Below are 70,302 nucleotides of genomic sequence, written 5' to 3' on the forward strand. Positions count from 1 at the left end.
GTCATAATCATAATCGTGATCCCTCTGTGGGATCTCATCAATGCCCCAGCGGGCGATACAACATGAGATGAGTTGGCTTTCATGAACATTATAAAACATTTTTTATCATGTAATAAAAGGGATACCTCATACACAATGTCAAGCACAATATCTAATCCTCAACATCATTACATGACTGAAACTGTACTTTTACATAACATTAATACATTTATCATGTCCACACTATCTATTACATAAATCAGACTTCATTACTCTCGTAAACCTCCTGGTCTACCCTGTACCTGCAATCCTGGGGAAATGGGAGAGGGGTGAGCTACTGTTAGTGTATATGCCCTAGGCCATTATCTTGGACCTTTTTGTATGTCATTTTGGTTATTAATAAAAGAGGTTTTTATCATTATTATTTGTTTGCATGTTACATAATAATGATTATCATCCCTGGTTACTTATTATTATGTTGATAATAATAAAATATAACTAGTATGATTATTGATTGATAATCATGAGATGATTATGTATATGTTGATATAAATCAATAATCATAAATACTTGTTAGAGAACAAAGTATTGGATGGACCCGCATTGAGATCACTACATGGGTCATTGTCATAAGTGAATCTCAAAGTAGTTATGTCTTAATCCTTTGACTTGAGATTGTCATAGTTTCCAACATAAGGACTGTTATGTTTTGACATAATCAAACGTTGTCTTTAATCGGACAATCATAAAGGTTATGATTGAGCATAATAGAAATTATGTAGAGGAAAATGAACAATCAAGATAGGATTTGTCCCTCTCTATGAGAGAGATATCTTCTGGGCCCCTCGATAAGTGAGACTGAGAAATGCATGGCCGTGCTCAAATGAATTGATAGTGTGATCAATATCATTTGAATTTATCAGTCTACTTAGAGATCGAGAAATCATAAGTTTGAACATTATAAGTTTGACATTGACCATGACTTATGTTCAAACTAGATATCGTGAGACAAAGGGATTAATACATGTTCTATTTAATAGGCTTTATCGGACTATTGATCCTCATATTAGTTGGGTAGTCATAATGTCTTGCTAGAGGCCACTTATGATTTATAGGCCTTGTTGGACTGGGCCTATTGCCAATTAATATGAGCCTATTGGGTCACACACAAGAACGTTGTTGATGTGCTATATTAATGGGCTAAAAGCCCATTAGTATAATTAATAATAATAATATGTTATTATTATTAATAATAATAATTTATTATTATGAGATAATAATATTTAAAAGATCTGCAGTCTATCTGTAAGTGTTACAGATAAAGGACTCTATCACATAAAGATATTTGAGTATCTGTGAGATTGTGATAGTGGGTTCTAAACACAACTCTTTTAGGAAAAGAGTTGTGGGAAAATAAAAAGACTGAGGCCTATAAATACTCCTTCTACAGATTGAGTAGGTTGGTTGAAAAAGTTTTGAGAAAACTCAGTCTAAAAGATTGTAGAACATAGAGCACATAATCTATCCATTTTGAAAGAGCTAGCACTCTAGAAGGATAGAAGACGTTCGTGTGGATACCATAGAGGGTGTTCGTTTGAAAAGGCAGCACCATCAGTCCGCCAGTGTATCTTTCTTACGAGATTAACAGGTTAGTCTCACATCTTTCTTATTAATTAAACGAAGCACTCGGATTCTGGAAAAGGAAATCCAAAATTTTATTTTTCCGCTGCGCAACTGGATTGCAATTAATCTCGGGATTTCCCAACAGTGGTATCAGAGCCTACCTGTGCTTTTCGTTTAAATTAACTATGCCATGATTGATATTATATATGTGATATATGTTTATTAGAATGGCATGATAATTATAGATAAATGATTAGATCATTTAAATAATTTTAATTTTGTTAGAAAATTAAATTAATTAAATAAAAATATTTGCAACTGGATTCACGATGAACAGTCATCGTGAACCCAGAAATTGGCGAGGCTGATGGGCGGACGTGGAGGGCGTGTGACGCTCGCGACCACCTGCAGAGAGTGTCTTTGCCGCCGCCGGCGAGGAACGACTGATTCTTCGGCCGTCAATAGCCTGGCCGGCGTCACTGCCTGGAACGCAGTGACTGAGAAGGCCGGCCCCGGAGGATCGCGCGCCCTGGAAGGGCCGCGCGACCGGAGGGTCGCGCCTCCCCGTAGGTCGCGCGACCGGTGGGTCGCGCAACCCGAGGGGTAGCACGACCGGAGGGTCGCTCCTCCCGGTGGGTCGCGCGACCGGTGGGTCACGCCTCCCAGTGGGTCGCGCCTTCCCGTGGGTCGCGCGACCCAAGGGGTAGCGCGCCCGGGGATCGCTCGACCAGTGCCTCGTGCGCCGGTGGGTCATGCATCGGTGGTTCGCCCGCCGGTGAGTCGCGCGACGATGAGGGCAACGACCGGAGAGTCCGGCGGGCTTCTGGACCTTCGGGCAGAAGCTGGGGGAAGAAGATGATGCCCCAAAATTACGATTTTGCCCCTGAAAATAATTAATAAAAAATAATAATAATAATAATAAGAAAATAATATTTTAAAATTATTTTCTTTTAGTCTTTAAATTAGATTTAAATGACTATATTTATTATTATTATTAGTCTTTAAATTAGATTTAAATGACTATATTTTATTATTATTATTAGTCTTTAAATCAGATTTAAATGACTATATTTTATTAGTATGAGATACTATGCATCATTGTCTATATATATATATGTATGCATATTGGATGCTATGATATATATGCAAGACAAAATAATTAAAATTAAAATTGAACCCTCATTCTAAAATTTTAAGTTTTAATGCCACCCATATATTAAAAACCTATCAAGACTAAGATCACCAAAATGCAGGTTTTGCCAAAGCAAAGTGCATTAGGATTATCCTAGTAAGGTAGGATGAGTAATGGTTACTCATTTATTTAATTTTGGTTGAGCTTAATTAGGCTATCAAAACGGTTTTGGGCCTAAGGCATTAGATGGGGTATAACATGCATTTGACATATGATGTCAATACCTCATAATTTAAGAGTTACATTAGATGTAATTGGTAAGGGGTTACCTACCTAAATAACTTAATTCTAAGCGTCATGCCAAAGCTGACTTAGAATTAGGTGAAATATGGATCTTAGCCCACTAAAATATTATTATTATTTTGAGGGTTATATTTTAGTGGGAGATTATTATCACTTCAATATTAATTTACTAAATTGATTATATTTGCATATTTTTGTAGATTATTATGGCTGCTAATAACAATTCCACCTTATCACTGCGATCCATCCTTGAGAAGGATAAACTGAAAGAAAATGGGACTAATTTTATTGACTGGTTTAGAAACTTGAGAATTGTTCTCAAGCAAGAGAAAAAGTCCTATGTGCTTGATGAAGCTGTCCCTGAACCACCTCCTGCTGATGCAACTAATGCTGTTAAGAACAAGCATAAGAAGCATATGGATGATTCTAATGACATTGGATGTCTTATGTTGGCAACTATGTGCCCAGAACTTCAGAAGGATCTGGAGCACCTTGAGGCCTATGAGATGAGTGTCCATCTCAAACAGGCTTTCCAACAACAAGCTAGGCAGGACAGGTATGAAACCACAATCGCATTGCATGATTGCAAAATGGCTGAAGGTGATTCAGTTAGTGCTCATGTTTTAAAGATGAAAGGCTACATTGATCACCTTGCTAGGCTTGGCTATCCTTTGAGTTTAGAACTTTCTACGGATCTGATCCTACATTCTTTACCTAGCAGTTTTTCTCAATTTGTCATGAACTATAACATGAACAATATGGAGAAATCCATTCCTGAGTTGCATGGGATGCTAAAGACAGCTGAGGTAAATATTAAGAAAAGGCCTACCCAAATTTTGAATGTCAATAAGGGTAAGCCCCATGAAAATTAAGGGGAAGCCCAAGTCTAAAGGTGGTAATGGGCCTAAGGGACGAGGCAAGCCTAAATGGCAATCCAAGGCAAAAGTTCCTAAGCAAATAGTTCCTAAGGAAGGAATCTGCTTCCATTGCAAGGAACCAGGGCATTGGAAGAGAAATTGCAAACTTTATTTGGATGAGTGTAAGAAGAAGAAGAGTAGTGAGACTACGACTTCAGGTATTTATGTTATAGATATTAATTTATCTATTTCTACTTCATGGGTATTAGATACCGGTTGTGGCTCTCACATTTGTACAAATGTGAAGGGTCTTAAAAGGAGTAGAAAACTGAAAAAGGGCGATGTGGACCTACGTGTAGGCAATGGAGCAAGAGTTGCTGCCATAGCTGTAGGGACATATGAACTTGTGTTGCCCAATGGGCTTTTGCTAGTTCTGAACAATTGCTTTTATGTTCCTACTTTGAGTAGAAATATTTTTCCAGTTTCTGTTTTGGACGATGAAGGTTTTTCATTTCTTGTTAAGAATAAGAAATGCTCCATTAATAAAGATGATTTGCTTTATTGTATTGCAAATTCATATGATGGCCTTTATGTCCTTAATCTAGATGATTCTAGAGACAACAATATCTATAACATAACTTCTAAGAAAACTAAGCCAAATGAGTTAAACCCAATATATTTATGGCACTATCATCTTAGTCATATAAATGAGAATCGCATATCTAAGCTCCATAAGGATGGTTTATTAGATTCATTTGATTTAGAATCATTTGAAATTTGTGAATCTTGTTTGCTTGGATGACAAAGGACCCTTTTACTGGACAAGGTCAAAGGGCTTCAGACTTATTGGGCTTAATACATACAGATGTTTGTGGCCCAATAAGCATTAGTGCTAGGGGAGGTTATCAGTACTTCATTACATTCACTGATGATTTCAGTAGGTATGGCTATGTCTACCTAATGAAACATAAGCATGAATCTTTTGAAATGTTTAGAACTTTTCAAAATGAAGTAAAAAATCAACTTGGTAGAACTATTAAGATGCTTCGATCTGATCGAGGTGGTGAATATTTGAGCCAAGAGTTTGACGAATATCTTAGAAACTGTGGAATTGTTTCACAATTAACTCCTCCAAGAACTCCACAATGGATTGGTGTTTCTAAAAGGAAAATTCGAACTTTATTAGATATGGTTCAATCTATGATGAGTCAAACAGATCTCCCTTTATAGTTTTGGGGTTACGCCTTGGAAACAGCTGTATTCATTCTGAACCGAGTACCATGAAAGCGGTTGAAAAGACACCATATGAGTTATGGACTGGGAAAGTGCCCAGTTTGTCTTTCCTTAAAGATTTGGGGTTGTGAGGCTTATGTGAAACGCCCAGTTTCAGATAAGTTAGCTCCAAAAATTTATCAAGTGCAATTTTGTGGGGTATCCTAATGAAGCCAAAGGATACTACTTCTATACTCCCTCAGAGAACAAAGTGTTTGTTGCTCGAAATGGTACCTTTTTGGAAAAGGAATTTATCTCTCAGAGATTCAGTGGGAGTACAGTGCGACTTGAGGAAACTCAAGCACCACAAAAGAGCATTGAACCGCCGATAGAACCACTTTCAGAACCACAAACAGTTGTGGAAACTGAAAGGGTGACACAAGTCCCACGCAGATCTGATAGGACACGTCATCAGCCTGAGAGATATGGATTTCTCATGACTGATAATCGTGAACCTTTGCTCATTGATGAAGATGAACCTTGTGTTTACAAGATGGTTAGTGGGAGTGCAGTTGTGTTTCTAGTCCTATATGTGGATGACATATTAATCATTGGAAATGATATCCCTACCTTGCAAAAGGTTAAGACTTGGTTTGGGAATTCTTTTTCAATGAAGGACTTAGGTGAGGCCGCATATATCCTTGGTATTAAGATCTATAGGGATAGATCCAAGAGGATAATAGGTCTGAGTCAAAGTACTTATATTGACAAGGTGCTGAAAAGGTTCAGCATGCAAGATTCCAAAAGAGGATTCTTGCCCATGTCTCATGGTATTCATCTCAGCAAGAATCAATGTCCTATGACATCTGATGAGCGAGAACGGATGAATAAGATCCCTTATGCTTCTGCTATTGGATCTATCATGTATGCCATGTTATGTACTAGACTAGACATCTCATATACCTTGAGCACAACAAGCAGATATCAGACAGATCCCGGTAAAAGTCACTGGACAGCTGTTAAGAATATCCTAAAGTACCTTAGAAGGACTAAGGATGCATTCCTAGTTTATGGAGGTTTGGAAGACGAGCTAGTTGTAAATGGTTACACAGATGCTAGTTTCCAAACCGACATAGATGAGTTAAGATCGCAGTCAGGATTCATATTCATTTTTAAATGGTGGAATTGTTAGTTGGAAGAGTTCCAAGCATAGCACTATAGCAGATTCTACAATAGAAGCTGAGTATATAGCAGCATCAGATGCAGCTAAAAAGGGCAGTCTGGTTGAAGGAATTCATCTCAGAGTTGGGAATGGTTCCCAGCATTGCAAAACCTATGGACCTTTATTATGGTAATAACGGTGCCATAGCATAGGCAAAGGAGCCCAGATCTCACCAGAGATCTAAACATATACTCAGACGATATCACCTTATTCGAGAGATCATTGATAGAGGAGATATCAAAATATGCAAAGTAGACACAAATGACAACATTGCAAATCCACTGACCAAGCCTCTTTCACAGATCAAGCATGATCAGCACGCTAGGTCTATGGGTATTAGATACTTATATGATTAGGCCTAGTGCAAGTGGGAGATTGTTAGTGTATATGCCCTAGGCCATTATCTTGGACCTTTTTGTATGTCATTTTGGTTATTAATAAAAGAGGTTTTTATCATTATTATTTGTTTGCATGTTACATAATAATGATTATCATCCCTGGTTACTTATTATTATGTTGATAATAATAAAATATAACTAGTATGATTATTGATTGATAATCATGAGATGATTATGTATATGTTGATATAAATCAATAATCATAAATACTTGTTAGAGAACAAAGTATTGGATGGACCCGCATTGAGATCACTACATGGGTCATTGTCATAAGTGAATCTCAAAGTAGTTATGTCTTAATCCTTTGACTTGAGATTGTCATAGTTTCCAACATAAGGACTGTTATGTTTTGACATAATCAAACGTTGTCTTTAATCGGACAATCATAAAGGTTATGATTGAGCATAATAGAAATTATGTAGAGGAAAATGAACAATCAAGATAGGATTTGTCCCTCTCTATGAGAGAGATATCTTCTGGGCCCCTCGATAAGTGAGACTGAGAAATGCATGGCCGTGCTCAAATGAATTGATAGTGTGATCAATATCATTTGAATTTATCAGTCTACTTAGAGATCGAGAAATCATAAGTTTGAACATTATAAGTTTGACATTGACCATGACTTATGTTCAAACTAGATATCGTGAGACAAAGGGATTAATACATGTTCTATTTAATAGGCTTTATCGGACTATTGATCCTCATATTAGTTGGGTAGTCATAATGTCTTGCTAGAGGCCACTTATGATTTATAGGCCTTGTTGGACTGGGCCTATTGCCAATTAATATGAGCCTATTGGGTCACACACAAGAACGTTGTTGATGTGCTATATTAATGGGCTAAAAGCCTATTAGTATAATTAATAATAATAATATGTTATTATTATTAATAATAATAATTTATTATTATGAGATAATAATATTTAAAAGATCTGCAGTCTATCTGTAAGTGTTACAGATAAAGGACTCTATCACATAAAGATATTTGAGTATCTGTGAGATTGTGATAGTGGGTTCTAAGCACAACTCTTTTAGGAAAAGAGTTGTGGGAAAATAAAAAGACTGAGGCCTATAAATACTCCTTCTACAGATTGAGTAGGTTGGTTGAAAAAGTTTTGAGAAAACTCAGTCTAAAAGATTGTAGAACATAGAGCACATAATCTATCCATTTTGAAAGAGCTAGCACTCTAGAAGGATAGAAGACGTTCGTGTGGATACCATAGAGGGTGTTCGTTTGAAAAGGCAGCACCATCAGTCCGCCAGTGTATCTTTCTTACGAGATTAACAGGTTAGTCTCACATCTTTCTTATTAATTAAACGAAGCACTCGGATTCTGGAAAAGGAAATCCAAAATTTTATTTTTCCGCTGCGCAACTGGATTGCAATTAATCTCGGGATTTCCCAACAGCTACTAGAGCCCAGTGAGCAGAATAATAAAAACATTTAAATCATATGGATCATGGAATGCATCACATCACAGCTAATCACATCAAGGATGAATTTGTCACCAATAGCCCTCTACATGGTCCAACTGTGCCAGAACGTAGAATGGGTCCTGGTCTTTCCCTTACATAACATATCATAACATAACAGTGTCCAACTGTGCCAGAACGTAGAATGGGTCCTGGTCTTTCCCTTACATAATATATCATAACATAACAGTGTCCAGCGAACTCATTCGCAAATTCCTCTCATGTCATGCCGTCTAGTCTTGGGTCCACATAACACTTGAACCATTCCCGTGCCTTCTTGCACTTTAAGGTGAACCCTGCCATCTGAATGGCCCTGCTATCATCCGCCCCTAGCTCATCAGTTATTGTCTTCACTACTCTCAGATACTCAAAGGGGTCATCCCCTGACTTGTATTTGGGAGCATCCAGCTTAAGGTAATCTGTCATCTTTACCTTGCTCCCACCAGCTGAGCTAGGTCTAGGAGGTTGAGTAACTGGGGCTGCTGGTTCTGTAGGTGGTGGAGGTGCAGCATTCCCCGAGGTGGGGTTCGCCGGGTTAGGATAGAAGGGTGAGGGTGGATAAGCTGGGTACTGTGTGTAAGGTGGATAAGGCATGTAGGTAGGGTAGGGGTTAAAGCTGGAGTAATCTGATGTACCTCCCATCGGATACCCTGAACCCTGTGGGAAGGGTGGATAATGGGGTGGAAAACCATACCCCGAGGCCTGAACGCCTCCCTGTGACTCCCCTGTCCCTTCTTCCTCCATGCTCACATCCAGGTTCCCATCCCTCCTCTGCTCCTCTTCCATAACCTCCCTCACATCTGCCGAACTTCCTCCTCTATCAGTCCCCCTTCTACTAGCATCAAAAGACCTTCTAGGGTCCCTTGACACTCTTTCTCTGTTTGCTCTACATGACATTGCCCTAGGCAATGTAGGAGGACGGGCGCTCGTGCCCTCATCCTCAGGTGGCACTCCAGTCAATCGTGCAGATCGACGAGTTCCTCTCATCCTGTTTTCTGAAAAACAGTACACATCATACAAACATTAGCATCATATGGTTCATGTGGGCACACATGAACCCTCATCACATATACATCATTCATATCATAGCATCAATGCACATGTATATAATCATGGCATTACTCATCATCATACAAGACAGGACTCAACATCCTATCCTAGTGGACATGATCTTTCCTATTGTGCTTGACCTTCTAGAACATCTATGAGCCCGACACTCTAGGTCCGATCCTATGAACCTAGGGCTCTGATACCATTCTGTAACGATCCGAAAATCGGACCGCTACCGGCGTTAGGATCCAGATCGGCTTAAGGCCGCCGGGACCCGTAGCAAGCCTGACATATAACCTGTAAACCTGTATAATCCCATACATGATCAACAACATGCATAAAAATTTAAAACTTTTCCTTCAAACATCCAACTCAACCTGAACATACATGTACATAGTCATAATCATAATCGTGATCCCTCTGTGGGATCTCATCAATGCCCCAGCGGGCGATACAACATGAGATGAGTTGGCTTTCATGAACATTATAAAACATTTTTGATCATGTAATAAAAGGGATACCTCATACACAATGTCAAGCACAATATCTAATCCTCAATATCATTACATGACTGAAACTGTACTTTTACATAACATTAATACATTTATCATGTCCACACTATCTATTACATAAATCAGACTTCATTACTCTCGTAAACCTCCTGGTCTACCCTGTACCTGCAATCCTGGGGAAATGGGAGAGGGGTGAGCTACTAGAGCCCAGTGAGCAGAATAATAAAAACATTTAAATCATATAGATCATGGAATGCATCACATCACAGCTAATCACATCAGGGATGAATTTGTCACCAATAGCCCTCTACATGGTCCAACTGTGCCAGAACGTAGAATGTGTCCTGGTCTTTCCCTTACATAACATATCATAACATAACAGTGTCCAACTGTGCCAGAACGTAGAATGGGTCCTGGTCTTTCCCTTACATAACATATCATAACATAACAGTGTCCAACTGTGCCAGAACGTAGAATGGGTCCCACTGGTCTTACTTTCCGTACCGTACATATCACATCGTCATATCATAGATCGAGGGCTATGGATCATCCAACATTCATCCACATCAACATGAAAATATGCAATGCAACATATTCGTGAATTCTAATGCAAGCAACCTAATTCATCACATGGCATTCATGATGCGTGAAACATGCTGAAAAGTTCATTCTTTGCTTTAAAACATAATAGGTTATTCCACTCACCTCTGGATAGCTCTGACCAGACACTGGGGCAACAGACTCACAGCTGGGGTCCTCGGTTCCTCGGGTCCGAACCTACACAGGTGGACTCAAATGAGGGACCAAACAAACATGAACATAACTCTAAACTATTCCCCAAAAACCCCCTAAAACATCATGGAATAATCATAGAAAAACATGCAAGAAAGGGCTGGACAGGGCACTTTCGGCGGCAAGTTCGGCGGCTGAAAGTCCCTCCAGAGCCGAAAGTCAGGCAGGTTCGGCGGCACCTTCGGCGGCCGAAACTCCCAGACAGAGGCGAAACTCATGCATGTTCGGCGGCACCTTCGGCGGCCGAAAGTCCTAGACAGAGACGAAAGTCTCCTTTCGGGGGCAACTTCGGCAGCCGAAAGGCCTGCCTCCCCAGCCATGTTCGGCGGCCGAAAGTTCCTTCGGCTGCCGAACCTGGTTTCTGCCAAAGGGCAGAAACTTGGCTCCTTGAAGCACATTTGCCTCCAAAACCAACCAATCATGCATAAACCTATTCTACAACATTCCCAAGCATTCACAAGCAAACATACAAGCTCCTAGGGGCATCAAACCATCAAAAACCCCAACCACAACACACAAGCAACTCACATTGCTCAAAAATACATATAAAACCCATAAACCTAACTATGAGCTAAACATGCATTCTACCCCCATGAACTTCATAAAACTTACTTAAAACATAACATAAGCTAGAGATCGACTCTTACCTCTTGAAGATCGAGAGTAGAGGCGACCAAACTTGGAGTTGGAAGAGATTCGAGTCCTTGAACCTCAAAGCTCCAAAACTTTGCTCAAAAGCTCAAATCTTCAAAACGAAGTTAAAACAAGTGAAAAACTTGAAAGATCTAGAGGAAAATCATCAAAGATTGGTGAGGGGCGGCGGAAAGCTCACCTTGGCCGAAAATGGGGAAAAGCTCCCCCGTTTTCGGCTAAGGGACCCTGTAACACCCGGCTAGACTCCGGTATCGGAATTCCTACCGTCCGGTGGAATTTCGGATGTCGGGAACTTCTAGAAGGGTAAAAGGCATGTTTTATAAAATGTTTTCATGAATTTTAATGTTTTAAAGTATGAAACTAAATGAGTTTTTGCATGAAAATAGCATTGGAGGAAAACCCAGGTTCGGCCGCCGAAAGTCAAGTTCGGCCGCCGAACATGCATGCGTTTTGGAGGCACGTTAGGCCCCCGAAAGCATGAGTTAGGGAAGTTCAGGTTCGGCCGCCGAAAGTCAAGTTCGGCCGCCGAACATTTGCATGGATGCGGAGGCACATTCGGCCCCCGAACGTGGCCTGGCCAGCCACTATATAAGGGGCACTTAGCCGAAATGGGCGAGCTTTCTCCCATTTTCGACCACAGCAAGCTTCCGACTTTCCCTTTGCAAACCTAGTGTTCTTTCTCCAAATCTCTTCCATTTTTCTTGAGTTTTAAACTCACATTGCAAGTTTTGAGCTTTTAAACCAAGTTTTGGAGCCTTGGGAACTCAGGAGCTCATCTTCGTGGATCTCCAAGTTTAGGTCGTCTCCCTCTCGATCTTCAAGAGGTAAGAGCCGATCTTAAGCTCCTCATATGTTTTAAGTAAGTTTTATGCTAGATCTATGGGTAGAAATGCATGTTAGGTTATATGTGGAGTTATGGGTTAATCTTGATGTTTTGGACAATGTATGTTGATTTTGTGTGTTTGAAGTGTTGTAGTTGGGGTATTTGATGTTTTGAGGCCCCTAGGAACGTTTATGCATGTTTTAACTAAGGTATATGCATGATTGGTGAGTTTGGAGGCGAAAATGCATTTGGGAGCCAAGTTTCTGCCCTTCGGCAGAAACCAGGTTCGGCAGCCGAAGGCACTTTCGGCCGCCGAACATGGCTGGTGAGGCAGGCCTTTCGGCTGCCGAAGTTGCCCCCGAAGGGAGACTTTCGTCTCTGTCTGGGACTTTCGGCCGCCGAAGGTGCCGCCGAACATGCATGAGTTTCGTCTCTGTCTGGGAGTTTCGGCCGCCGAAGGTGCCGCCGAACCTGCCTGACTTTCGGCTCTGGAGGGACTTTCGGCCGCCGAACCTGCCGCCGAAAGTGCCCTGTCCAGCCATTTCTTGCATGTTGTTATGTGATTGTTTCATGATGTTTTAGGGGGTTTTTGGGGAGTATATTAGAGTTATGTTTATGTATGTTTGGTCCCTCATTGGAGTCCACCTGTGTAGGTTCGGACCCGAGGAACCGAGGACCCCAGCAGTGAGCCAGCTGCTACAGAGTTTGTCAGAGCTAGCCAGAGGTGAGTGGAATAAACCTTAAGTTTTAAATAAATGAAATATGAATTTTGAGCATGATCCATGCATCATGAATGCCATGAGATATAATAGGTTGCTTGCATTAGTATTCACGAATATGTTGCATTGCATTTATGATATTTATGTTGATGTGGATTGGTTATTGGATGATCCTTTAGTCCTCATATGATATGATTGATGTTATGGCATGTTATGGTATGGAAGTCCAGGTTGTACCCATTCTACGTCCCTGGCACGATGTAAGAGAAAGTCCAGGTTGTACCCATTCTACGTCCCTGGCACAGTTGGTCCATATGATATGTTATGATAAGGGAAAGACCGGTTGACCCATTCTACGTCCCGGCACAGTTGGACCTATGTAGAGGACTATAGGTGACAATACCATCCGAGATGTGATTTGTTGTGATGTGTTGCATTCCATGAGAGCATAAAATTTTAATATATTGTTTTCACTATTCTGCTCACTGGGCTTTGTAGCTCACCCCTCTCCCCTAACCCCAGATGTGCAGGTACAGGGTAGATCAGAAGGTTAGCCAGAGTTTTGAAGTATGTCTTATGTATGTAATAGTTAGTATGTGGACATGACAATTGATGAAATGTAAAAATATTCAGAATGTTATGTAATGAGGTTATTAAGGATAGAGTTGTGCTTGACCATAATGTATTGTTAATCCCTTTTGTCTATACATGATCTTATGTTATGATGTTTATGTAAACTAACTCAACACAGGCTGTTTTGCCTTTAAGGCATGATGAGATCTCACAGAGGGACTATGTTATGTATATGTTCAGGGTTTGCACAGGTTGAGTTAGTTGATGATAGTACGTATGAGGAAAAGTTTTAAATTTTTATGTATGATTGTTGATCATGTATGGGATTAAACAGGTTTACAGGTTACATGTCAGGCTTGCTACGGGTCCCGGCGGCCTTAAGTCGACCCGGATCCTAGCGCCGGTAACGGTCCGATTTTCGGGGCGTTACAGACCCTTTTATAGTGGCTGGCCAAGCCACGTTCGGGGGCCGAATGTGCCTCCGCATGCATGCCATGTTCGGCGGCCGAACTTGAGGTTCGGCGGCCGAACCTGGACTTCCCTCACTTGTGCTTTCGGGAGCCTAAAGGCACTCCCGAAGGCATGCATGTTCGGCGGCCGAACTTGAGGTTCGGCGGCCGAACCTGAGTTTTCCTCCAAGGTTGTTTTAATACAAAAACTCATTTCCATTTTACTTAAAACCATGAAATACCTTAAAACATTTTATGAAAACATGTTTCTACCCTACTAGAGGCTTCCGACATCAGAGATTCCACCGGACGGTAGGAATTCCGATACCGGAGTCTAGCCGGGTATTACATTCTCCCCCCCTTAAGAACATTTGTCCCCGAATGTACCTCAACTAGCACATAGCATGGCATAAAACATGACATACATACATAGCACATAAACACATAGAGATCTAACCTTAAAAGAGATGAGGGTACTGCTGGAGCATAGACTCCCGTGTCTCCCAAGTGCATTCCTCCAAATTGTGGTGGTTCCACAGGACTTTCACCATCGGGATTTCCTTGTTTCTTAACTTTCTGATCTGGGTGTCTATGATCCGAACTGGCTGTTCAACATAGGTGAGATCCTCTTGGACCTCCACATCAGGCTCACTAAGAACCTTGCTCGGATCTGACACAAACTTCCTCAACATTGAAACATGGAAAACCGGATGGATCCTTTCCATTGAAGCAGGTAAATCCAGCTTGTACGACACATTCCCGATCTTTTGCAAGATTTCAAAGGGTCCGATGTATCGTGGGGCTAGTTTACTCTTTTTCCCAAAGCGAACCACTCCTTTCATTGGAGACACCTTAAGCAATACCAGATCCCCCTCCTGAAACTCTAACTGTCTTCTGCGGACGTCTGCATAACTCTTCTGCCTGCTTACAGCAGTCTTGATTCTCTCTCTGATTATGGGTACCACCCTGCTGGTGATCTCCACTAGCTCAGGCCCTGCCAAGGCCTTTTCTCCAACCTCTTCCCAGCAAACAGGTGATCTGCACTTCCTTCCATATAAAGCTTCATATGGAGCCATCCCGATGCTAGCATGATGGCTGTTATTGTAGGCAAACTCCACCAAAGGTAGATGCTGCCTCCAAGAACCGCCAAAGTCCAGCACACACATTCTGAGCATATCCTCGATAGTCTGGATGGTCCTTTCTGACTGTCCATCAGTCTGGGGGTGGAAAGCAGTGCTGAAATTCAACCTGGTACCCATGGCGTTCTGCAGACTCCGCCAAAATCTGGAGGTGAACTGGGGCCCTCTATCTGACACTATCGAAACAGGAACCCCATGCAGCCTGACGATCTCGTCCACATATACCTGCGCCAACTTGTCCACAGAGTAGCCACTCCTGACAGGAATGAAGTGAGCAGATTTGGTGAGTCTGTCCACAATCACCCATATGGAGTCCACTCTGTTGGACGCCGCCGGTAGCCCCACTACGAAGTCCATAGCTATATTTTCCCATTTCCACTCTGGAATAGGTAGCGGGTTAAGCATTCCAGCCGGCTTCTAATGTTCCAGCTTCACCCTCTGACACACTTCGCAGGCTGACACAAACTGTGCCACTTCTTTCTTCATAGCTGGCCACCAATAAACCTTCTTTAGATCTTGATACATCTTGGTGGCTCCGGGGTGAATGTTGTATCTTGCATTATGAGCCTCTCTCATAATGTCTCCTTTTAGCCCGATGTCATCTGGTACACATAGTCTGCTCCCATAGCGGAGGATCCTCTTGCTGTCAAATCTGAACTCACTGACATTGCCTGACTGAACAGTCCTGGCAATCTTCACTAACTCCGGGTCCTCATGCTGTTTCTGAGCCACCTGCTCCAGAAACACGGGTGTCACTCTCATCTGGGCCACCAAGGCGCCTGTACCAGACAACTCCATCTGTAGACCTTCCTCAATGAGCTTGTAGAACTCCTTCACCGCTGGCCTCCTCTCTGCCGATATGTGGGATAAACTGCCTAGTGACTTCCGGCTTAGGGCGTCTGCCACGACATTCGCCTTACCCGGATGGTATTGAATCTTGCAATCATAGTCACTCAGCAGCTCCACCCATCTTCTCTGTCTCAAATTCAAATCTCTTTGACTCAGGATGTACTGCAGGCTTTTATGATCTGTGAAGATCTCACATTTTACCCCATAGAGGTAGTGCCTCCACATCTTGAGTGCAAAGATTACTGCTGCCATCTCCAGGTCATGTGTGGGGTAATTCAACTCATGCTTCTTCAGCTGCCTAGAAGCATAAGCGATCACCCTATCATTCTGCATTAGTACACAACCCAGTCCCACACGGGACGCATCACAAAAGACTGTAAAGTCTTCATCACTGGATGGCAGAGCTAACACTGGTGCTGAAGTCAACTTCTTCTTAAGCTCTTCAAAACTCTCCTCGCACTGGTCGGTCCACAGAAACTTCTGATTCTTCCTGGTTAGTCTGGTCAGAGGAGCTGCTATCTTTGAGAAGTCCTGAACGAACCTCCTGTAGTAACCTGCCAAACCCAAGAAACTCCTGATCTCCGTCACTGAAGTGGGTCTAGGCCAGTTAGCCACAGTTTCTATCTTCTTGGGGTCTACCTCTATACCATTCTCTGACACTACATGCCCCAAGAACGAAATGCTCCTCAGCCAGAATTCACACTTAGAGAACTTGGCATACAAGCCATGTTCCCTCAAAGTCTGCAGAACCAACCTCAGATGATGGGCATGCTCCTCTGCGTTCCTAGAATACACTAAGATATCATCTATGAAGACAATAACAAAGTGATCCAGGTATTGGCTAAATACTCTGTTCATGAGATCCATGAATGCTGCAGGGGCGTTGGTTAACCCGAACGGCCATATCTGGTCCTGAAAGCTGTCTTCGGCACATCTTCATCCCTTATCCTTAGCTGATGGTACCCCGATCTTAGATCTATTTTGGAGAAACAACCCGCTCCTGCTAGCTGGTCGAATAGATCATCGATCCTTGGCAGAGGGTACCTATTTTTGGTAGTGACTTTGTTCAACTGCCTGTAGTCGATACAAAGTCTAAGGGATCCATCCTTCTTCCTCACAAACAAGACCGGAGCACCCCAAGGTGAGGTACTCTGTCAGATGAAGCCCTTCTCTACCAGCTCTTGCAACTGTTCTTTCAACTCCTTCAGCTCGGCTGGGGCCATCCTGTAGGGAGGGATAGAGATCGGTCTAGTTCTAGGCACCAACTCTATCTCGAACTCTATCTCCCTAGCAGGTGGTAAACCTAGAAGCTCATCAGGAAAGACATCCTGAAACTCTCTGACAACTGGCACTGAGGCTGGCTCCCTGACCTGACTGTCTAGCTCTCTCACATGAGCTAAGTACCCCTGACATCCCTTCCTAAGCAACCTACGAGCCTGAAGAGCTGATATCAGACCTCTAGGTGTGCCCCTTTTGTCTCCTCTGAAGACGACCTCTGACCCGTCCTGATCTCTGAACCTGACTACCTTGTCTCTGCAGTCCAAGGTAGCTCCATGGGTAGATAGTCAATCCATCCCTAGAATGACGTCAAAGTCTGTCAAATCTAGAACCACAAGGTCGGCGGAGAGGCATCTTCCCTCAACAAAAACTGGACTGTACTGGCAGACTGACACTGCCACTGACGGGTCACACTTGGGTCCACTGACCCATAGGGGACACTCTAACCCAGAGACTATCAGACCCAACCTCTCAACGGCTCTCGGAGCAATAAATGAATGAGATGCACCCGGGTCCATTAATGCATACACATCAGAACACCCAATGACGAGATTACCTGACACCACGGTGTTGGATGTGTTAGCCTCCTGCTGAGTCATGGTGAAGATCCTGGCTGGAGCTGATGGACCTTCACCTCGGGAACCAGAAGAAGAGGCTGCCCCTCTCCCTCTACCTCTGCCACTGCCCTGAGTTGTGGCTGGAGCTGCTGGCTGTGCCACACTACCAGAAGCTGTCTGCTAGGGCTGACCCATAAAAGGTGCTCTAGGACACTCCCGAGCTATGTGTCCCTCCTGTCCACATCTGAAACATGTATTAGTCCCAGCTCGACACACTCCCCTGTGTGGTCTTCCACATCTCTGGCATTCTGTACCATCTGAGCCTGAGCTCGAGCCACCGCTAAATCCCAGACCGGATTTCAACTTGTTCCAAAACTTATTCTTCTTCGGCTTCTTGGTGGTGTTATCCCACCTCTTCTTACTTGAGCTCTGAGAAGAGAAACCTGATCCTCCTTTGCCTGGGGTCTTAACCCCTGAAGACTGGGTCACTGACTGCTTCACTGACCCCTCAACTATAGCACTCGCCTCCATCCTTCGAGCCATATCCACCACAGTGTGGAAACTTTCTCTCTCAGCTGACTGAATCAACGAGGAGTACCTAGAATGCAGCTTCATAACATATCTCTTGGCTTTCTTCGTATCTGTATCTAGAGCTTGCCCTGAAAAAGGCAATAGCTCCAAGAATTTATCCGTGAACTCCTCTACACCCATGTGCTCTGACTGCCTCAGTTGCTCAAACTCAATCATCTTCAGTTCTCTGGAACTGTCTGGAAAAGCCCATCCAGCGAACTCATTCGCAAATTCCTCCCATGTCATGCCGTCTAGTCTTGGGTCCACATAACACTTGAACCATTCCCGTGCCTTCTTGCACTTTAAGGTGAACCCTGCCATCTGAATGGCCCTGCTATCATCCGCCCCTAGCTCATCAGTTATTGTCTTCACTACTCTCAGATACTCAAAGGGGTCATCCCCTGACTTGTATTTGGGAGCATCCAGCTTAAGGTAATCTGTCATCTTTACCTTGCTCCCACCAGCTGAGCTAGGTCTAGGAGGTTGAGTAACTGGGGCTGCTGGTTCTGTAGGTGGTGGAGGTGCAGCATTCCCCGAGGTGGGGTTCGCCGGGTTAGGATAGAAGGGTGAGGGTGGATAAGCTGGGTACTGTGTGTAAGGTGGATAGAAAGGTGGATAAGGCATGTAGGTAGGGTAGGGGTTAAAGCTGGAGTAATCCGATGTACCTCCCATCGGATACCCTGAACCCTGTGGGAAGGGTGGATAATGGGGTGGAAAACCATACCCCGAGGCCTGAACGCCTCCCTGTGACTCCCCTGTCCCTTCTTCCTCCATGCTCACATCCAGGTTCCCATCCCTCCTCTGCTCCTCTTCCATAACCTCCCTCACATCTGCCGAACTTCCTCCTCTATCAGTCCCCCTTCTACTAGCATCAAAAGACCTTCTAGGGTCCCTTGACACTCTTTCTCTGTTTGCTCTACATGACATTGCCCTAGGCAATGTAGGAGGACGGGCGCTCGTGCCCTCATCCTCAGGTGGCACTCCAGTCAATCGTGCAGATCGACGAGTTCCTCTCATCCTGTTTTCTGAAAAACAGTACACATCATACAAACATTAGCATCATATGGTTCATGTGGGCACACATGAACCCTCATCACATATACATCATTCATATCATAGCATCAATGCACATGTATATAATCATGGCATTACTCATCATCATACAAGACAGGACTCAACATCCTATCCTAGTGGACATGATCTTTCCTATTGTGCTTGACCTTCTAGAACATCTATGAGCCCGACACTCTAGGTCCGATCCTATGAACCTAGGGCTCTGATACCATTCTGTAACGATCCGAAAATCGGACCGCTACCGGCGTTAGGATCCAGATCGGCTTAAGGCCGCCGGGACCCGTAGCAAGCCTGACATATAACCTGTAAACCTGTATAATCCCATACATGATCAACAACATGCATAAAAATTTAAAACTTTTCCTTCAAACATCCAACTCAACCTGAACATACATGTACATAGTCATAATCATAATCGTGATCCCTCTGTGGGATCTCATCAATGCCCCAGCGGGCGATACAACATGAGATGAGTTGGCTTTCATGAACATTATAAAACATTTTTGATCATGTAATAAAAGGGATACCTCATACACAATGTCAAGCACAATATCTAATCCTCAATATCATTACATGACTGAAACTGTACTTTTACATAACATTAATACATTTATCATGTCCACACTATCTATTACATAAATCAGACTTCATTACTCTCGTAAACCTCCTGGTCTACCCTGTACCTGCAATCCTGGGGAAATGGGAGAGGGGTGAGCTACTAGAGCCCAGTGAGCAGAATAATAAAAACATTTAAATCATATGGATCATGGAATGCATCACATCACAGCTAATCACATCAGGGATGAATTTGTCACCAATAGCCCTCTACATGGTCCAACTGTGCCAGAACGTAGAATGTGTCCTGGTCTTTCCCTTACATAACATATCATAACATAACAGTGTCCAACTGTGCCAGAACGTAGAATGGGTCCTGGTCTTTCCCTTACATAACATATCATAACATAACAGTGTCCAACTGTGCCAGAACGTAGAATGGGTCCTGGTCTTTCCCTTACATAACATATCATAACATAACAGTGTCCAACTGTGCCAGAACGTAGAATGGGTCCCACTGGTCTTACTTTCCGTACCGTACATATCACATCGTCATATCATAGATCGAGGGCTATGGATCATCCAACATTCATCCACATCAACATGAAAATATGCAATGCAACATATTCGTGAATTCTAATGCAAGCAACCTAATTCATCACATGGCATTCATGATGCGTGAAACATGCTGAAAAGTTCATTCTTTGCTTTAAAACATAATAGGTTATTCCACTCACCTCTGGATAGCTCTGACCAGACACTGGGGCAACAGACTCACAGCTGAGGTCCTCGGTTCCTCGGGTCCGAACCTACACAGGTGGACTCAAATGAGGGACCAAACAAACATGAACATAACTCTAAACTATTCCCCAAAAACCCCCTAAAACATCATGGAATAATCATAGAAAAACATGCAAGAAAGGGCTGGACAGGGCACTTTCGGCGGCAAGTTCGGCGGCCGAAAGTCCCTCCAGAGCCGAAAGTCAGGCAGGTTCGGCGGCACCTTCGGCGGCCGAAACTCCCAGACAAAGGCGAAACTCATGCATGTTCGGCGGCACCTTCGGCAGCCGAAAGTCCCAGACAGAGACGAAAGTCTCCTTTCGGGGGCAACTTCGGCAGCCGAAAGGCCTGCCTCCCCAGCCATGTTTGGCGGCCGAAAGTTCCTTCGGCTGCCGAACCTGGTTTCTGCCAAAGGGCAGAAACTTGGCTCCTTAAAGCACATTTGCCTCCAAAACTAACCAATCATGCATAAACCTATTCTACAACATTCCCAAGCTGTAACAGCCCGGAAACCGGTACCCTCTTTGTAACGGCCCAAACTGCTCGGCACTAGGATCCAGATCGACTTAAGGCCGCCTAGACCCGTAGTAAGCCTATCCTGAACTCTGTGTATCTGTTAAAATCCCATACATGATCCGACTGGACTATAACTGTTACAACTTGTCTGTAACACAACCAGACTTAACCTGTAAAACACTCTCTGGAGGTCCAATTATATGAACCAAAAGCTCAGACATACTAGTCTGAACTACCCCTCAGGGGCTAACCAGCGACGCTCTACCAAGTAACCTCCATGCACTATGCGCACTGCAGCATAGAACCCACTCTGTAAGGGTCAGCATATCATAAGTTAACTTGGTTACCATAGAGTCACAGGAATCAAACCTGGTCTTCTCTAGTGGTCTACTCTGTGGATCACAGGAATCAAACCTGGTCTTTCCTCTGTATCTACTATATGTCACTGGGTTTTCGAAACACAACATATAGTAAGTCTGGTCTGACTCATTTCTCATCAAGAAACTTTAAAAACAGGATACATGCATATACTCAAGGGATCAACATACACTACTATAGGCAAAAGCACATTCTATCTCATATACAACTCAACTGACTATCTATTACATCTCTTTACAAATCTTTCTTTATATTTACATCATGTCCACACTATGCTATTACATATGCAATCCTTTAGCAACTCTGATGCTTCTACCCTTCCCAGCTACTCTGTACCTGCAACACTGGGGTTAGGGGAAAGGGATGAGCTACTAAAGCCCAGTGAGTAGAAACACTGAAAAACAGTTCATTCATACGCATTTACTATGAAAATGTATCACAACTCAAGCATCTCAATATATCTTGGATTAGACATGACCCCAAAACTCCCTTGACGGGCTATTGAAGTCGCCTTGGTCCAATCCCCACTAAGGTAGACATGACCCCAAAAATACCCTCTGTCAACACTGACCTGACACAATGACAGGAGCCGAAGCTTAGGCTATTGGAGTCGCCTGGGTCCACCTAATCTCTGATCACATAATATGCAATGCAACAACTTCGTGATTCTAATGCAAATCACCCTAATATAAATCATAGCATCCATGATGCATGAACTATGCTCATACAGTCTGTATCTTTTAATAAAAAGATTAAGTTTAGTTCTACTCACCTCTGCTCCTCTGGCAGAACTGTACTGACTCTGAAACTTCTAACACTGATGACCTCCTCGATCTCTCGGGTCCACTCCTGAATCAAATGGACTCGAATGAGGTGTCAACTATACTCTGAACAACTCTTAAACAATCCCCTATAAACCCCTCTGAACCTCTGAAAACCATCACATAAAGCATGCAAAAGAAGGCTGGACAGGACATTTTCGGCGGCAGGTTCGGCGGCCGAATGTCCTGAACAGAGCCGAAACTCACATACTTTCGGCGGCCGAATCTCCTCTTTCGGCGGCCGAACCCTTTCGGGGGCATGGTTCGGGGGCCAAACCACACTCCAGAGACGAAAGTCTCTAACCTTCGGCGGCACCTTCGGCGGCCGAACCTTCCCTCCAGAGACGAAAGTCCAATCCTTCGGGGGCAGGATTAGGCAGCCGAAACCACCTCCTCAACACGTTCGGCGGCCGAATCCTCTTTCGGCGGCCGAAGCTGGGTTCTCCAGTTAGGCAGAACCTCGCTCACCTCATACTCAACTTCCCCCAAACCTCACTCAACATGCATAAACACTTCTACTAACACATAGGGGCTTAGAACAAGCTCAAAACCCCAAAAACAACTCAAACAACATACAAAGGCACAAAGGGTCCCTAAACCCTCACATGCACAACTCATGCAAAAACTCATGCATAACTCCCTTCTCCCTCCATAAAACTTGCTTAAAACATCATAAAACATAAGGATCAACACATACCTCTTGAAGAACAAAGGCTGGTGTGATCCCAAACTTGAAGATATGGAGATCCGAGCTCCAAAAGTCTCCAAGCTCCACCTCCTTGCTCCAAGCTCACAACTCTTGAATTCAAGGAGAAAACTCATGAAAACCTTGAAAGATTTGAAGAGAAACCATGAAATCAACCCAAGGAAAGCATGAACTCACCTTAGCCCAAAAAGAGAGAGAAACCTCCTCTTTTTCCAGAGCAAGGAGCCCTTTATAGGTGGTCAACCGCCCCTCCTTCGGCAGCCTAACCTGCATGCGAAACCATGCAACGTTCGGCGGCCTAACTTGGAGTTCGGAAGCCAAACCTAAGGCACTTTCGGCGGCCGAACATTACCTTCGGCGGCCGAACCTGCATTTTGCCTCCTTAGTCTTTTCTCTTCAAAACTCATATCCTTTCTAACATAAAACCTTTAAACCACTTAAAACCATCTTAAAACCTTTGTTTTACCCTTAGGGAAGGCTCCTGACAACCTCGAATTCCACCGGACGGTAAGAATTCCGATGTCTGAACGAGCCGGGTATTACACAAGCATTCACAAGCAAACATACAAGCTCCTAGGGGCATCAAACCATCAAAAACCCCAACCACAACACACAAGCAACTCACATTGCTCAAAAACACATATAAAACCCATAAACTTAACTATGAGCTAAACATGCATTCTACCCCCATGAACTTCATAAAACTTACTTAAAACATAACATAAGCTAGAGATCGACTCTTACCTCTTGAAGATCGAGAGTAGAGGCGACCAAACTTGGAGTTGGAAGAGATTCGAGTCCTTGAACCTCAAAGCTCCAAAACTTTGCTCAAAAACTCAAATCTTCAAAACGAAGTTAAAACAAGTGAAAAACTTGAAAGATCTAGAGGAAAATCATCAAAGATCGGTGAGGGGCGGCGGAAAGCTCACCTTGGCTGAAAATGGGGAAAAGCTCGCCCGTTTTCGGCTAAGGGACCCTTTTATAGTTGCTGGCCAGGCCACGTTCGGGGGCCGAATGTGCCTCCGCATGCATGCCATGTTCGGCGGCCGAACTTGAGGTTCGGTGGCCGAACCTGGACTTCCCTCACTTGTGCTTTCGGGGGCCTAAAGGCGCTCCCGAAGGCATGCATGTTCGGCGGCCGAACTTGAGGTTCGGCGGCCGAACCTGAGTTTTCCTCCAAGGTTGTTTTAATACAAAAACTCATTTCCATTTTACTTAAAACCATGAAATACCTTAAAACATTTTATGAAAACATGTTTCTACCCTACTAGAGGCTTCCGACATCCGAGATTCCACCGGACGGTAGGAATTCCGATACCGGAGTCTAGCCGGGTATTACAACACAGCTAGGGTCAAGCACACTTCTAAACTTCAATACCGTCATTACATTACATAACTCAACAATACATTACAACATCCATCATGTCCACTACTAGCTATTACATAATCAAAACTTTACTCTATCCGACCTCCTGCTCTATCCTGTACCTGCAAACCTGGGGGTTAAGGAAACGGGGTGAGCTAAAAAGCCCAGTGAGCAGAACCATAAAACATTTTAATTATTCATGCTTTCATGGAATGCATCATAGCACAGACATTTCACATCAAGGACGGACTTGTCGCCAATAACTCTCATTTCCATAAACAATAATGCAATTGCCCGAACGCGTGGCATGGGCAGCCCGGGACTTCATGACATGGTGCCAGGACGCGTGGCATGGGCAGCCCTGGACTTCATATGTTATATACTGAGAGCTAGTGGGTCATCCAACATCCATCCACATCAACAATAAAAATGCAATGCATCATATTCGTGATTACTAATGCAATACAACCTACGTAAACATAGCATTTATGACGCATGGATCATGCTAAACATTTTATTAAATTTTAAAGTATAGTTCTGTTCCACTCACCTCTAGCTGATGCTCTAAGGACTCTAAAGCAGCTAGCACTGCTGACCTCCTCGGTTCCTCGGGTCCGAACCTACACAGGTGGACTCAGATGAGGGGCCAAACATACATAAACATGACTCTAAAACATCCCCCAAAAACCCCCCTAAAACACCTCAAAACAATCAAGGAATTCATGCAAAGGAGGACTAAACAGGGCACTTTCGGCGGCAGGTTCGGCGGCCGAAACTCCCTTCCAGAGCCGAAAGTCCACTTTCGGGGGCAGGGTTCGACAGCCGATTCATGCTACCACAGGCAGGTTCAGTGGCCGAAAGAGCCTTCGGCTGCCGAACCTGGTTTCTCCCAAAAGGGCAGAAACTCAGCTCAACATGCACAAATACCTCCCAACACATTCAAACATGCATTTTCCTATTCTACAACATGCATATTCAAGCATACAAGCTCCTAGGGGCTTCAAACTATCCTAAACTCCAACTACAACACATCAAACAACCAACATTGCTCATAAACATAACATTTAACCAAAAACTCAACATAAACCTACACATGCATTTCTACCCCAAGAAACTTCATAAAACTTACTTAAAACGTAAAAGGAACTATGGATCTACTCTTACCTCTTGTAGAACGAGAGGAGAGACGATCTAACTCGGAGATGGGAGAGATCCGCTCTTTGGTCTTCAAGTTTTCAAAACTTGCTCTTTTTGCTCAAATCTCTTCAAATCAACATAAAACTTGTTAAAACATGAAAGATCGGAGGAAAAACATAAAAAACGAACCATAGGAGAGCATGAACTCATCGTGGCCGAAAATGGGGAGAAAACTCGCCCGTTTCGGCCATGGAGCTCTTATATAGGGCTGGCAGACCACCTTTCGGCAGCCGAATGTGCCCCCACATCTCATGCAAGTTCGGCGGCCGAACATGAGGTTCGGCGGCCGAACCTTTGAGATTTTCGGAAGCCTAACATGCCCCCTAAACCATCCCACGTTCGGCGGCCGAACCTGGAAATATCTCCTTGGTCTTTTTCATTCAAAACTCAATTTCCTTATTGACTTAAAACATAAAATACATTAAAATATTTCATAAAAACATGACTTTACCCTTCTAGAGGTTTTCGACATCCGAGATCCCACCGGATGGTAGGGATTCCGATATCGGAGTCTAGCTGGGTATTACAGACTGCCCTTGCAGGTTCTGAGGTATGGGCACGCATAGCAGCCTTGCCCTTGGTCGAAGGCTTCAAAGGCCGGGCCCGTATGGCATCCCCACCCTCGATTATGACAGCTCCCACGGCTTGGATAGGTGGGACATCCAGAGGAGAAGTCTCAGTGCCCTCTTCCAAGGTGCTTTCAACTGACTCGCCGAACGTGATGAGCTCTTTAGGAGTTTCCTTGGGAGCAGGAGGAGTCTTGGCAGGGGCCGGTGCTTTAGAGAGGACCGACATCCTCGACGCTGCAGAGCGAGAGGCCCCTATTATGGGCACCAAAGCCAGAGAAAGCGCAAGGGTAAGGCCAGAGCGACGAGTTGCAGATGCAAGGTCCACGACTTGAAAGATCTCTCGGATCACATCAGCTATAGTTTTTTCAGCCTTAAAAGCAGCCAAAGTCCTCTTCATGCTTTCCCGGAATAGAGTGAAATTTTTGGAAAGCTTGATGGTGTCCATTGATACAATAGAAGCTGAAAACAAAATATTGATTCAGTTAGAGCCTGAAACAACAAAAGAAAAAACATAAAAAGAAAAGAAAACCAGAAAAAAAATACCAACTTCCCGACAGTCTCGCAGGTTGGACATAAACATGAACTTCTCGACATCATCCTTCTTCTTTACAGAGGTCAGTCGAAGAATGCAGATTCGGTCCATTAGGCTTAACCTAGAAAAGTCTTATAGCCCTGCGGGACCTCCCCCTAGGAGAGGTCGACATCCCAATTGATACTCAAGCTCTCGGCCCAACCATTTATCAAGTCCTTATACTTAGTAAATATGGACAACTCAGTTCGGGAACTAAAGTAATAGAACATATGGGTAGACCTAACAAGATGAAAAAAATTGCAGAACAACTCAACAGAAGGGGCAACACTCTAGCACAGACAAATAGACTCGAAACAGCACATAAACAAGATAGAATTAGGGGACAACATTCGAGGAGTCACCCTAAAATGATGAAAGATCTCAATAAAGAAAGGAGTATATGGGAAGGTCAGCACATAATCATGTTGTTTGACAAAAAAGACTAGGTTGCGCCCTTATTGGGTGTTTATTAGACCCACCGACGGTGGATAGGGGAGAACAATCCTCTTATTAGGTAGAGGTGCCCTAATCCTATAAATGGTGGTGTCAGAATAGTCGTTTGAAAGCAATGAGAAAAGGAGGAAGGGGCGATAGAGGACACCAGACCCACTATGTCGAAAATCCTAGTAGAAACCATGAGAAGAGTAGGACGTACCTTAGATCAGAAAGGCAGGAATCAAATAGAAGAGAAATGGCAAGATAGTAGAAACAGTGCAAGAGGCAGAGCAGCAAGTGAAATCAAAAGCGTGAGTTTGAAATGGGTAAATGCGAATAAGAGACTTTTTGACAAGAACTCTCATAGAGTCGCATAGTAATAATTAGAGTTTCGGGATCTACCCTCTTATTAATCATGAAATAATTAATGAGCGGGTAAAAGAGCATTTGATGATAACCGAGCCCTGAACACTCTGGCCATGGCTGAGCCCGTGTTGGAAAAATCAGGCCTTAACTCTATTAAGACCCAATATATAGGTCTGCTTCACATATAAGTTCAGGACCAGATTAGGCTTGGACCTACTTATGGGAGACCCAACTCGATTAACTTGTTGAACCCGTGGGGTAACATATCCCGTAACATCCAGAATTGTGTACACATGACGTCAAATGGAATTAAATGGCCACCTGACGATGAAAAAGAGCACAGTATGTCTATACGTATGGCCAAACATGACTATGATGGGAGGTGCAGGCATAGGACAAAGTTATATGTAACTAGAGGACAAATGAAAAAAAGAATAAAAAAAGCAGAAGGGAGATAAAACCATGCTAAATTACCAAAATACACTTTGAGCCTACTTTACTCAATTTCAAACGTCACTCTCTGTGAGATATAAATATTTCTCTTGGCTTTTTGTCTCTTATTGCATATTAGCTTTTTATTTGGGGAGTTCTTTTTGGACTTACATTGGTTTTAGGTTGTGTTTTATGGAAGTTTTTTCAACTTGTGATAACTATTATTGATAAAGGCAATGTTGTTGATACCCTGTATATTTGGTTCCTGGTTACTTCTTGGGTTCAAATCTAGATTGGCTCATATGTGTAACTATAAAATATGATTTAACCTATAAAGTGGAGCATTTAAGTTTTATGCTATGAAGATGGCCGTCTTTAAAGTCTTATGGTTAACAAGGCGAAACCAAAAAAAAAAAAAAAGGGTGCTGAAACAAATTGCTAGTTGCTATCACATAATTTAAAAAAAAAAACCATTTAAATAATATGAAGAAAAAAAAAATCTTCATATACAAGCCATAGTTTTAAAGAATTAAATGCCACAATAATAAAAAGTATTTATATATTAAAAAAATATTTTGCAGTAATAAAAAGCAACCATTTTATTTCAAACCAGAATTATTGCTCATACATTCATTGGAAATTGATTTTTCATCTTTTCAAATTCACATAGTTTTTTATGATTTTAAATTGTAGGATTATATTTATATGCTCTCCATAATTTTCTCTGCTCTCTGAATTTACTTCTTGCTACGTTACGAGACCAGCAGCGACCAGCGACAAGCTGACTATTGACCAACCATTCGATCCTCTACCTAGGAAATATGTACTGTGTCAAGACAGAAAATCATTTCTCTTCAGCAACCCTGTTATAAAGCGGGTCCCCCTGTCCGCTCTAGAATGCAGATCCCCGCCCTAAAATTATCAAAAATCACATCAGATCAATCTCACATGGAATTCATTTCGTGTCTTCATACTATTTGCCTCGCTGAATGACTGTCATTGACCTTTCCTCCACCCAATCAGAATTTGCGACGTATACGTTCACGCGTGCTAGGAGGTCACAGGCAATAAATCCAAAAATTTTTTAGAAAAGCTACGTAATGCGAGAATTCAAAAAACAGGATAGCATCGTAAATTTACATTTCCCAAATCTCTAAAACCAGGCAAGTCGTCAACCACGTCATCAATCCGTGTGCTTATATTACAACCAAAAACAAACCGTTGGATGCGCGACCACAATTGCGATCCCCTAACCGTTGGATCCATGCTCAACTTCTCAACCTGTTTCTCCTTTTGCCTTCTCTTCGATCTGATCCTCGAGAAAACCCTCCTTTTAAATCCTGGACCTTTGCCCCCTGCTCGTCTCTCCATACCAAACAGTTCCTTTCCTTTTGCGTCTCTCTAGTATCAGCTGCGCGCTAAAGATTTTCTACTTTCATGGCGACCACTGAAGTTTCCACTAACATGCAACTTCCTCCAGTTCCAGCTCTTCACGAACAACCACAAAGTCAGCAGCAGCCACAACAACAGTCCTCCACTCTTCCTCAGTACCCTGAGGTACTAGCTTACATGCCATGGCATTGTCTTCTTGTTTTGTCATTTAACTCCGTGTAATTTTGTTTTTGGTTTAATGGGGTGTGAATTTGCTTGGTTTTTTAGATGATTATGGCGGCGATCGAGGCTTTGAACGACCAGAACGGCTCCAACAAGTCAGCAATTTCGAAACAAATTGAGTCTACTTACCCTGGTTTGCCGGCGGCTCACGTATCACTGCTCTCGCACCACCTCAACAAGATGAAGCAAAGTGGTCAGCTCGTCTTGGTCAAGAACAACTACATGAAGCCAGATCCCAACGCGCCACCCAAAAGAGGTCGCGGGCGGCCGCCCAAACCCAAAGAAATGGTTTCACCTGGAACAGTGATTTCACCCCCTAGGCCTCGTGGTCGTCCACCCAAGCCAAAAGATCCATTTTCCCCCTTAGCTTCACCCAAAAAGAAAAGCACAAGTGGGAGCGGAAGGCCACGCGGACGCCCACCTAAGGCTAAGACGGCAGCTGGTCCACCTTCGTCTTCGGCAACTCAGGTGACGGGCGTGAAAAGAGGGAGAGGCAGACCGCCTAAGGTGAAGCCGGCTGTAGCCCCAGTCGCCGGTTGAGGACTTCAGAATGAAGTGAGAAGGGGAAAGAAAAATTTTTCTTTTTCTTTTTTTTAATTATTCTTTTATAATTTTTAGGTGCATTAGTTCTCTCTGCTAATTGATGTTTTAGCTTATTTTCGCTTTTTTAGAAAAAATTGATAATTTATGTTGTTAGTTTAAGCTGTGGTGGGAAGAGTGTTGTAACGTTGGGTTGGGGAAGGTTAGTGTAACTGTAATTTGCATGTAAATTTGATCAACGGCTGTGGGCTTTAGTCCCTCCTTTTCGAATCTGTATTGATAATACAAGAAGGGCAAAAGCAACAAAAAAAAATGGGACTGATTCTGATCACTTTTTCATCTCATTGCTTTATGCTATTTCTCCCTTCACCCGAAATTAAGAGGAAAGGAAAGAAATTAAGTATTCGCTTATTTGCCAAAAAATATTTATTATGTTCTTGGATGGTTGAAATATTTCTAAAAATTAATTAATAAAAATAGTTTTATTAAAAAATAAAAAATGAAAAAAGAAATTATTTTACTAAAGAATATTTTCAAATATAAATGTTTCTTTTTTCAAATAAGTAGACTTTATTGTTTGGATTTCTTTATAAATTAAAAGAGAAATACAATCTCTCCTAATTGAATTTATTTAATTGACATGTGTTATGTTTTTTTTTTTTTTATATATATAGGAAGTCAAGGTAGAAAAGTAAATTTAATATAAATAATATGTAATAATATACATTTCTGTTGCTTTCTCTCTGAATTAATACTTATAGTTAATTTGAGGAGATTTAGAAATTCAATTTCTCTTTTCTTTTTCTTTTCTAATTTATTATCCAAACAAAAAATAGGAATTCACCTTTTTTCCTATTCTTTTCATTTATCCAAATTAAAATAAAGGTTTAGTGAACTTTATATATTAATTTTGTATTTTTACAATTTATCTTTTTAATTTATATAATTTCAATAAATTATTTTTATTGTAAGAAATATTGTTAGTGTTTTATTATTTTATTAAATCGAAATTACTTAAGTTTTAGTTGCCATCTGTGCGTCTGATCTCTTTTTTTTTTTTTTTTTCCTTTTACATCATGTATCTGCTTTTTTCTAAACATGAGTATTAGACTTTTTCTTTTCTTACATATATATATATTGCGTGGAAGCTTTCGGTAGCATATGCTTTAGCTTTTCTATAGCACGCTTATATAAATTTACATTTTTTAAGAATAATTTACTAAAATTGGTGGCGGGGGTGGAGGCAAAAGGAAAACGAAAAATTGGGCGGGTTTTGACTAATTTTGAAAATTCATATTATTTGCGACACAGAGAGAATCACTCTTTGATAACATGGCAAATTGCGGATATAAGAATTTCCTTTTCCCGCTTTCTTTTTTATACCCATTTATTTATTTTTTTAAAAATAAAAATCTAGAGAGTAAAATTTGAGACTCCTCATATTTACTCAAATACACTTATCACTAGACTAAATCTGTGAGTAATATACTCATTTATTTTTATTTATTTATTTTTACTTTTATTAAATCTAATTCTATATTGATTTTTCACTCGAATTCAAATATATAATTATTAAAGTCAATTAAGAGCCTATAAATTAATTATATATTATTGAGAATTTATAATTCTTTATTTTTTATTTATTGTTTAATATTTTTACATACGAATTAGAAAAATAATAAATATATTATTAAATTTTTATTTTTAACATTTACAAAATACTTGTAATAAAATAAGCAATTGAATATATAGAAAAATGAATAATATAAAATTATAAAATAAAATTGATTTCCAAAAGTACATGTTCTCTACCTGCTCTTCATGCCATGTTTCATATGTACTTGTATAATTAAAATAAGTTAATAAAATAGTGAAGTAAAGAAAGATTCTTGATAATCATATCTTGAAAGATGAAATAGATGATCATGATAATTAGCCAGACTGGTTGAGGGTGATTAAAGTTGCATAAATAAAATGTAATATATCAGGATAAAGGACAATGTAGTATTGCATCAAATAAATAATCGTTCATTTTATAAATTTAATATTAATATAAATCACTAATGTTACATACCGTTAAGAATGTAATCTAGTGAACATTCTCATAAATCCATATTCGATAAAGTCCAGTCCCAGTGAAAAGGCTCACATAGGCCCAAATATGATCCACTTCACCAGGAGAGCTTTGAAGCAAGGGAAGGGGCTGAGACAACTCTATCTACAAGATATCCATTCGCTCCAACTGCAGCCTACAGGCCTGCCAAAAGTGAGCTCAACTGTAGAGTGAGAATGTTTTTTTTTTTTTCTTTGTTATAATTAGGACAAACATAAAACCTGTTGAATTCAAATGAAAACTATAATAAATTTAATAAAATTTTTTGGTGATATCCAAATTGGAAAAAAGAAAAATTTGATGCATAAGAGTGAACCAATATGTGTGCATGTTATGCCATGGAATTTGGATTAAGATCTATTTGAAAGCGTATCCCATGGACTGATTTTTTTGATTTCATGCTTAAAGAATATGTTGATGAAGTTAAAAACTTCAAGTAATGAGGAAGATTCACATAGAAAGGAAAATTCTCTTTCTACAAGTATAATTTTTTGATATATAATATTTTACAATATATTATTAATAAGAATATTCTAATAGTTATAAATAAAGGTTTAATGTGAACATTATACAAGACGTGGGCTAAAAATCAATATTATGATAATAAAACTGAACTACCGATAATAACTTCACAACTCGATATTAGACGATGAATAAAATAAGTAAATTATTATTATTTTTTATCATGCAATATAACTTGTATTGAAAGGCCAAAAAATGGATACAAAGTAATTCAATTGAAAGCCAATTACAGATGGTCCAAATAAAACCCACAATCCAAAGATAAAAGTCCAACAACCGGACGAAGCTCAACCCATGCATAACACTGAATAGACAACCTTTGGAGAGAGTATCACCGCGAGCTGCACCAACATGCCACTCACCAACGCAACAGATTGAAAATCGGCAACGCCAGTGAACCGTACACAAGTCGTAAATCCAAGCATGATATCATCAATCCTTACATGTAAGAAAATAAAAATAATTTCAAACCCATAAGAACATATAACAAAATCAGAAATAAGCACCACATCGAGAACACCAACCTAGTACTGAACCAATGAACCAAATAACAATAAGTGCTGTAAGTTAGAGCCGTCACTATTGTTGACCGAAAAAAGATATTTACTCATAACATTTTCAATCTCATCTACTTAATTTTGGAGCAGTTTTAATAAAGCCGATTCAAGATTTATCACAATCAAGTTTTTATTTTCTTTACTGATAATGTAATAAAATTACAAGCATTAATGTTCATGCTTGTGATAATTTTCTCATTGACTTGTGTATTTTTTAAATTTGTAATTAAAAAAATATATGCATTTATTTTTATATTTAATATAACTCTCCTATTCAACTCAATCTAACTAATGTAATAATATTTTATTTAATAAAGTTTATTCTTTATTTTTTACTTTTCATTGACTTGTATATTCTTATAATGCTTGCACCTGGTCCGATTTCAAATTGATTCCATCCCCAAACTTGAACCGGTAGTTACACCCTAGAACCAGCTCGGTTTGGACCGGTGGCACGTCTCCCTACGAGTCACATTCGTAGCTTTCGAGGTGGCAACAAATAAAACAAAATAAAAAAAGAAAAAGAAAAACCGTGGGAAGCGCTCTCCTCCCCACTCTATTGATCCGCCAGTTGAAGCCATACGTGAGGCGTTAAATCGCTCACATTCGAATCGCATAATCCTCGTCATATTCCAACCCTTTCCTTCCAATACAACTCCATTTCGTGGACATCTAGCTCGCTCTTTTTCCTTAAGTGAGTCATTCAAGCACACGTATCCAATTCACTACAGTATTACTCTACTTCTTTTCCTCTCTCTCCCTCCTTATATATCTAAGCTCTCTCTCTCTCTTTTGTTAACTCACGAACACCTCTGTCACTGCGATTTTAATTATAGGGACTGAAAGAATGGTGGTATTCAAGGTTTCGCGAGTGGAGACTCAGCCCATCGATGGCCAGAAACCCGGAACTTCTGGCCTTCGCAAGAAGGTTTTTGATCCTTTTAATCCAATTCTTGATTTGTTATATTTGTGATTCCATTTCATCGAATTTCAGTTTATATTCAGCTCTCTATCTTGTGATTGGAATCAGATCCGTTTTGCTCGATTATTTATTTTATTTTATTTTGCTTTGCTGATGGCGCCTGAGCAAATGCTTTTAGATCAGTATGCATGAATGTGATCTATGCATTGAATCCATTATGTTCCTGTATTAATCGATTATTATTTATTTTGTAATTGAATCCTATGATTCCCAATCGATTTGCTTTCCTGTGGCTTTGCATCTTCTAAATTTTAGTAGTTGATTGCTGAAGCAAGATTTTATTATATCGTTTTCTTTTCTGAAATTGACTTGCACCAGAGCTCTCAACACCATGTGATTCGTTTATCATTGTACATTAGTTTGAATGATATGATTCCATGTTCGATGTATGCTGTTGAAGAGGAGTGGTAAAAGATACTGTTCAGATTTTGTCCCTCCAAACCATAACCGTATTCATTTCTCCAAACGCTTAGGGAGCCAGTTTGAACCAAGTCAATTTATTGAGTTATACTTTGCTGCTTATGGTTTAAAAAAAAAGGTTAGACAATGGGTGATGGAATGTGAAATGTCTATTCTCTCAGAATGTTTCCTTTGATGGTTTTGCTTCATCTGGCATTCCTGGTTTAATATGGTGGCTGTTTCTTTTCAGGTGAAAGTTTTCATTCAGCCTCATTACCTGCAAAATTTCGTTCAGTCAACATTCAATGCTCTGACTGCAGAGAAAGTTAGAGGTGCGATTCTATTATTCAATTTTACAACTTATAGAATTTGCGTTAGATTTTTATCATTTTTGCTAGGCTTGTGAGTAAAGAGTTTGTGCTTTTGTACATGGATATTTGTAGTTTGAATTTTGAAATAACAGGTTGTGAAGGCTTAATTTGATTTTTTTTGGAAAATTATTTTCTCTCCCCCCTCCCCCTCCTTCCTCCCTCTCTCTTGTTAGAGAGAGTGTAAATTCTTGTAGTTTAATTAAATTAAAGCCATTTTTATCTAGTTAATTTCATCATATCTCCTAGGAAAAACAGTGGTGTGCATTTTGTGATAATTCCAGAACAGTTAGGTGGGAAAAGTCATCTTTTAGTGGAAGAGAAATTCAATTATATATTTGGCAAGTATTGTGGTCTTCTTATTTTTTCTTCTGTTCAAATTACTATAGAAGCCATTCTTGTCCTGCGTTGCCATCACCACTGCAGTGGCATTAAAATAAAGCTATTCTATTGTTACATGGGCCACAAATTATTTAGTATTTTTTTGACATAATGTTTGACAAGTGGTTAAACTAGCCTATTGTTGGTGCTGTTTTCTGCTTTTCCATTATAAGCAGGTGCTACACTTGTCGTTTCTGGTGATGGCCGCTATTACTCAAAGGACGCCATTCAGGTACCACATATCATAAAGGATGTGAATGCAGAATAGCTTTCCGATGTCATGATCTTTAAGACAGATTTTTTTTCTAAAAAAAATTTAATTACTATTATTATTGGAAGGGGGATGGGGAAGGGAATGTCCTGAGTTTGCTTCTGTTGACTGTATTTCCAGTATTAATGATTAAAGAACTTTCAGCTGCTTTGGGTTGGTTTGTGGGCCCATGTAGCATGAGTATATGCTAATATTTGGATGCTTATGCACATTAAGCATATTGCATTTTGCAGGCCTGTAATGCATCGTTTGGAAGAATATAAGCATTTTGCATTTTTCTTATACTGAATATGAGCTACAAACTGTTTTTTGTTCATTTTATGTATTTTCTGTCGCTAGGTTGCAAACTCTTAATCCTTGAATTCTTTGTTGGAGCCTATGTAACCCTTATGGTTCCTCTGCTGCTTTCTAATGTAATATCTTATGAAATACTTGATAATGAGTACATTGTTATGTTTGTTTTTTGATTGAGTTTGATTATTATAGCCTCAAAGCTTATTGCAGCCTGTTAACAAAATTTCTTTATGTGTTTCCCCTCTCTCTCAGTCTCTCTGCCTATGTATATTAGTTACTTTTGGTTGGAGGGGTGGAGCTTATATGTGTGAGTGTGTGTGTGTGCGTGTGTGCCTATTTATGTGTATGTATGAGCAGACAGCTGTTTGCAAGTACAGCTTCAAATTTGTTTCAATGAATTGGCAGATTATTATTAAGATGGCAGCTGCAAATGGAGTAAGGCGTGTTTGGGTTGGTCAGAATGGATTACTTTCAACGCCTGCTGTGTCAGCTGTGATCCGTGAAAGAGTTGGGGTAGATGTAAGTGGTTTTGCATGTACAAGCTAGCTCATAATTCAAGTACATATCTGTAATGATGTATATATATGTATATATATATATATATAATGGTTGCGCTTCCTACCTTGAATTTCAGGGATCAAAAGCAACTGGAGCATTTATATTGACAGCAAGTCATAATCCAGGTGGTCCACAAGAGGTATGTAGCAACTTCTGTTTTCTGTCTCTTTGGGATGATGATGTGCAAGTGCTGCTCCATTTTACTTGCTGGTTTCATGACAAAATGAAAGGAGAAACAATTCCTCCCTAAGTTGGAAGCATAGCGATGGAAACACATCAGTATCAATGGTTATTTGATTTCCCATGTTAACATATAGATAGGCTGAGAATTTGTTGTCTGAAACCATTATGAATTATTCTAAGCAACTGTCTTCGGGAGGTTGTATAATATTCCCCTTTCTTTTCTATTGCAGGATTTTGGTATCAAATATAACATGGAAAATGGTGGACCTGCTCCTGAGGGGATTACAGACAAGATCTATGAGAACACAAAAACAATAAAGGAGTACTTAACTGCTGATCTGCCTGATGTATTTCCTTCATTCTCTGCACTTCTTCTTTCATTCCACCTTAAAACTTTCATTGAACTGCCAGAATCAATATTTCAGAAAATGTCTTTGTATTCACATTATCTTTGCCCTTTTTCGTCTAGGTGGATATTACAACAATTGGTGTAACTAATTTTGGTGGTCCTGAGGGACAATTTGATGTAGAGGTCTTTGATTCAGCAAGCGATTATGTGAAATTGATGAAGTAAGCGTGTTCTATGTATAATCTCCATCTTCTCTCTAGATGTATTTATGTGAAGATACTTGAACTCTTTCTCTTTCTCTCTCCCACTTGCACACCTGCATCTTTATATATATAGGTAGTGGTGGTTAGTGTAGTAAATTGGAGGTGGAAAGAAATAGAAATGATATAGCTTTCCGAAAGGAAGAAATAGAATTATGGCTTCTGGTCCTGGCATCTTCATTTTTAGCTTCTACAATTGTGTGCAAGCTTTGTAACTTTATGAGCTTTTCTGAGGCTTTGCATTTCTCTTCATAGTATAGAATGTTCCATGATGTTAATTAGTTTACAGGATAATTTAAGCATGATAATAATAAGACTAATTGGGTGAATTATGAAAGAGGATTTTTTTTCCTTCAATGCCTTTTTTAGTTCGGAACATACCAGTCATTTTACTCTTCAACGAGGTATCAAGGTTTTGCGCCATATCTTCTTTGATATAATATGCGTAGGATTATGAAGATTATAATACTCTTCTTGCCTGATTACTTGCTTAAAATCTAAGTACAAATGAAGTCTTTTTTGCATTTATGTTCACCCAACAACATAAAGAGTAAATAAAATAGCAAGAGTGAGCACTAGAGTTAAGTTTGGGAAGGTAAATGGTGCTGTTATGATTTATATGGTGTTTTACATTTATGTTTAGTTAAAGGAACATTTTCACCAATTATTAAGATGCCAAAAATTCTTATTCTGTGGTATGCAGTATTCTGAAGTGTCATTAGGTTGTATTCTTGTAATTGATAGACCTTGTTCGAGGATTATGTGATCTTGTTATTTAGAATTTTGCAAGCTAAATGTTCATCATACTCTTTCAAGAGAATGAATACTTCTTAAAACAATTGCGCAGATCTATCTTTGATTTTGAGTCTATAAGGAAGCTGCTTTCATCTCCAAAATTCACATTCTGGTATGTAGCCATTGGCTTTTTGCAACTTTTGACAAACATTATGTTTCTATCATATGATATTATATTCATTTGACAATGCCTGTCATCTGCCATTGCGTTGAAGTTATGATGCATTACATGGAGTTGCTGGGGCTTATGCAAAACGCATTTTTGTTGAGGAGCTCGGTGCACAGGAGAGCTCATTGCTGAACTGTGTACCAAAGGTCTTGATAGGTTTTTTGATGACTTGGTTAATTAATGAGTAATGAGCTCTTTTTTGAGCTATAAGGATTTGTTATTTTTCTAATTGGTTCTGCTTGATGATGCAAATAGGAGGACTTTGGAGGAGGCCATCCAGATCCCAATCTTACTTATGCAAAAGAGTTGGTTGCTCGCATGGGATTGAGTAAATCAAGCTCTCAAGTTGAACCACCAGAGTTTGGTGCTGCTGCTGATGGTGATGCAGATCGTAATATGGTCCTTGGTAAAAGGTAGCAGCCTCTTTCTATCATGTTAGAGAATCTGTTGCTTATTAAATGGTTGTGTTAATAACTTGTATTAATATTTTTTAGGTTCTTTGTAACTCCGTCGGATTCTGTTGCAATCATCGCAGCCAATGCAGTAGAAGCTATTCCTTATTTCTCTTCTGGTCTGAAGGGGGTTGCCAGGTGCTGTATTGTGCTTATTGTCTTCTTTTGTCTCTGTGGTGATCCACTTGCTCCTTGTTGTTGGAACAGTGAATTCTAATGGATCGCTCAGCCTATGGTTTTTCCTTTCAGCTTTGAAAACTAATCTATTACGTAAATTTAAAGAAGAATATTTATCATAACATTCTCAGGCAGACTAGTCGGCTTATCATTACTAAGCTGAAGCAGTTGTAATTCTACACTGAAAGCTGTATCTAGTTATTGACATGCCAAGCTTAAGTTTTCCAAGTCATCAAGTCCTGTTTTATGCAATCTGCGTTTCAGAAACTATAGTAGAACAGGATGGAGAGTAAAGGGAGTAATATCCCATTGGCTGGTAGCATAGTAGTTGAATGCTGGTCTCATAATGTTTCAAACCTTGACATCTCCTTGAAAACTTTCTGATGCAGCAGAGAGGAGAGTACTTGATAAATACCTTGTGTGGAGGGGGGCCTGTACTGGTTATCAAATTATATAAAAAAAGAAAATATTGGCTTCAGACAACGTTTTTTTCTTCATCTTATATATCCATATAATACAAAATATGTATTCTGGAATTATCCATTTACCTTCTTTCTTTATTTTCACACTTTTTTTTTAGTCTCTATACCTTTGGAATGTGCTATATAATATCATTCTTGCTGCAGTTCATCTGATCTGAATATTCATTACGCGGATTGTTTTCCATTTACCTTCTTTCTTTATTTTCACAGTTTTTTTGAGTCTCTATACCTTTGGAATGTGCTATATAATATTGTTCTTGCTGCAGTTTATCTAAACCAGCTTAAATTGCATGCTTGGTGTTTCATGCTTTCTTCTTGCTTGCTTCTTGTTTGTATTGGACTGTGTCAAGTTACGGTTTATCTTGATTAGTTTCTGTTTTAATTAATCCAGTTATAAATATTTGCACCATGTTTTGAACATATTTTCTGAGAAAATGGCCCCTTTTGCAGGAGCATGCCAACATCAGCTGCCCTTGATGTTGTGGCCAAACATCTGAAGTTGAAATTTTTTGAGGTATTCTCGTTCACAAAATCTTTTATGATTATTCTGGTTTGCTGTTAGTAATCAAGCCTCAAGGCATGTAATTTGGTTATTTACTGTTCAAGTCCAGGTTCCCACTGGCTGGAAGTTTTTTGGCAATTTGATGGATGCAGGATTATGTTCAGTTTGTGGGGAAGAAAGTTTTGGAACTGGTTAGCAGATTGTATTTCTGTTTGAATGGGACATTTTCTTATGTATGTGATTACTGGCAAATTCTAAGCACTTTTTTCAAATGGAAATAACATTTGGTAACAGGCTCAGACCATATCCGTGAGAAAGATGGCATTTGGGCAGTTTTGGCTTGGCTATCTATATTGGCTTACAAGAACAAGGAAAATCTAAATGGAGGAAAGCTTGTGACTGTCGAAGATATAGTACGCAATCATTGGGCTACATATGGCCGTCACTACTATACTCGGTATGACTATGAGGTATGGCTTCATTTTTCCCCTTTATTTTACATGTTCTGATCCAATTTGTAGCAGCTATAGATCTTGTATTGGCATCTAACTGGCTAAGTTTTCTTGAAGAATGTTGACGCAAGTTCTGCAAAGGAACTGATGGCGCACTTGGTTAAGTTGCAGTCTTCTCTTGGTGAAGTCAACGAGTATGTCTTTTATGCTACTTTGAAACCACTTTCTGGATCCTATAAGTTTCTGCAGTGTTCTTTTGATGGAATGGTATACTGCTACATTGTTCAGCTGTGCTTTAGCAATGACCCAATCTCTTTGAACTTGCGTTGATGTGCTATTTTGGTTTTAAAATGCTCAATGAATCCTATTCCTAATACTTTGCATTTGTTGATTCAATAGTTAACCTATGGTGTCTACATCTTCTTATTAGCTTTTCACTTTTCAGTTTTAGGTTTTCTGCAATTTTGGACCACAACTGAAATTATTTAAAGCTTAAAACCAGTATAATGGTTGATTGCAAACCTTGGCTTAGCTTGTCATTTGATTTGTAAAGCAACTCAAGCACTTGTATGAGCCTGATTTTCAAATGCATTAGAGTTTACCACATGCCCGGTACTTTCTCTGAAATTAACACGATGGCAGAGCCCAATTTGGGTTGTAGGTTAATCAACCATAAGGCTGTATGGTTGAACTCATATTGGGTTCTTATTAACTAATTGTCAAATCACAACCATGTGGTTGCACTTGAGAGGCAATTGTTGGGAAATGAATTGGGATTAAAGTCCCACATTGAAAATCTGTATAGTGAAAGGATCATATATATGTTTAGTGTGATACAAGTAATGATTATTATCCAATTTTGTTGTTCTTATTTGACACGTGTAAACATTTGGGTAATGATATCACGTTTGCAATAATGACATCCATTTTTTGATTGAGTTCTTGTTTGTTGTATATTATCATGCACTATTTACTATGCGAGTAATTACTTCTTTTTTGGGTTTGTATAGGATAGTGAAGGGGATAAGATCAGATGTGTCAAAGGTGGTAAATGCTGATGAATTTGAATACAAAGATCCTGTTGATGGTTCCATCTCAAAGCACCAGGGTATTCGATATTTGTTTGAGGATGGCTCTCGACTGGTAAGCTGACTTCTACTTGTGAATATTTCTGCTGGCATATTTTGGTTATTATCTTTTTATTTTGAAGTGGGCATGATAATTGGGAGAACAAAGCACGGTTTCTTAATGGAACTTATATTTTGGAATTGGCTGCTGAACCTTAAATGATTATATGGGAAAATTGTCTATTTGTGCCGCAGTGGAAATAAATATTCCACCAGATATGGTATCAATTTCAGTTGACGAAAGAAAATAACAGGATATGGAAGTGGAGCAAACTATAATTTTATGAACGCTTTAAACATTTATACAGGTTTTCCGTCTTTCTGGAACTGGCTCAGAAGGTGCAACCATCCGTCTCTACATTGAACAATATGAGAAGGATTCATCAAAAACAGGAAGAGATTCTCAAGAAGCACTTGCTCCTCTTGTAAGGGAAAAATTCTCAAGCCAATTATTTATAATTTCATCTGATCAAGCATGCTGACTTTTTATTTACTTCCTTGCAGGTCGAGGTTGCTCTCAAACTTTCTAAGATGCAGGAATTCACAGGGCGATCTGCACCAACTGTTATTACATAGATTACCAACGCTGCATGGAAAAGTTGAGGTTGAATATCCTCTTCAACAAGAAAAAGTATGGCTATGATTGAGTTGACCCTTGTTATTTAATTTTGAGTGGTTGTACCTTTGACCTATATATCCTACATATGCCTTCTCTTGACTGTCAGATGCCAAGTGCATGAGAGTTAGTGCCGTAAAACATGCTTATCTAAATTTTTGATGTGAAAATAAAGCAAAATATCTTATGCTTGGTGTTTAATGCCTATTCACGTACCGGATTTCAGCTAGTTTGAGATGAAGGCTTAGGTTTTTTATTTGTTAATTGAAACCGTTTAAATTCATTTATTAAAATTGTTTTATGTTGTGCTAAAAAATATTCAACTTTGATATTATTCTTTAGTGACATGCATCGGTTCATAAAAACTATCATCAAATTATATATTATGTATTTCAAGCTTTTTTATTTCTTTTTGTTTAATTCAGAGTAATAGCTTTGCTAAATTATAAAATTGACTTGCTGTTCCCATTCAGACTTTTTTTTTTGAAATGGTATATTAGCTATATACATATGTAGGATTTTGTTTTTGAAAGGCCAATATTATATATTATGAAATTCATTCGAAAATTTCTGATCTAGAGGGCTAATTATATATTTAAAAAAACTATAATAGTATACAGCTAAAAATATTTTTTAGTATATCAATGCTTCAATATATAATAAAATTAAATAATTTTGATACTTCACGGTAGGGGTGAGCAGTATTCAGTTTAAACCAAAATAATCGACCGAATCGATTAATTTTGAAAATTTAGTTCGATTTTATTTTTAATTCGGTTTGGTTTGGATTTAATTTTTTAAAAAATCGGTGATTTTGGTTCGGTTTTAGATTCAAAAATTTTGATTAGACCGAATCGAACTGAAATCACCTATACTACGTCGTTTTGAAATGTACCCTTATTTGCCCTAAATCTAAAAGTCGTGCCAGTGGGGTATGACGCTAATCTCTTCTCCATTCCACGCCGCCTCACGTCATACATGTCTGTGCCTCTTCTCTCTTCTCTGAGCATTGAGCTCCAACTCTTTCAGCGGGTCCACTGTCCATCATCCAACCTCCACTCTCCTCCGGGACGGAAGAGTGCAAACAGTGATAACGAAAGAGTGCAAACAGTGTTGAGCTTTCCACTCTCCTCCGGGACGGAAGAGTGCAAACAGTGATAACGAAAGAGTGCAAATAGTGTTGAGCTTGGGTGATGATAACGGAAGAGTGCAAATAGTCCTCCCGACATCGAACGATTAACCATCGCGGCTAACTCGGGTCATCGCGGATGCGCCACTTAGAAACGCCGACTCCTCCTCACCTCACTGTCGCTCTCTAGTCTCTCTCTCCATATAATTGTCGACGTCGTCGTCGCTCTCCACGCAATCGTCGGCCATCGCTCTCCAGTCCATCGGCTCTCCGCACCGTTAGCAACTTGGTTGCCCTCAGTCCTCTGTCTTCCTCAGTCCTTAGTCTTCCTCAGTTCTCAGCCCTCGTAGCAACTGTAAAAGATAAGTAAACACAATATTCTCTTGTTTGATAAAATTGGTTCAACTGATTGAACCGACAGAACCGAACCGAACTAAATCGATTCGATTCGGTTATTTCTCTTATTCGATTCGGTTCGATTTATGTAAAATTCTACAATTCGATTTTTGGTTATTTTAGTTCAGTTTGGTTTCGAACCGAACCGACCGAATGCTCACCCCTACTTCACGGTACTTGTATAATAATAAAAAAATATAAATTATTTTCAAAAAAGGCAATAACCAAGATAAAATTAAAGAAAGAAAGGTTGACGGATCACCTTTCGTCCTCTCTTCCATCCGCCAATGCCCACTTGTAATTTTTGATATTTGACCTCTTGAATAATTAGATCAAAATAATAACTTATTCAATATTTAAACTTAAAATCCATGAAGTAGCAAATTAAAAGATAAACTAATAAATTAATTGCATTTAATAAAAAAAAGTTATAACATTTAAAATTGCATATATACAGGGTACTTTGCTCATTAATTTAGATAATGCACATTACAAAAAAAAAGTTTAAATTTTTTATTTTTTCTAAGAATTATAATTCTACTTATAGGCCTTAGGTGAAGAGAAAAATTTTCACTTTCTTCCTGTTTCTCCCTTCTTGACCCTCTCTTCTTCTTTTTTACATACATTTACAGTGATAAAATCCTCATAATTTCACTATTTTCTAATTTTATTTTCATCTCCTCCTAGCTCTTTTGACAAACCTCAATAATGCAAATTCCTCTAATTTCTCCTTATGAGAGAGCAATGCCCATTTTCTACACAATCATAAACCCATAACACGAAAAGGCGAGTGGAGATATATCACAAGAAGGGCCCTTTACATATCCCAATTTTTTTGGGAAATTTGGAACATGGACTAATTTTCATTAAGATGATGGACATCATTGTGAGAAAGAAAAGTGAGAGATTGTTATTATTATCATTTTTTTATTGAATCGCAATCTCCAAGTAATTTATATATATCCTTAACTATTGAATCAAATTAGGATAAACCATTATTATATTAGATATACAAATAACTATTATTATTTATAAATTCGATGGATGATATATTAAAATTTTTAAATTGTTGATGAAGAAAGAAAAAAAAAAAGAATGTGACTAAAAAAATATGTAGAATTAATTTTCTAACTATTAATTATGGATAGGATAAATACATAATTAATAGTTAGAAAACTAATACTCAATTTTACTTTCAAAAGTCTCTTTAAAAACTATATATGAAATAGATTCTCCCTCTTCTTTTTCCTTTGTCAAATTTTTTACTTTTCTTTTATCATTATGGGGTGGTTGTCAGGCTGGTTTTCGGTTCAAAGTTCAAACTATCCACCTATAATACAAATGGCGTTTTCTAAAAGCTGGGGAAAAAAATCACCTAATCAAGTTAAAATCAATAAAAATAAAAAATTAAATTTTATACATGGGTTCTATTATAACTTATAATTTTAAAAATTGATTATTAATCAAATCAGAAATTTGAAATGTTCATTTATAATTTATTGTACATATATAAATATTGTTAATAAACTAATATTTCTATATATTTTGAAAATTTTAATTAATTATTATAAATTTATTATTAAAGTATTTAATATTTAAATAATTAATTTGAAAAATAAAATGAGATTGAATATTATAAATCAAACTTTATTTATTAAAAAAATATCAAACTGATAAAAACTTCATGTTGATATTCTATTTTTAAAATCGAAAAGCCTTAACCATAGTCTCTATATATCTTTATTCTTTGCTTTTTGGATGTACACGCAGACATAACTAAGTTTAGACATTTTAATTAATGACTAATTAAGTATATATCTATATATATATATGATCAATAATTTTACGTACTTTCATGGTAGCTTTATACAAATCTACGTGAAGAACTATCACAAACTTAACAATTTATTTCACCCACTTGAGGTCACTATCGAGTCACACTTATCTTAGCCTCTACCTTTTTTTTTCTTCCTTCAAGACTCGCTTATAAACCTGAATCAAATGGCACTCCGGCGGCTGAAATCCAAGAATCTCCTGCCAAAAAGTTCCCCACGGTGAACTTTGCAGCTTCCATTGCCTTTGTTATTACATGATATCCAGCCCACTTGACTCTTCCTCTGGTACTTGCTCCACTCCCAGTATTCATATACTCACCATAATAAACAGTACTCAAACCAAAGTTCCCGTTCCAAGCTAACCAACCTGCAGGATCAATAAGCCCGTCTAGATTACTCTTCATGAACAAAGTTCTTGAATATTTCTTCCATGGCCGTCCCAGAAAAGTTTTGAACGTTCCCTGTACTGGTCTCAGATCAGAAGCTGCCATCACACGTGAGTTATGGATGACTATTCCTGTGTTCTCATTAGGGTCTTTTCTTGCCTGGGCTGTGACAGTGTTCTGTTGGCTGCTCATTGGTTTTCTAACGAATATGTTACAGTTCTGTAGAACCACAATGGCGTCACCAAAAATGAAGTCTATGGTTCCATATATGTCGCAGTTTCGGTAGAATTGTCGTTGAGAGTGTACATATAGGGTGTCTTGATAACCCTTGAAGCTGCAACTGTAGAAGACTGAGAAATCGGAGCTGGAACGGAGGGCCACTGCTTGATGTTTTTGTGGTCCGGCTGTGTTCTCGAATGTCATGTCCCTTGCTATAAAGCCCTTGCCGGAGACGGCTGGAAGATCACAAGAAAAGAATTATTAGTTAAGTTTATAAATGAGAACTAAAGAAAGAAAAGAAATTTAAACAATACCAAAAGTCGCAGAACGAAAAGTTGTGGAGCCTTCTTGAGCATTCTTGTTGCCTGTAACAATGGTAGCACCAATCCCATCTCCAATAAACATTAAATTCTTCATTGATTTCTTAATCTCCACATTCTCTTTATAAACACCTTTTTTCACGTATATTACAAATCTCTTAGTTCCACTTCTTCGCTTAACCGATGCAGCAACAGCCTCTGATATGGTCTTGTAATTACCAGACCCATCTTGAGCTACTATAATATGAGCTGCAGGTGCACCCCTGGATAACTGGAGAAGTCTCCTGTCGCTAGAGGAAACCCACGAAGGGAATCCACCGGTAAGCAATCTCCGGCCGCCAACTTGTTTGGTGTTATATGCCATAGCCTTATTTATGGCAAGTGAATTGCTAAGCAACTTTGACAAGTTACTCATAATCATATAAGGCAAAGACTCTAAATGAGAGGACATATTAAAATCAAGAAACCCATTTTGGCAAGTTTGTTGGTTAGCGATTGCTGCACTTAGCCATGTTTGAGAGTCTAATGGATTTTTAGAGTTCATTGAACGAGCAAGATGGTCTATAGTATCCTCATATAGCTCCAAACAATCAGCCCACGCCAACTTGGCTTTGTGATCAAATGAACTCAAGTTCATAGCTGAGATCATTTGGTGAGCTTGGTTGGCATGGTTCATAGTCACCAGAAGGGAGTGATCACGAAACACGAAGGGAGTTTGATGTTGGGTTTGTAAAGGAAGACTCTGGCCAATGAAATCGTTGCATACTTGAACGAAAGGTGTCTCGCTACACGAAGGCAGACCATGAACGAACCATAACGAATAAAAAAGGACACAAGCATTAAAAATGGCTAGAAAAGCTTTATCCATATGGAGAAATTAAAAGAAAAGCAGACAGATAGAGAATGAGATTTGTATAATGATCAAAGAGTGGCTAGACAAGGGTTGTATATATAGGCCACAGGTTGCCTTGATATACTCATGGCACACAAAGCCGTTGGTGTAAGCACAAGACACTTCAGTTATTTTCTAATCTTCTTCTTTTTCTTTTTTTTTTTTTTCAAAGAAGAGGCTGATTTAAATTTAAAATCTTATTGAAATTAAAAAATATTTCCTACTATTTTTTTTCTATATGTTCTTTTAATGGTTTTTTGTTTTTCAAATAAGCTATGTTTTATGATTGTAATATTTCATTAAGTACTTTATTTTTTGATTTACCCTTCAATAAAGAGTATTTCTAAATATTAATTAGACTCATTATATTTATATAGATATTTTAATTGAATGACAATATAGTTTTTACTCTATTCTTATTACAATTTAATTTATTCATATGTAAAAATTTTAACAGATAAATTAAAAAAAAAAAAACAGAAAGAGTATATTTAATGATATTGCCAAGTTGAACTTCTGTTTTACTTTTTTGGAGCTGGAAGAAGAATCCTCTAGATTGTTGAGTGAGACTAAATGTAAAGAAAGAAGAGGAGATGGTTGTTTTTGAACGTCACCAAGGCACTGGCATTTTCATGGGATTTGATTAAATTCAGAATTAAACAATGGGAAGACCATGCAGTGATTAGAATCATACACTTGGCTCTACTTTATCCATCCTTCAAATCATTAATTACTGAAATAATTATCTTTCCCTTAATATTACTTCCCAAAAAGCTAGCAAAATCACAAGAGTTAAAATAGCATATTTTCTTCTACTTTTAATTGATTTCCATTTGGAATTAACAAATTAATTTTTCTATTTTGCATGGTGATGAATCTGCATGTTGAAAAGTCTGAAAATCACATGTAATAGATAGTGCATTTATTGGGAGTAGATGAAACTTTGAAAAAAAAAATAATTAGTGAAAAATTCAGCCATAGATGCATACATAAAATTAGAAAACAGAGCTTTCAAAATTGCCGAAAGGAAATAACTCGTGAGTCATTATAGTTTAGATTAGGCAATTCACTATGATTAGATTTTTATTTAGTTTTAGGTGTGGAAAAAGCTATGGCCGATAGCTTTGCTGTGGCTCTTTCTGCCAGATCATTTCTTCTACACGTGTAAGGTTATATCTGTCTACACCTATATCAATTACAAAAATAAAAAACTGTAAATATTTTGCTTTCTTCAAAACTTAATGGCCCTTCAAAAAGCATGAGGTAGCCTACAAAAGAAACGGACCTTAATGGGCTGTGGAATATAAAGTCCAACAAATATAAAAATATGGCGTCGCCCGGACTCGAACCGGAGACCTTCAGTGTGTTAGACTGACGTGATAACCAACTACACCACGACACCGTTGACGTTCCCCTTATAGGGGTGTTTTCCAATGGAGATTACAGACGAGCATGCAGTAGCTGTTTCGAGAATTGAGGAAGAGGAATGCGGTGAACGGTGTCGCTCAGTTGCGTTCAGAAGGTCCGATTCTCTGCTCTAGCTCAAGAATGTCTATGGTAAATATAGTGTGTTTGTCTTGTTTGGATACTGAGAAATTGAAAAGAGACACAAATAAAAGGTGAAAACCAGAAAAATTAAAGATGAAAAATCAAAACGCAAATCACACGCAATGCCTTCAATTGCCTCCCATCACTCTAAACACTTAAAGATCCGACCCCGGATAGGTTGAAAATATTCACCTCACTTTCAATTTTCTGTACTTCTATATGCTATTAGTTTCTGTGCGATCAATTTTAATTCTCTGCTAAGAACTTACTTTCTGAGCTGCTACCTCCTACTCTATGTATGGATTGAATGAGGCTCTGCATTTGTGCTTGCAGCAGTTTATCTTTATAGGTGAGATGCTGGTAGATTATTGTTGTGCGTTTATAGATCGAATACCACTGAACAGTAGTGAATACTTGGATTTTATCATCAACAATACAAAACTATGAGACTGGTGGCTATAATTTTTGCATTCATATGAAACATTAAGATAGCCTAAATGATTCATTGAACTCAAACTTGGCAAACAGTTGCTCTTGTTTTGTTGGTAAATAGCATGAAAATGAGTTGTAATTATTTAGATTTCAAATTACATAAAAGGATCAACTGTTTCAATTGTATATTTTGTGAACACGATGGTTTTCTTAGTGCTAAATTGCTCACTGCCGTTCTTACCTTTGTTGTCCCAATAGGATCAATGTTATACTGAAGGACCCTGAAGCAGCACTACGGCCTTCAATTTTGTTTTGCTTCAATCCTGATTACATATTTTTATTCATCAATGTAAATCTCATTCATTCATTGTAAAAACATATTTAGAAATCAAATTAGAATGAGAATGTTATATGCCCTTGCGGTTGCAGATATTCAGAGAGTTTGCATTCTCTATTCACCTTGGAGGGTTATACTACTTAATATCTGCTGCAAGTAATATTGCTGTTCTGTGGTTTGTTCTCTCTGGTTGTGCAAGGTCTAATGGAGGTTTAGTGCTGGTAATTTCTTTTTGCAGACAATGCATTGCTTTTGTAAGTTTCTGTTTTCCTTTATGGACGAGTTTTTTTTTATAGTTCTTGCAAAAATTACATTCCATCTCCTGTGATGCATGGGACAAGATGCATCTTTAGTTGTTTTCTATTTCTATGCTAGTTGGCAGTAAAGGTTTTTATCATTGGAGCATTCCATTGTATATGTACTTCTCTTCTCTTTATTTCTTTTGAAGCATATAGCTACTACAATATTTTTCATGGACATAACCTGTATGAAATGAGGCCTTGGTGCAAATCCAAAATATCTGTGCTGTACAATTACATTCAGAGTCACTATTGGCATGTTCATCATGAACTTTGAATAATAGTTCCTTGTCTCATTATTTTCCTATGGCATAATAATAATTTAGTGTCTCTGTAGTATGCTAAAAATCAAATATGTTAGATTTTATCTTTCATTTTGACAACTGGAATGGCTTTAAATTTTCACTCCGAGTAGTTTTTCTTTAACCTCATCAGGATTTTGTTAATCCATAGTTCATGCCTTGCATGGTAGATAATCTTCTCATATAAAATGATTTTATCCATTATTGATCTCAACTTTCCATAGGTTTTGATATAATTAGAAATTTTGTAATTTATTTTATAATTAGTGCATGTTTTGAATTTGGTTCACTATCTTCATTCATATGTTTTGTCTCCAACAATTATTTTAATAATTATATATCTAATTTGACCTATGGATGAATATGCAAGCATATTTCATGCTTGTTTGAGTAATAGCAATGAGATTCCCTGCTATCATGCTCAAAATAGCTAGGGTTTCCTGGAGAAGATGTCATTTATTTGATGAGAAACAAAAAGGAAAATAAAAAATTCAAGTGGCTGAAGTTGAAGCAGCTATGTTTGAAATAACAAAAAGAAAAGCAATGACTGGAGTGGGAGAGTCAGAGTCGACATTTTATTATCTAAAATTTGTGGGTCTTTTGATACTAGGAAAAAATGTTTCTTGAAATATTTTCTGTTGAAACAATTGCCGAACTTTCTACTTGCATCCCCAATCTTTGGCAACTTTCTCCATTCTCCACTATGTGAGGTCACAACCTGAGATTTTTTCCTCATTGGGTGTTTGAGCTCATAATGGCCAAAGAGGCTGTTGATTCATTTTCTTCTCCAGATACAATTCTAGGTCCTAACATCACTGCCCAAAAGAGAAATTCTCCACTCAAGTGCTAGGTACAGACTCATGCATGTAAATTATACGACTCAACGTACAAAATGAAAACTTGGGAATGATTGTTTAATCAATCTTAACTGCCTTACTTCCAGTAATGAGAATATTAATTTTGCTTCTTGTTGAAGTCAATGTTTGAATTATCCATTTTTAAGTGTTGAATTATAGAGCTTCATTAATCAGTGTACTGCTTAGATTCTTGCCTACATCAGTGCATATATGAATATATGTATATGTGTTTGCATCCATGTTACATGCATACACTTGAATGTATTATCAATATGGAATTCAGTATAGTGATTTAATATGCATGTGTATTCTGTGTAATGTATTGGCTACCCAACAAATTTATCATGTTTTAACATATATTTTCAAAGAAATCCATGTGTTGCAGAAAATCATAATCTAAGGCAAAGAAACAGATGATTGAAGGGGACGATTATCCTGTGCTCCAAAATGAACATGATTTATTCCACAAACCAGAATGCTTTCATGCCTTTATCATTCTATGCACTTTGCACCTGGCATTCAGGGCATCCACTGCATTTGTCGTCATGCATTTGCAGGTTAGCCTTGTTAAGTGGCAGCATGTTTCTCAACATGCTGAGCTAAAATTATGTGATTTCAAGGTAATGAACTTTTATCATTTTGGGTTTTTTTTCAAAACAATTTTCTATTGATTGATCCTATATCCAGATCTTGTGAAGATAAAATGTAGTTGGCAAGTGATATGTTTGTCAAACTTTTAAGGTAAAATTTCCCAAGTTTGACGTAAAACAAATGCATGAGCTCCCTATATTAGCATACTAATATAAATGCATAAGCACCCTATATTTCGTCAAACTTGTTCTCATTAGTCTGCTGATACAGGGAGCTTATGCATTTTTGTGTTAAAGCTGGGGCCTGGGGGATTACGAGTAAATTAGTTTAGTAAATTCAGTTTGTTCACTCGTTAATAAACTCTTGGTGGCAAATTAGAGGCCTATAGTCTAAAGTTTCATTCACTTAACTTTTTGATATTGGAGTAATGAAATGGTAATTAAGCTTTATATAAAAGCTATTGATGACATTCTCAATTGAAAATTAAATTTTTTTTTTTTTAAAAAAATACAACTGTTGATGTTGCAATACGGTCTATCTTCGGTCGGTTCGGTATAAAATCGAATCGAATAAATTGAAATTTTATTATTTGTGAAATTGAATTGAATCAATTTTATGCAGAAATCAAATCAAATCGATCTGATTCGATTCGATTCGGTTTGATTTAATAGGTTGGACTTTTTAATAGGTTTTTTTTATTTTTTATATATTATTTTTAGTATTTTAAAATTTAATTGAAATATTTCAATTTTTATTATGATCTAACTTTTTTATATTATCAAAATAATATATTATTATCACTAATTGGTTCATTTCGATTTTTTTAATTTTTTCTGATCAAATTAAATCAAATTGAAATAACCAAAACTTTTGAAATTAAAAACTAAATTAAAATGAAAAAAAGTTTGAATTGAATTTTTATAAAAAACTGAATTAAATTTTAAAATTAATTCAGTTTCATCAGTTTTTTTGATTTGAATCAAATATTGCTGGCTCTATTGGCAACTACCTTAATTATACCAAGTAGGATAAGTCTTATTCAAAGATTGAAAATAATCTCATTAACAAAGACACCAGTGGACAAGAAATCTAATTAAAGAAAGAAAAGAAACTGCATATATTATAGGATTGGTTAGTACTTTCTATGCTCCTGTACAAATCTCCTGGAGTTGGTGAAAAACTCAGCTCCGACAAGTAAGCCTCTTGGAGATAATCTGCATAGATGTCTGGTGAGCATCCTCTACGTTGTACAGAAAATTACTCATCTCTAATAGAATCTTCAAAGCAGCAAGATAACGAGAACTGATTTATTGGTTAATCTAGGATAATCCAATTCAAATTGACAGGTTATTGTACTCTGCAGTGTACTCCTTATGGTCCTAAGTGTATTTCAAGCTTGCTTTGTCGTGGACATTGCTCTTCAACTCTCTTCCACCACTGAAGTGCAGGACCTTCAATTTAAGTTTACAAATAGTACCATTCAATTTTCTGCTGTGGGCTTCCAATTGAAGTATATCCAAACTGGCTTTTCAGTCAAAATAATACTTTGCATGTTACTTTCCATGAAAATCTGCTTCAGCTTGATGACTCCACCATTCAAATCAAGGGCATGTAATAACTACTCTTCCAATCAGCTTCTTGCTGCTCGATTTGCAGGTCCAGTTTCATGAAAGGGTTCACGTCCTTGACTTCATCCTCAACCTCAAGATCTTCTTGAATCTAGAGGGAGTCACCTAGATTCTCCATTTAAGTCCCAAATCATTCTCCGTATCTCAGCCACTTTACTTGTTGGTTGGGGTTGATTTCCTTTGCCTCGACCTTCGTCACTGCCAACTGTAGTTTTCTAGCAAAGAATACTTGTAGAAATGCAGGATTTTTCAAGGCTAGGCCTCGCATGCACGACGAGAAATGCAGAAGAGTTTAAGCCTATTAAATCCTGATAATGGGGCTAAAACAGGGTTGGTTGTGATCGGAACAAATAAACTTCTGAATAAAAAAAAAGACATAATGTTTACCAGCAACCTTGTTTGTGCTTTAGGTAGGATAAATAACATTCTAACTTCAGAAACTAATCCCAATTAATAAATACTTAATAGACAAGAGTCTCTAATGGAGAAGGAAAATAAATTAAAATCAAATCCTAAACTGAATAGGACTTCGGATGCTCCTCATCATTTTGGTAGCCTTCCAAGAGTTATGAGAAAATGTATATTGCCACTACCCTCACTCATAAAGTTCTTAAGAATGGCTACATAACTTAAAACTGTGCTATTTGTTTCAAAGACTGCAAATTTAGATAACAAAATTATAATTTTCCAATTTGGAGGATCAAAAGAAAGTTGACCATTTAAAAGTTTGTTGAGATTAAAAACAAATATGTATGGTCCATTTGAAAGCTGATTTTGTTTTGTGACATTTTTTGAATTTGTGAATTAATATATGCATGTAGTTTATAATGGTTTGGGTGCCATTATGAGATCAACACATTTATCTGATTATTTTATTACCTGGAGTTTCCAACAGCTATACTCTTGCCTAAATTTCATCACCAAAAGACGAATTAAGTCTTATTTTTCATCTTATCGTGTTTTGGTGCTTTGATTATTTGCAGACTCCTCCATTATATTGGCTTGCACTATATGGCCATGTCTGGTGGTGCTAGTAAGAGATGCGGGTGCATGAAAACTTCAAATGCCTTGTCCTTTTGAGCAACATTAGAGCGATCTCTACTGATAAGATCTTAGCCATGAATTAACATTCACATACTATATTGTAGTCTTGTATTCCCAACACTCATCATGAATTTTAAAATTTTTGAATCAAAATTGATGTTGTCTTGTTTTCATTCGTGGGTATGATACGGGATATGAATATGCCAAATAAGAAAATATCAGGTTATTGATTGAGTGCAATTTCTCTAATAATTAAGTCAGTACATAATCTGAAAATCTCAGAACAAAAATTGTGAGGATAATCTGATGAAAATAATCTAACATATCTAGGTGCCGGACTAGGATTACATTTTGAAATACATTTTAATCCTATATTATAGAGTTTTGGTTCTTTAAGGACGTTTTATCCATGTTGGTTTTGTAGTCTTAGTTGTCGTAGGACTCTACTTGTATTTGACATTGCTCAAATCACGTGGTTAGAGATTATTGAGCCTATATATTTGAGTTTTGGCCAAGAGGCTGAAACTTTCAAGTTTTCAAGTCCATTGGGGCCAAAACCCTTACGTTTCAGCCTTGGAGCCCGAAACCGAGAGTTTCAGCTCCTTGGGAGCCGAAATCTTTGGTAAACTTGGATTCTCGAGTTAAATCGGTTTTGGATTTAGTTTTTTGAATATTGAATTGATCCTTGGGCCGACAAAAATATATCATGAAATAATACTGATCTAACTATTTTACAGCCAATTTCTGTTTTGTCTGAGGCCTATTTTACAGCTAATTATGAAGGCGTAACGTGGGTTTAATGTAAATAGTTATCAAACATATATAAAAATTCATACTATAATTTTCCCATCTCAAGTGCCAGCTTAATCATAAAACTAGCAATATAGACAGGCCAAGAATTAATGCGTTAATATTAGAGACAGCTATCATTTTCCAATCCTCTTTATATAAATCTGTCGACACTATAACGAGTGTGTTCCAAGGGCAACGAGTCTATTCCAACGGCAAAAGCCGCAACGGTAGGAAATGTTTGTCTGGGAGTTACTGCTTGGGGACCCAATTAGAAGCAATATAGAATAATTAAGATTGCATCTCGTGAACCCTAAGAAACCAGGTAATATATTATTAGGGCATCAAGTTTTCAGCCAGCCATGCAGAGTGACATGTGTCCTTTCTATTTTGTCCTCACAGTCACTCAACTCTTCCAAGTCTTTTCATTCACGGGCTGCTTCTCATTTCTCTGATGGAGATCCTCTGCATAAATCCAAAACTTGAAGCCGAAAAAATTGTTGAACCCAACACCATCTATTTAACCACGTGTGGCTGTGAAGTGTGATTGCTCTTCATGTTCACATGCATACCCTTTTCTTTATATGAATCAACTTCTCTTGTTTCTTTCAATATATTCGCCAGCCAAACACTTTATGATTTGTTTGTTTGTTTGTTTTGATTAGATTATAATAGGTAGAGGACAATACGTCCTTGTAAAAATTTCTAGGTATTCGCTTGCTGCGATCTCCATGAGAGATGCTTCTTTGTCAATGTGGACCATTTACTTTAAGCAAAATGGCAATTCTTGCCTAATTTATGTAATGGAAGCATAAAAACATGAGTTTTATTTATTTATTTATTTTTTGGATCTTATTATTATCAATGTCTTTAATCCATATTATTGAATTTAGAAAAATATTTTTTTCTAAAACTAATTTATAAGAGAAAACACTTTGTCTATAGCTATGAATTTTGAAAAATAATTGCATCGTTTAAAATAAATTATATGTAAAACCAATAAAGAATTCAATTCTCATCTAGTGATCACATTATCTTTTTTCTTGAATTTTATTTTTAAAATAAATTATTTGTTTCTTTAAAATGAATATTTCACTTAACATATTTTCATATATGAAAATTGAAAAAAAAATCAATTAAATTAAAAATTTGAAAATTTTTGAAAAAATGTAAAAGGAAAAACTACTCCCATATAAATAAAAAAATAAAGAAGTAAAACTCACGTATAAGTATTTTTCTTTTTCCTTTTTTTTCAACTGTTAACTTGTATGTTTGATTCAGTCAACAATTGAAGCAGCAAAAGCTAATCCCAACTTTTTAAAAATTTGATGTGGAATTTATGTTTATAAAAAAGTCCAATCTAATGGTCGAAAATTTTGAACCCAATTCTCAACCACTCAAACGCTTTAAGTATTGAAGGATAACACGTTGATAGTCTATGCATGCGACCTCTTTTGATTATTGGTTAGGTTATGGCTTTTTTAAAAATGTTCTATCGAAATTGATATGTTGGAGAATCATAGCTTTGTTTTGATATGTCACTAATCGTTTGGTAAACCTAATTCGATTTTTTATAAATTTCCAAATCTAAAAAAATATCAAAACATTTTCATATAACATTTGGGGGAAATTACTATTTTAGTTCTTAGTGTGTTATTGTTTACTATTCAATTTCGTTGCTTTAAGAAATACATTAATTATATAATTTAATTTTGCTAATAAAAAATTCCTTCCATATTTTATAAATTTAGCACGTGAAAATATAAAATTACCCTTATTATTCTTTGAAGCACTACTCGTTCATAAAAAAAAAAGGGAATTATCTTCCTTAATTTCTGAAAGACATATGCTTATGTAAAAATTTCTCTCCCCTTCGGCTTCAATTTTCTTCCATCATTAATGGCTAAATTTGCACGGAAGAGACTTATTATTGACAGAAAAAAAGTGCATAATTAATTTAATTTAATTTTTAATGAAGATTCTAATTTATTAATAATGATAATTTTAAAAGATTAAATAGTAATTATCCATGTAATTAATTATATGTAATGATGTTATTGATTTTACCATAACATAAAAAGTTTCTTTCAAAGTAAAGGTAATTGAAGGACCATCATCATGGAATAAAATGCCTATGCGAACCTACATGTTATTATCTATGATCTATTTATAGCTAGCTAGCCCAAAAAAATAATAAATTTATCCATTATATTATTCATAATACCAGACAATAATTGTCCTACTAGATAGGAATCTTCGCTTTTGATTTTACCTAAAAATTGAAATTAAGTGGAACTAAACCTTCTACGTTTCTTTTTTAAGAACGTGCAGAGATTTAAATTTTAATTTCAAATTTTATTTTAGTTTCTTTTAAATTTAGTTTTGATTTTAATTAAGCTATTTTAGTGTTAATTTCAAGTTTTTAACTAAAAATACATATGTAATTAAGAATTAAAAGTTTCTTTGACTTTTCAGTTGGCTTCTTTCTGTCATAATTAATCACAATATTCTTATTCAGTTAAAAAACATCACATTCTTATTCTCAGTGGTTACCATATGCTAGCCATTGACTTTTTTGAATGTTCGCAATATGCAGACTAATAATTCTCGGAACAAAATGGTTTTTTTTTTTTTTTTTTTACTTACCTCAAAAGCTTTATTCCAAACATAATATAGTATTTTATCAATTAATATTTTCATATAGAAACAATTAACATAAATTAATTTCAAAATAAATAAATAAATAAAAAAGGAGATTGTGAAAGTTAACTCTGAATTTCTACACATCAAGTTACTCTGAGTCTAACCATCTCATTAAACTCTGTTACAACTCGAGGGAAAAAGAAAAGAAAGCTTAATTCCCTCCATTTTCTTTCTTCTTTCAGTGAGGAAAAGAAGGAACTACCACACCAAACAGCAACTGCAAAATCGACTAGATATACATCACACGGACTAACTAAAACTCAATACCAAACATCTCTTTTTACTTCCTAACATGTATTACACTCACACGATACGACTGATCTTTAACTACCAATGGAAATCAAAATCACACTTATCAAGCTTAATTACTCAAGCTATTCCTTTCGCAGCGTAACTATTCACCAGAGCTAGCGCATTACTTGTAAACTTTTTCACGTCTGCCGCGCGCTCACACACTTCAGATTTCACCGGCCCTTCCGGAACATCCTCGAACCCGTCCGTACAAGTTTCTTCGTCCGTCAAAGCAGCGCTCATCCACGTTTGCACGTTGCTCATTTGGAACCTAAATGCCTCTGCCGAAGATCCTGCTGCTCCGAGCTGTCGCATCTGCTTAAGCGAGCCTCGGATCTCGTCTACAGCATCTCCAAAGTTGGAGAAGCAGTCGTGTAGAGCTGCGGCTGCGCGATGGTCGGAGCCGTAGTCAGCTTGGCGGGAGAGGTTAGAGACGTAGGCGGTCATGCGTCTGGCTCTCGAAAGGCTTACGCCTATGGCGACTCGAGCTAGACGGGCCGGATTTTGCTGGACAGCACTGGCATAACGGGAAAGGGAAGTGAAGCAGATTTCAGGATACAGTGTCGCGACGCAGCTTGAACGGATGTAATCCGTGCTGTTAGATTGCGAGGCGGGGCCGTGAGAAGCTACCGCCGCGAATGACTGGAGGTGGAGGAGTAAGGTGGCAAAGAGTAGAGAGAGTAGAAGAGGCCGTTGTGTTTGCAATTGCGTTTCCATTTTCACCGTGCTTTTGTTTTTTTCTCGAGTATGACCTGAGCGAGTTGCCCCTTTGGGATTGGCGTGTGAGGTTGATGCCTATATAAGGAGCAGCAAGTGTCCTGCGAAAATACGATTATGCCCAACATCTGTTCATTGAATTACATAATTACCACTATTAGAAGTGAAACTCGCAATTAAATGGAAAATGTACTTATTTTTTATTTAAAGGAATAAAATTTGTATACGATATTATTTTTTGATAATTTATTGTTTCTTCTTATTATCGTTGAAGTGACCAATAATCTTTTAGCTTTATTTAAGTTAATTGATTATAATAGCATTGCAATTAATTGATTAAACTTTTTTTTTTCTAAAAAGGAAAATTGTGAATGGAAGCTTTGTGAACTCCGACATGAGGAATATGGATGGGCCATTACAATTTCTCGTTGATATGGTAGAGATAACCAACACCAATAATTTTCTTTTTTTTTAAAAAAAAAACATAAATCATTTCGTTTTTCTTTTTCCCTCCCTTTTCTTGGTCTTGTGGGCTTTAAACAAATAATTAAAGGCTTGGCTTTATTAAAGGATTCCAATGTTGATGGTACCACGGACAATAATAAAATTAAATGCCTAATTAATTAAATAACACTTTCTAAGGGATCGAATCGTTCCCCTGATCCATATTCTTATTTCGAATCGCGAGTTTTAACTCATATTATATCAATTAAATTTATTTTAAGAAAAAAATCATGCTTTAAACCTTTAAAAAAGTTGGTAAGTTACTGAACTAATTAAATTAAGTATTTATTTTTAATAGTTATGTAGGCCAAGATGTAAGGCAAGAAATCAATTGATTAATTCGAAACTCGGTGTGGTTAGATTTGCGGATAACCGAATGCATAGCCCTTGTGGGAAAGCAAAAGGATTAAAAGAAAGAGTAGCAGTGGAAATTTGAGAGGCCATTTGACCATTTCCCATTAGCTTTTGAAAATGCGTGCGTCGTCTTGCCTGCAATACAATCAATAGCTTTCACAAGTCCGACCAAGCAATAACAACGAGCACCACGTCTAGCCACTACATGCATATGCACAAGCAGTAATCTACCGTTACACAGCTTATTGTCATGATTCAATTTTGATTGTTAATATTTGCATAATTTTTCAATATTTAGATTAAATAAATTAATTTTCTGAAATATATATATAGATAAGGACCATCAACCACGGTGGCTATCTGGCTGCTAGATTTGTAAAAATGAAAAAATATTATTAAAATCATGCAGGATCCGAAGAAACCTTGTTTGGCACCATAGGTGCCGAAAAGGTGAATAGTGCCACGGGAGCAGATTACTCTGTTCCCGTGGCTACAGCGTGGACACGTTTCGGCCTCATAGATGCCGAAAAGTGATTAAAGTGGGCTGTACGTGTATAGGAGGCACTCTTCGGCATAGTACCGAAGAGAAGTATGAATTTTGAAATTAAAAATACATATTATATTATTATTTATATTTTTAAAAAATAATAAAATAATTAATTAATATTAAAAATAATTAAATATAAAAATGAGAAGGTATATATATTTAATTTTATTTATATATAATTAATTTTTCATTTATTTATATAATTAAATTTTTTCATCTCCCAAACTTAGTATGTATTATATATACTTTTCATCTTTTAAATTTAATTAATTTTTTTAAACGTTATATTTTTTAAATTAAATACATATATTCTCTCATCTTTTATATTTAATTATTTTTTAATATTAATTAATTATTTTATAATTTTTTAAAAATATAAATAATAAAATAATATATATTTTTAATTTATTAATTTAAAAAATTACCCGTTGAACTAGCCAACGCTCGGTCCAATTATTTTTTTTATATATAATTAATTTTTCAATTTTTTTATATAATTAATTTTTTTTCATCTCTCAAATTTAATATGTATTATATATACTTTTCCATCTTTTAAATTTAATTATTTTTTTATAAATATTTTATTTTCTAAATTAAATATATATACCTTCTCATTTTTTATATTTAATTATTTTTAATATTAATTAATTATTTTATTATTTTTTAAAAATATAAATAATAATATAATATATATTTTTAATTTATTAATTTCAAAATTCATACTGCTCTTCGGTATAGTGCCGAAGAGTGCCTGCACGCATGCAACAGCCCAGTTTAATCACTCTTCGAACAAGGTTTCTTTGCCATCACGCCAAGCGAACAACCAGTGTTTGCCGCTATGACCGACGAACTTGTATGGTTGACACATAGGATCCGAAAATATTTTCGGATCCTGCATGATTTTAATAATATTTTTTCATTTTTACATGATTTGAAAAACAAGCGCGATTTGTAAGTGGGTAGATAGCATGGATGGCATTAATGGGGGCACTGGTAGGTGTGGCCGTAGGGCCTTTTTGTGGGCGGTTTTGGGTGGTTAAGTTAAGACGTTTGGGACCTTTCCCAACTATGACTAGTTTCTGAAGCGTGCGAGTGAAGTACTGCTTTTAGTTTTGGGTTTTAAGCCTTTTGACAGAATATGGGTTCCATTCGCTATCCTTCCCATTTTTCTGCTTTGACTACCAGTTCTTTAAGTTCTCGAATAGAGTCTGGTAAGTCTACTGTGCAAGTGAATATGCTTCTAGGGTTTAAAGATCAATGAAAGAAGCCCAAAAGCAGTGTGGAACTACCTTAAAGCAAATAAATGCAACTACTACAACAGACTTGTCTGTGTTGATTTTTATTCGGTGAAAAGAAAAAGAGAAAAAAAGGTTTCTGCGCAGATCATACTTTAGAAGTTATATCTTCTATTACTTTTTTTTTTTTTTTAAAAAAAAAGTAAGTAGCCGTGAAACTTTTTGACAGATAGTTCTTGTTTTTGAAGATTCAAGACCCGAAAAAACAAGTTTATTTGTCGTCCAAATATTTTACAAGTTCAATCTAAATAATTAATAGTACAATATATGATAAACAATTAATTGAAATTTTTTTTAATGATTTCACCTTTTTATAAGAATAAATACTACATAATTGTTGTTATTAATAAAATAGTATAATTTTTTTAGAATAAATAGATTCGCATCATGCAAATTTTCGTGAAACAATATTCTAAAAATTAGTAATATCTTCCACCACAAAAACTTTAAAACATTTTAGAACAATAGATTATCAATTACCACTACTAATGTCATGATCAAATTATTGCTATAACTACTGTAATTGTCGTTGTTATCATCATCACTCAACTATATATTATTGTGCCACTATAACTATCTAAGAACTATTATTATCGCTACTATCACTTAGCCGCTGTCACCATCACCACCACTGTCCTGGTATTACTATCTCTACCATTGTCACCATTTGGTCATCATTAGCATCACCACCATTGCCGTCACCCCTTCTGTCCTGCTATTACTATCTCTACCATTGTTACCATTTGGTTATCATTAGCATCACCACCATCGTCACTAGAACAGTTGCATAACAACTACTATTACCGCTATCCATAGTTAATACTATCGCCATTAATTATTAATACTACTAATCAATCATTATAATAATTATCACTATTTATTTTTTTATAAAAATAAATTAAATATTAAAACAAAAACTATCATTATAGTATATTACTTGAATTTTTATTTAGCGACTAAATATAGTTTATATTGCATTGCATCATGCGAAACGTAGCCTATCTATATGATGTCGAAAGTTGCTTCACAATGATAGATACCAAAATAGAATATGAACGTTGAAGGTACTAGAGTAGGCAGTAGAGAGCAAGCAATGACTACACATGGGATGATTTGACTTTCTCTACTTCACACATGAAGAAATAAGTGAGAAAACAAAACCCCAATCATATGTTTTAGGTGGTAGCTCATGATAAAGGGAAAAATTCTTTGGTTCAACGAAATAATTTGAAAAAAACATGAGAAAGTAGAATCACGGACTCATCGCCGCAATTCCCTCCCAGGGGGCCTGTTTTTGATTTCTATGCATGGAGAGAGGATTAGGGAAACATAATCTTCAATTAAAAGGAAAAGCTGATGTTATTGATGTAGAATCTTGTGGCTGAGATTAAGTTTTTAATGAAAGGGAAACCAACAAGGACAGCATTTCACCATCAAAGGATTTAGTCATAAAAATATAGATAACGTATGTTTTTCTTCATCATTTTCCCCACAGACAAACATCATTGTCATAATAAGGAAAAGAGAGAAGCAGGCGAATTCGACTCCGTGAATGAGGGCAAATGTCCCATTTTCACGTCAATCTCTTTTGAATACGATATTCCATTTTTCTTAATTTAATTTCCTCCTTTTAATCTTAACTTGACATTAGCTATCACAGGTCTAATGGGTCCCATAATCTGGTGATGGACGAGGCCACCATTTGCGTCCATGGGAATGGACCTAATCTTAAGCCCGCAGCTGCAAATTCTGCAGCCCTTGTGGGTGAGATGAGCTTTACGTCGGCCTTATCTAACGAGTGATTAGCCCAATAAAAATATTCCATTCCCAACTTGGATTTCAAGATGAAGCAACTCCAAGAAATGGAGCTGTACTCGTTGAAAAATACCCTAATAATTTGCAGAGATTTCAAGCGTAATTATAAACTCGTATAGGAAATATAAAATTATACCGAAGGGAAGTTGATTCCAAGGAAACACAAGGCTCAATAAATTGGCATGCCCGATGATGGTCTTGAGTAGAACAGCATCTATCTGTTGAATCCAACGATTTTTTTTCTGAATTTATGCAGCTCAGCCTTCATGCTCTCCATTGTTCATTTGTTCTTTCGTATAAATAAGGACCTATGCATCACGTAAAACCCTTTTTTGTACCGCTGGATGAAGCTTTTAAAAATAATATATGGATTTTTAAAATCCTAAATAAATCGAAAGATTTTGATACTTTATTATTTTTAATTTAAATATTTTACGCATTGTGATGGGTATATAAAAGAAAAAGTGAAAAAAAAAATGAATATGCGTGTAGTAAATGTAGATGTACATGCACAGGTACGTATAGGCTCCACTGAGTTTGAATATAAAATGGGTAAGAGTTTCGAGGCAAGTGGATAACAAAATGTGATGAATTGAAACGTACTAAAAATAATAGGAGCAAATAGAGAAAACAAGTGGCCAAATTGAGCAACTCAATGATCGAGGTCCACCATTTCCACATACTTTGTCTTAAATAGATATATATACAGGTTAACAGCTACATGAGTTCAGCCATCATATCATCCTTATAATTTACGAGAGTGGGGGCCGGACCAGCGTCATGCTTGTTTTCCTTCTTAGATGGGAGAGGTTAAGAAAATGTATACATTAATTTTTCCTCCATACCTAAATTTAGATGTTTATTTTTCATAATCTCGCCCCTATATATCATTTATTAATTTCCCTTTTTATTCTATTTACTATTTTTGTCTATTTATAAATTAGTTTGGTAGTAAGGATTCATAACATTTCCAATTATTGTGCCACAAGACAGTCGTATAGTTACTTTTAAAAACCAAACTCTGCTGGCTCCAACGTTAAATTTCTCTATACATGTTAGTCATTTACATGAATTTTAAGGATTGCAATAACAAGGAAAGGGGAACAAATATGGGATAGATAGCAAGTGGGCAATTATTTGAACCAATAATGAAGAGATATCCGATGAGCTTCGAATACAATAATATTATTGATGCATGTTATGTTAGCATCTCTACATAATTTTTCTGATTCCGGCCGCCAAAATAATCATGATAAACCCGAAATTCCTTCACAGCAACCTTGGCCTTGGGGATATCATTTCATTTGTTATCCATATTGTTTTGGGACCACATACCCCAACTCCTCCACTTCACCTCTCTACTAAGATACTTATATTCCCTTCTCTTTTTTTTTTTGGGTGGGGGGCTTAGCTTCTCTCCATCTTAATCACTCAAATCCCTCGTTTTCATTCATGTGGTAATGGCATTGATGTCGTTTTATCATCATTATGTGAGTAGTCTTGATTTTAAATTTAGTTAAATTTATTAAAAATATAAATAATTAAAAAAATGGTGTTTAACATTCATAACATGTTTTCCCTATTTCGAAAAAAACATTCATAACATGTTTTAGATCCAAGTACCACAAGTATTTACTTGATTATATTGTAAAATAAATTTAAATTTTAAAAAGTTTTGTGGTAGTTGAATATTTTATATTCAGTTAAAATTTTATTTGTGAGATTGGTATATTTGATATTTAAATCTAATATTAAATCTGACTTATAATTTTATTATATTATTTCAAGATTTTTGTAATCATTTACCGCAACTATTTTTTTTATTATAAATAGTCTGCATTCTCACAAAAAAGTCATTTATATTTTTTATTTTATTTCTTTCATTTTTTTATTAAGTTATAAATTAAAAATAAATTTTTATTATTTTTATTTTAAGAATTAAAATTTTAAAAAATTCTATTTAATCATGAAAATTATAAAATAAATATTTAACGACAGATACAACTGAGATTTGTTATTCTATTTTATTTTTTCAATATATTATGTATAATATATTAATTTTTTAAGTAATTAGTTGTTATTATAGTAATTGTCATCTAAAATTAAAGAGTTAGTTTTTCTCCCATGTTTCTGGTCGTCGTTAGGGGTAGTGTGTTTGGCGTTACTTGTTGGTTCTTGTGAAAGTATTGAAATAATATCTTGTTCAATGGAGTTTCAACTTGTCCTAGTAGTATAATTGATACCATCTAGGTTCAGCTTCAAGGCTTTATATCGGTATATCAGGATATACTAAGATTGGATGTCCCAACACGGCAACCGCGTGTCAAACGGTGGCTTCAATGGGATGCTCCTCTACTAGATTGGTGTAAATTGAATGTGGATGGGGCGGTCTCTTCCGGGTTGACCGCGGGAGGGGGTGTCTTACGAGGGGAGGATGGACAATGGCAAACAGGATTTATGGCTATTTTTTGGCGGGCTTTCAGTTTCATTGACAGAGTTGAGAGCTATGTATGAGGATTTGAGACTTGCATGGAGATTGGGGTACGAAAATCGATAGTAGAATGTGATAGTGCTGTGTTGGTTAAAACAATACACTAGTCGGATAGATGTACAAGGATTGCAAGCTTGGTTTCTCTCAAATTCCTTATTTTTTGCATTTGGGATGGGAAGTTCATGTAGTCCATATGGTTTTAGAGAAGAATTTTGTTCTTGATGCTCTTGCACATGGTGGCTTTAGCGTTCCTTTTGGTGTCCGTCATCTATCTCAACCTCCAGAAGTAGTGAAAGCATGGTTACTCTATGATTATATGGTGTTGCTTATTCGAACTTTTGTTCTAACTAATTTTTCTTAGTTTTACATGTTTATAAAATTTTTTTATGATTTATTTTATCGACTTTAAATAATAGATTTAAAATATTAAAAACGGAAGAGATGTTAAACTTAAAAACTGCTGATTTAATTTTGATGCAGTGATTATAGAATTAAATTTATGATTATATAAATTAAAAAAATTAAAAAAATTAAAAAATTATAGAGTTAAATCAATGACTATATGGCACTCCAAGACTTAGTCTAGTGGAAAGTGCATCCTATAGCCTTGAAAGGTCTAAGGTTCGACTCTCCCAATCCCCTATTTCAAAAAAAAAAAAAAAAAATCAATGACTATATGAACTAAAAAAATATTAATTGTATGCAAAGTAATATATGTATATTGGTGGCTAGATTATGCAAATAAGAAAGGAGAAATGTCCTTAGTTGATATGGAAGACTGTAGATTTGGGTAATGCATAGGACCACAAAATCTAACTGCACCTCTTACCTATCTCCTATAACAGCTTAGTTCTTCTTTCTCCCTCCACAGAAAAAGAATTTTTACATCAACTCTGCAATAACTTTCCACCACCCAAACAGTTACTCACATGTCGCCTAGACTCCGCACCACAACCTATCTGACGCTTCAGAATCGTTTTCTCACAGTCGCCTCCATATCCCATCCGTCAAAGGCCTACACCACCTTCTCACTGTGACTCTCCTCCCATCCTTCCACGTGTCAATCATTAATAGATCGGTGGACCATGCACTTCTCTCGTGCTTCCATACCCTTGTCCTTGTGACCACCTCACTCTATCCCAACGGCGCTATTCATAATACCCATGGGTTTTTTTTCTTATCCGGATTATCCTTATTCCCCTGCCCAGCAAAACCGGTCAATACCCGAATCGACCCGGTCAAGCATGTTTTGCATCGGTATCCTCATTTCTTCCAGTATCACCTTCCACGTGGTTCATTTTAACTGGCTCATTCCTCTGGAATCCAATGACGCTTCTTTCTCTAGTTATAAAATCCACGACAGAGCTGCTTCATACTTTGCTCCTCCCATAACAGAGCAACAAGAAAGAAAAAATGGCGCCAAAATCATACTCTTTCCTGGGAGGTTTTCCGGCAGTTGGTGTCGCCTTTTGCCTTCTGTTATTCCTCTTTTTCAGTCCAGTGTCGTCCGGCGGCCACGATTACCATGATGCTCTTCATAAGAGCATTCTTTTCTTCGAAGGCCAGCGCTCTGGCAAGCTCCCTCCAGATCAACGCGTCAAATGGCGCGGCGATTCTGCCTTGCACGATGGTTTCTCTGTCGGGGTAAGGTCCATTCATTCAAATGCATTGTTGCCCTGTTTTTGAACCTGTTAGACTGAGAAAATTACTAGCCATCTCTAATTATCAAGAGAAGCTTTGTAAATGATAATGGGAACTACTTTTAGAAGTATCTTTCTTGTTTCGGCAATATTTAGTTTCTCTATCCTTTGGCATTTTGATTTTCATATCCTTTTTCATTTTCTTTTTGCAGAGAGATTTAACGGGAGGATATTATGATGCCGGAGACAACATAAAGTTTGGATTCCCAATGGCATTTACGACGACGCTACTATCATGGAGTATTATCGACTTCGGGAGGAACATGGGACCTGAGTTGAAGAACGCCGTTAAGGCCGTGAAATGGGCTAGTGATTATCTGTTGAAGGTAACAGCAGTGCCGGGCGTGGTTTTTGTTCAGGTGGGCGACGCCTATTCCGATCATAACTGCTGGGAGAGGCCAGAGGACATGGATACTCTTCGAACGGTATATAAGATCGACGGGTCCCACCCAGGATCCGACGTGGCTGGTGAAACTGCAGCTGCATTGGCCGCTGCGTCCATTGTGTTTAGATCACGTGATCCTGGGTACTCAAGATTGCTTCTCGATCGAGCCGTTAGGGTACGTCACTGTCACACTGAATCGTTTCTCCTTTTAGTTTTCAGCATGCTGTCCTTAGTCCTATCTACTATAGATGATAGATGGAGAAATCACTTCACCCTAATAAATTTACGATGCTGGGCCTAAATGCCATTTTTTTAAAGATAAAAATTAAGCTTAAATTAAGTTCAATAAGTTTATAATATTTTTAATTTCACATAGTTTAAGAATAAGATAATTATATTAATGATTATTGATTTTATAGTAGACTATTACAGTATTTAGAAAATTTAAGTGATATTAGTTATAGTTATGTATATTTATATAAAGATCTTGTAGACAAAATAATTTCTAAAAATATAAATAGTATTATTATTTTCAGACACTTTTAAAAGGGAGATAAAATGTCTATGAATATACAACCACAGTACTCCATTACTATTTCTTAAACTTTTTTCCGGGAAAGGAATTATTTGGTTGAAACAAAAAGTAGCAATGATTTGTTCCTTTGTACATCAAAATGAGATAGGTTGGACAACCCAGAAGTTTAAGAAAATTTATGTGAAGAAGAATTTGTCTTAAATTGAGGCGTGGGCCGGGGTATGTAATAAATTTCTATTTCCCTGCCAGCATTGAAGTTGTTTGCTCAATGATTAGTGACAGTAAAACTTTAGTTAATGCATAAATTAATACAGTTTTCTTATATTTAGAGTATCGAATGGTGCCTAGGTAGGGCCTTGTATATATTATTGGAAAGTATCGCGATAAATTGACCGTTGGTGTGTGAAACGGTCACTTTTTTAGGTGTTCGAGTTTGCTGATAGACACCGGGGTGCGTACAGCAGCAGCCTGCATTCTGCGGTGTGCCCTTTTTACTGCGACGTTAACGGCTACCAGGTAAAAACAGCCGCTCAAATCAAGCCGTTATGTGAGCAGAAAAATGGAGCATTTCACTGATTGTGGAAACTTTTTCTTTTTCTTTTTCTTTGCAATATAATATTTTTGTAGGACGAGTTGCTTTGGGGAGCAGCGTGGTTGCACAAGGCTTCACGCAGGCGCCAATACAGAGAGTATATAGTGAAAAACGAGGTGGTGCTGCATGCTGGAGATACCATCAATGAGTTTGGCTGGGATAACAAGCATGCTGGCATTAACGTCCTCATTTCCAAGGTAAAAAATCCTAATTAACCCCTTAATTACTTAGTATGCAGTTCTATAATGCGGGTTATATATATAATTAATTAAGATCTTACACAGTAATATTATATATATGTTGCTTTACATGTATTGTTGCTTATCAGAGCCTTTTGTCTTGTCTTAGCGCCATTGTTCCTCCTGTCCTGTGGTATTTGTTTGCTATGTGGGGACTGATTGGTTTTTTTATCCTCAAAGTTGAAAATGTGTGGGTGTCACGTGGTGAGGAATAAGTAGAGCACATTACTTTAGGTGGGGACATTGTGATTGTGGGGTCCTATACTTTGTTGGACCCATCTGTTTAGACCAATTGCAACAGTTTAAAGGTCTAGATAAAGCCTTCATCAATGGGAAAAGGGGGTTATGAAAAACTTGAATCCTGGTTTTGTGTGTAGACGTGATGCTTGTGACCCTACTATTTATTTATATCAAATGGAAAGCGAAGAAATTAAAAATAATCTAGATACTAATAAGATAAAAGAAAAAGAAATTTTGATGCATGATTGCACTTGATTGGCTTAATCGGCTTCTTATGATATCATGTGAGGGGGAATTTTTCTTTCAATACAATCTGGACATTCCCTTATAATTAAAGGTGGATTACACAAAGTCAAAAAAGCTGGGACTTTCAGAAGGGCAAGGATGAGATTTGAGAGTGGTCTTGTCCCTTCAATTCAGAACCAATTATCTAAAAAGGTGGCAACGTGAAGTGCCCTTAAAGTCTATTCATCCTTCATTTTAGATCTGACAACTTTGCGTGGGGTCCCCCTGTATCACTGAGCTGCATGTGCCCAAAGGCTGGGGCTTGGGTTCCCGTTCTTCCCATACCCTGACCCTTTGTCCTTTCCATGTTTATTTACTTTTCTTGAAAGTGATTCTGACTTCCCCATTACGAGCTTTTTAGTTTTTATTTTAATTCGTTGCACTTCTGAATTTGTTGTGGCCGCAAAATTTTCACCTTAGACAAATTTGTAATATAATTCTGCAGCGCATGAATGAATTCATTTGGAAGATAAGTATATATAAATATACGTCTGTTGAAACCAACATATCAGA

At 37.6% G+C, this 70,302-nt stretch overlaps 6 protein-coding genes and 1 non-coding gene across 17 annotated transcripts in view; 4 read left to right on the top strand and 3 right to left on the bottom strand.

The window, feature by feature from the left end:
- Positions 1-29,189: 29,189 nt before the first annotated feature.
- LOC110601578 (HMG-Y-related protein B) lies at positions 29,190-30,422 on the top strand. Its single transcript, XM_021738758.2, has 2 exons — positions 29,190-29,486; positions 29,589-30,422. Exons 1-2 carry the CDS (start codon positions 29,367-29,369, stop codon positions 30,081-30,083), a joined length of 615 nt encoding a protein of 204 aa, XP_021594450.1. The 5' UTR covers positions 29,190-29,366; the 3' UTR covers positions 30,084-30,422.
- Positions 30,423-33,834: 3,412 nt separating this feature from the next.
- LOC110601577 (phosphoglucomutase, cytoplasmic) lies at positions 33,835-42,293 on the top strand. Of its 2 annotated transcripts, none has more exons than XM_021738756.2 (19): positions 33,835-33,969; positions 34,112-34,203; positions 34,907-34,988; positions 35,582-35,637; positions 36,376-36,489; positions 36,605-36,667; positions 36,942-37,058; positions 37,181-37,281; positions 38,168-38,227; positions 38,331-38,430; positions 38,540-38,697; positions 38,779-38,874; positions 39,846-39,909; positions 40,007-40,088; positions 40,192-40,367; positions 40,467-40,543; positions 41,360-41,492; positions 41,785-41,901; positions 41,981-42,293. In XM_021738756.2, exons 2-19 carry the CDS (start codon positions 34,123-34,125, stop codon positions 42,050-42,052), a joined length of 1,749 nt encoding a protein of 582 aa, XP_021594448.1. In that variant the 5' UTR covers positions 33,835-33,969; positions 34,112-34,122; the 3' UTR covers positions 42,053-42,293. The 2 variants fall into 2 exon arrangements, with proteins under 2 accessions (XP_021594448.1, XP_021594447.1); XM_021738755.2 differs by having other exon boundaries at positions 33,872-34,005.
- Positions 42,294-45,412: 3,119 nt separating this feature from the next.
- Positions 45,413-47,305, bottom strand: LOC110602230 (pectinesterase). The gene is made up of 2 exons (XM_021739691.2): positions 46,372-47,305; positions 45,413-46,293 (listed from the first exon to the last, which is right to left on the bottom strand). The coding sequence occupies exons 1-2, from the start codon at positions 47,243-47,245 to the stop codon at positions 45,602-45,604; spliced, it is 1,566 nt and encodes a 521-aa protein (XP_021595383.1). The 5' UTR covers positions 47,246-47,305; the 3' UTR covers positions 45,413-45,601.
- A 1,207-nt stretch (positions 47,306-48,512) lies between these two features.
- On the top strand, positions 48,513-54,512 carry LOC110602232. 10 transcript variants are annotated; one of them, XR_002485933.2, is made up of 5 exons: positions 48,513-48,791; positions 49,508-49,598; positions 49,679-49,840; positions 51,413-51,664; positions 54,247-54,512. XR_002485933.2 is itself a non-coding variant. In XM_021739694.2 (4 exons), exons 1-4 carry the CDS (start codon positions 48,703-48,705, stop codon positions 51,437-51,439), a joined length of 369 nt encoding a protein of 122 aa, XP_021595386.1. In that variant the 5' UTR covers positions 48,513-48,702; the 3' UTR covers positions 51,440-51,724. The 10 variants fall into 10 exon arrangements, 5 of the variants coding, with proteins under 5 accessions (XP_021595386.1, XP_021595388.1, XP_043807424.1 ...); XR_006348828.1 differs by lacking the exon at positions 54,247-54,512 and having other exon boundaries at positions 48,513-49,166; positions 51,413-51,724; XR_006348829.1 differs by lacking the exon at positions 54,247-54,512 and having other exon boundaries at positions 48,513-48,826; positions 51,413-51,724.
- Positions 48,598-48,671, bottom strand: TRNAV-AAC. The gene has a single exon. It is a non-coding gene; the product is annotated as a tRNA-Val (tRNA).
- A 3,340-nt stretch (positions 54,513-57,852) lies between the features above and the next one.
- LOC110602231 (21 kDa protein) lies at positions 57,853-58,874 on the bottom strand. The gene has a single exon (XM_021739692.2). It carries the CDS (start codon positions 58,805-58,807, stop codon positions 58,169-58,171), a length of 639 nt encoding a protein of 212 aa, XP_021595384.1. The 5' UTR covers positions 58,808-58,874; the 3' UTR covers positions 57,853-58,168.
- An 8,273-nt stretch (positions 58,875-67,147) lies between these two features.
- The window catches only part of LOC110600847 (endoglucanase 8), a 4,440-nt gene continuing 1,285 nt past the window's right edge, over positions 67,148-70,302 (top strand). The window contains exons 1-4 of the mRNA XM_021737750.2: positions 67,148-67,457; positions 67,666-68,073; positions 68,857-68,949; positions 69,061-69,222. Coding sequence (XP_021593442.1) covers positions 67,227-67,457; positions 67,666-68,073; positions 68,857-68,949; positions 69,061-69,222 — 894 coding nt within the window. The 5' untranslated portion in view covers positions 67,148-67,226. The remainder of the gene's footprint in view (positions 67,458-67,665; positions 68,074-68,856; positions 68,950-69,060; positions 69,223-70,302) is intronic.

This window comes from Manihot esculenta, chromosome 15, assembly GCF_001659605.2.
Source record: "Manihot esculenta cultivar AM560-2 chromosome 15, M.esculenta_v8, whole genome shotgun sequence".
Lineage (NCBI taxonomy): Eukaryota > Viridiplantae > Streptophyta > Magnoliopsida > Malpighiales > Euphorbiaceae > Manihot > Manihot esculenta.

Bases quoted from the DNA above. Each gene is read 5' to 3' on its own strand.
- LOC110602232 (XM_021739693.2), top strand. From the start codon at position 48,703: ATGGAGATTACAGACGAGCATGCAGTAGCTGTTTCGAGAATTGAGGAA. The intron at 48,792-49,507 runs GTCCGATTCTCT...TTGTCCCAATAG, and splicing joins CGCTCAGTTGCGTTCAGAAG to GATCAATGTTATACTGAAGG. The intron at 49,599-49,678 runs GTAAATCTCATT...TTGCGGTTGCAG, and splicing joins ACATATTTTTATTCATCAAT to ATATTCAGAGAGTTTGCATT.
- LOC110601577 (XM_021738756.2), top strand. From the start codon at position 34,123: ATGGTGGTATTCAAGGTTTCGCGAGTGGAGACTCAGCCCATCGATGGC. The intron at 36,668-36,941 runs GTATGTAGCAAC...TTTCTATTGCAG, and splicing joins ATCCAGGTGGTCCACAAGAG to GATTTTGGTATCAAATATAA. The intron at 41,493-41,784 runs GTAAGCTGACTT...ACATTTATACAG, and splicing joins TTGAGGATGGCTCTCGACTG to GTTTTCCGTCTTTCTGGAAC.
- LOC110602230 (XM_021739691.2), bottom strand. From the start codon at position 47,245: ATGGATAAAGCTTTTCTAGCCATTTTTAATGCTTGTGTCCTTTTTTAT. The intron at 46,294-46,371 runs GTATTGTTTAAA...GTGATCTTCCAG, and splicing joins TTTTCGTTCTGCGACTTTTG to CCGTCTCCGGCAAGGGCTTT.
- LOC110601578 (XM_021738758.2), top strand. From the start codon at position 29,367: ATGGCGACCACTGAAGTTTCCACTAACATGCAACTTCCTCCAGTTCCA. The intron at 29,487-29,588 runs GTACTAGCTTAC...TTGGTTTTTTAG, and splicing joins CTCTTCCTCAGTACCCTGAG to ATGATTATGGCGGCGATCGA.
- LOC110602231 (XM_021739692.2), bottom strand. From the start codon at position 58,807: ATGGAAACGCAATTGCAAACACAACGGCCTCTTCTACTCTCTCTACTC.